Consider the following 72089-nt stretch of genomic DNA (forward strand, 5'->3'; position numbering starts at 1 on the left):
GAGATTGAGATTCACCTAATTTGAGTTATGAAGAAGAACCGATTCGCATATTGATGCGTGAAGTAAAGGAGTTGCGAAATAAGAAAATCCCATTAGTGAAGGTGTTGTGGCATAAACACGGAATCGAAGAAGCCACTTGGGAACTTGAGGACTCTATGAAAGAACGATACCGGACCTATTCACCGGTAAGATTTTTGGGGACGAAAATTTCTTAAGTGGGGAGAGTTGTGACACCATAATGTGACCCTAGTCGGGAAGTGGTTTGGGACCACAAAACCGAGTTATAAAAATAATTATTTGTTATATCCTATGCTTATTATGTGTGTACATGCATATGTGAAAGTTTCATTCTCTAATTTTACCAATTGTGTGAGAAATTATTAAATAGGGATCAATATGAGACATGGTGAAATATGATAGGCTAATGTTAAAGTGGCCTATTAATGCATGTAAGAAAAAGGGGGGACTTGCATGTCAATTTCCCCCAATTAGTAGTGGCCGGCCATGCTATGGGTGGAAAACATGTCTCCAACATGTTATGTTAATAGTGTATGTAGGAAACTATTAAAAAAAAAGCTAGCATTAAAGAAATGGAAAAAAGGGGAAATGATGAACAAAGAGAAATGGTCTCATGCATGCCCCCCCCTTTGTTGCCGTGAGTTGAAAAAAAAAAAAGAAAGTGTTCATCCTTGGTTCATGCTTGGCCGAATTGAAGGAGAAAGGAAGAGAAGGTTTGGTCACCCTTGAGCTTGAATTAAGGTAAGTGAGTTCATGTTGGTTCTTGAAAGGTTAGCATACTTTAAGCTAGCTACTAAGTTTCCTACTTAGCCATGTCAAAACCTTGATGATGAATGTCTTGAGGAAAGAAATTGGTCTTTCTAAAAAAAAAAAGAAATTGATGTTTAATCACTTAAGGATTCGGCATTGTTTAGGATGACTTAGTTAATATGTGATTTTGGGTATTTTGAGTTTGAAATGTAAGTATATGTGTGTGCTTGGTCATAAGAGTTTGCTAGAAAATTTTGTTGGTTGAGTGATGAATGGCCGAATGAACTATGAATGTTATGAAAAGAATGTAGGAAGCCCAAGGTGTGAATTTTAGTCTCGGTGATAGGAAGGATTCGGTTGGTGTTTTGATGTTGTGGATGAGACATGAAGTCTTGACCATGGTGTTAAAAATGTGGTACTTGTGTTAGACTTAGAATCAATTTGCTATATGGTTAGTATAGCTATGGATGACCGAATATGAGAGCATGATTAGATGAAGAGTTTGGTTAATTGATATGTGGTAAATGTTAAGTGTTAAATGAAGTGGAAATGATAGATTGATGTTGCACATTCGGCTATAGTTAGGCAAATCGATGATTTTTATCTTGACTTAGATAATTGGCTATAAGTCGAATAGCTTAAGATCATAAGGTAGAAAGATATAAATTTGCCATGTGTCTCCTATGCTATGAAATCATTAGTATTTTGATATTAATATTTGGCAAGATGGTTAAACTAGTTAATTTATTGATTTAGCTCAAGGAGTTAGAGGAGGCGAATCAAGCAAAAGCAAAGGGAAGAACGTCGAGTAGCCGAGTTGGAACCGTTTTACCTAACACAAGGTAAGTCATTAAGCACGTATTTGATATTGCTTAAATGATTGTAAAATTTATGCAATTGTGTTTAATGGGATGATATATATATATAAATGAAAATGTATGTGTATGGAGTGATGACATTTGTTGAATGTAAAAGAAATAGTGAAATGTGTAGAAAGTTTGCTTTCGGCACTAAGTGTGCGGGCAATACGTGTGTACGGTGACGAGATTGGCACTAAGTGTGCATGCTGGAAATATATGGCACTAAGTGTGCATGCTGGAAATATACGACACTGGGTGTGCGAGCTCGAAGGGTATGGCACTATGTGTGCGGGCTTAAATTGCATGGCACTAAGTGTGCGAAATCGAGTAATAAGCACTGTGTGTGCGTACTCTATATATATGTATATATATATATATCTCCGATCGAACAATTATATGGAGGGTGTGTCTACATTGAGTTGAGTATGGACAGCGGATCGGGTAAGTACCTTGAGCTCATGACGAATAGGAAATACGTTCATGCTCGGGGTTGAACTTGGTAAGCCTTAGATCTATGTGATGATTGCAATTGTATGATTGTGTTGTGAATGAGTTGGGGTGTAAAGTGCCTCAAATATCGTATTGTATAAATATGAAATGTGGATGTATGACTTGGTATGAGATTGAACCGAAAGGTCCGAGGAATTATGGTATAGTTTCGATATGGATGAGTACCTAGCCTCGTTTATTGTTTCATGTTGTGATAACTTTATCAATGGGTGGTTGATGAATGCTTATGACTTACTGAGTTATAAACTCACTCGGTGTTTTCTTGTCACCCATTTTAGGTCTCTTGGACTCGTATTGTTGCGTGCTCGGAACCGTCGTTGAAGTCATCACACCGGCTGGAAATCTTTTGGTATTGTCTTCGTTGTTGAAGAACATTTGGCATGTATAGGCTGTTATGTTTTGTTGAACTGTGGGTTGTAAACTTTAAGCCATGTGAAAATGGCCTATGTGGTCGTCGAGTGGGATGCTAGAACCTATAGCTACGAGTCTTAGAAACTTTAATTTTGATAAGGTGGCCATAATTTGTGTCATGTATGATGGATGATTAAGGCCAAGGAAAGATTCATGAAATTGGCATAGTCTACTGCAGTAACTGTTGCGGACAGCAGCAGTGAGATGAGATTGAAAAATCACTAAAAATAGTAGAAGTAGAATTAAATAGTGAATAAATTATGAAATTGAACCTTGATGAATCTATTTTTATATGGACGAAACGAAACGACCATATGAGCAGTATACTGAGAGATATTAAAGTTCTCGCGAGACAGGGCCGGAACAGTTTCTAGGTCCCCTGTCGCGACTTTGAAAATTTACTATAAATTATCAAGAAAGAATTAGAAGTCATGCCTTATATGTGCAGATTCCATTTTGAGTCTAGTTTCATTAGAAACAATCGGCACCAGTTTTAAAGCCCTGTACAGAGAGATATTCAAGTTGTAACGCGCGAAGGTCAATGTAGTCGACCCCTGTAGCATGGGTGACTTTAACTAATAAACTGTACCAATTGGCCCGACCAAAAATTCTAGAAATAAATCCATGGATGGATATATGAGTCTAAATTCAGGGAAAATTTACGGAATCAGTTTCAGAGTTTTGGAACTCGAGATATGATTTTTAAGGCGACAGTGACGCAGTTTTCCAGCCTGTCTGGAAATGCCAAATTGGTTGGTACTTTGAGAGGATTTGGCCCGTTAACCCCTCGTGTCCGACACCGGCGACGGTCACGGGTTCGGGGTGTTACATAGAAAGTTTTCACACTTTGGAGAGTCACACTCTCGTGTTTTCAACCCGTGTAACTCTCTGTTTATAACTTCATCACCCTTGTCAGTCGTACACTTCATATAAATAACAAGAAACGTGTATGGGCTTAATTCTCATTCAATTTCTCATATATATACACAATTTCATGTTATGTAATCATACAACATATATCAGCCATATCTCTGTAATCTAAATATATTTTCATAACAACTTATCTTGATTTCAGACTATTTCCTATTTAATCTTAAATAACCAAAGTATTTGAAATATCATCTTTATGCAAATAATACACATGAGGTATATAATTCTATAATTATGAATAAACACATTTATCAAACATTTTCCATATTCATATATCAATGTCTCATATCTCCATATATCAATAACCGTCATTTTCATGAATTCTGAGTTCAATTTCATAATTATTTGTCTCGTGTTCAATCTATTCCATATCGGAATTTTATTCATTAAAACATTTGAATTATCAATACATATGGACAGTACATTCAAGATGAACAATTATATAATCACAAATGAATTCATTTATCAACCAAGTTCTATACTCGTATCTTATCAACTCGTACTTCCTTGTATCACATAATTCCATGTAACACTTACCAAACTTTGTCAAATTAGTGAACGTCTTACGAAATTGAGTACTTCGTTTTCTCGATGACATAGTTCAACTATGGTTTTACACATCTTTAAATAATGATGCCATAGCCCAGCTATGGTCTTTCACATATTCATATATCGATGCCATAGCCCAGTTATGGTCTTACACGTATCACATATCTCACTAATGCCATATCCCAGATATGGTCTTATACAGTAGCATATATCACACCGATGCCATATCCCAGATTTGGTCTTATACGGAAATCACTTGTCACTTGTCACTTGTCACTTGTAGCCGAAGCTACCACTTTTCACTGATCAGGTAGTAGGAACTACCACTTTTCACTAATCAGGTAGCAGAAGCTACCACTTTTCACTGATCAGGTAGCTGAAGCTACCACTTTTCACTTGTCATTTGTCATTGATCAGATAAGTGTAGCCGAAGCTATCACTTATCACTTTCACTTTTCCTTGATCTGATAATTGTAGCCGAGGCTATCACTTATCACTTGTTGCCATGGTCCAACCATGGTCTTTTCCTTCAATTCATCTTGTCACTGAACTGAAATGCTCAATTTGATCATTTATTCAATTTTCATGCTTTTACATTATTCACGATTTTATCATCAACACATATGAAATAACACATCATGAAATTCATAAAATTAACAAATAATCACTAAAATTTAGCCATATAAAATTTTTGTATTATAACGATAATCATAATTTCATAATAAATATTCCAAATAAAACATTATATCTTTTCTAATCCAACACTTATTTATTATAATCGGGCATGTGATCAATTTATACACGAGTCATTCATATATATTTCCTCCTCATCTTCTCCATCCACATCCTTGGTATAAATAACACACTTGTAAGTAACCTTATCCATAATTTTCACTAATTACTTATGTGATTATTCAAGCTATTCACCCGTGTCATAGTCACTAAATTATTTATATCTGAAGCTACAGAACTCCAAATTAAGATCTGCTAATTTTTCCTGAAACTAGACTCATATATAATCTTACCATAAAAATTTCATAATTTTTGGTTGGGCCAATTAATACAGTTTATTCATTGAAGTCTCCCCTGTTCTGCTATCTGACAGTTCCGACCCTTCTTCACTAAAAATTAATTATCTTCTCGTACAAGATTTGAATGATGTCCTCGTTTATTTCTCTTGAAAATAGACTCATTCAGGATTCTAAACATATAAATTTAAGCCTCTAATTATTTTTATCCAATTTTTGATGATTTTCCAAATTCAGAATAGGGGAACCCGAAATCATTCTGACCTTGTCTCACAAAAGTTATTGTATCTCATGATTTACAATTTCATTGCTTACATAATTTCTTTTATAAGAAACTAGACTCAATAAGCTTTAATTTCATATTTTATTCATCCTCTAATTCGATTTCTACAATTTTTTTGTGATTTTTCAAATTTAAACTACTGCTGCTGCCCAAAACAGTTTTAGTGCAAAATGTTGATTTCTATTTTACCCCAAATTTCACAATTCATACAATTCAGTCCTTGCTCAATTAACCCCTAAATTAAGATAATTTTCTCAATTAATACTTTTTCTAGACATTATAAGTTATTTCATAACTTTTGAGATTCAGAATTTCCACATAAAACTCTAACTTCAAACTCTTTTACAATTAGGTCCCAAACATTCACTTTCTATTCAATTCTTTCAATAAAATCAGAATATAAACAATTTAAAGCTCTAATTCCATGCCAAATCATCATATACTTCCAGCACTCATCCATAAAAACTTCAAAAATTAGACATGGAATCACAAACTAATGAAATAGTAAGTTGGACCCAATTGTAAAAGTCCAAAAACATAAAAATGTCAAGGAGAAAGCAAGAATTAAACTTACATGAAGCTAGAGTATGAAAACTAGCTTGAACCCTCCTCCATGGCTGTTTTTCAGCTGATGAATATGAAGAGAAATGAAGAGAATTCTAGATATTCCAATTTAGTCCCATTTTTATTTAGCCAATTTTGTCAGTTTTCTAATTTTGCCCTTATTTCACCCATTTCCTGATTTTTCTCATATTGCCGCCCAAAATATCTCCTTTGGGCTTATTTTCACTTTATGTCCTTCCTCATTTGACAATTGAGCTATTTAATCCTTTTAGCAACTTTTACACCCTTTTCAATTTAGTCCTTTTTATTTAATTAACCACCCAAACGTTAAAATTTTCTGACTAAATTTTATTACTACCTCACCAACACTCCATAAATATTTCTAAAAATATTTATGGCTCGATTTATGAAGTCGAGGTCTCGATACCTCATTCTCGACCCAATTTACCTAATTAATTCTTTTAAATCACCAAATTCTCTAATTCAAAAATGCTTTTATATTCACATTTGACTTATAGGTATTAATTTATTAAATTTTCAACTCACCCGTCGAATTTATTGATTTCAAATCTCTATTCCTAATACCACTGAAAATTAGGCTGTTACAATTAATATCGTTCAATTTCACATACTTTACAGATTTTCATTGTGCATAAATAGCATTCTTTTCAGTACACAATATAACAAATATCTCATGCATTTAAATCATACATAAGCTTAATATCTCAACACATTATATCATTCAGTCAAACATTCTCATATCTCATAATTCACATATGCAATTACAAACTTAATCAAACATTCATACTATCAAACTAGTAATTTTGCCAACATGTCAATCTTTTAAGGCTCGAAACATACCTGATTCAGCCACTCACAAAATCAATAATTTGGCTATTAAGCCAATCCAATCAGCAAGCTAATTTATCAAATATAACATGATATTTAACATTTTCAAACAATTTTATGAGTTTAGGACCCACACCTTGTTTTTTGCTTCCTCGCAGCACACTAGCAAATCTTTCAATTTTCCTTAATAATTCCTTAAATACTTTTTTAACTAACAATATAAAATTAAATATTACATTTAATTCTTAAAATTAAAGACAAAACTTTGTACAACATTAAACTCTAATAAAATATATTTTGTTATCTTTAAATGTTACCCTTTTGTTCCAGATTGTTTAGATTATAATTTGAGGAGGTTGGTCATTAAATAACTAATTATTATCTTTAAATTGTTTTTGGGTAATTCGGTAAATAATTCATGTTATTTATTTTATAATTTTTATTTTCTTTCATTTTTTATCATGAAAATTTTATACATTCGTACCATATTTTTGTTATTTTTGGTTTATAATCATGTATTAATTTATATTTAAAAATATTATTTACACTTGCAATTCTTTTTACAAATAAAAAAATAAAATATTCTCATAATAATTTTTTGTAAATATGTAAAATTATTTAAGTAATTTTCCTGATTAATTTAGTCTCAACTCGACACTAAATTTACATTATTCTTTTATTTTATTTTTATAGGAAGAGAGGTAAAGTTGTTTCATGTTTGAATCTAAAATTATATGTTAATAGAAGACTAAATAATAATACAAATTCTTTGTCATTGAATGATTTATTGACTAATGCACATTTTACTTTTAGAAATATAGGAAATGTAAAATAAACATATCGTATTAATACAAAAAGATATTTAATTATTGAAAAATAATATCTATTTTAACATATTCAAAAATAAAAACTAAAATATGTGTCACTATATAATCTCTATTAATTTTATACTTTAATATCTATATATAAAATATTATGTGTTACTATACGTGTAAGTCTGTCTTTCTTTTTTATTGGACTATTTTTACAACGATAATATTTGTATAAAAGTTTATAATGTTTCATTTTGTTAGAGTTTAACGTTGTACAAAGTTTTATCTTTAATTTTTAAAAATTAATAGTCTTTAATCTTATGTTGCTAGTTAAAAGAATAAGCAATATCTTATTGTTTAAGAACAAACTACAAATGAATTATTAGTCTATATAGACCCAAATCCTATATCGCTTAAAATAATAAAGGAAATAAGACTTGAAGCCTATATAAATACTTCTTTTGTAAATTTTATTTTTACAAGAGATAATATCAAAAAATTAAAAATATTAAGGGCAGAAAGTGGTTCCAATTAGAAGCCTTTTTTTTTTTGTCAATACACTAAAAATACTTTCAATTGAAAGCATCTAAAAACGTTTTCGTCAATTTAATCTAATCCCGTGAATTTTCATAAAAAAATATTCTAATCCAATAATTTCTTTTCAAAAATGGCATTTTTGAAAATTTACTCCATAAGTCATTTTATTGAAAATGGGTGATTTTTCCGTTGACTTACATGTTATTTTTCATTGGCTGGGTTTGTTTTACTCAATCAAACACCAAAAATTATAAAATGTGCTCTAGGAAATAAAGTTAACCAATCAAACAAACCCTTATTTTACCTTTATTATGAAATGATGGAGTGATCAAAATTTTTAAATAAAAATATAGATTTATTATCGTAAAATTAAAGTTCAATTTTAGAAGAGCATAAAACTTTTGACATATTTAAATTTATAAATAATAGGAAGTAATATTAATATATTTTTACTTATTTATTGGCTTTTTGATTTTTAAGTGAGTTAGTGAGGTTCACAAAATTTAGTAAAATATTATAATAATATAGATTATTAAATGTAATATGTTTTAAAAAATTAGAGGTGGATTGTATCTCGGTTTATCAAATACAAATTTTATTTTTTAAAAACACAGAAAGAAAATATATTGTACTGTGATTTCTTATTTGTCATTTTTTCATAATTAGAACATATATTACTTGTGGATTAAAATTAGTACAAATTTTACCAATAATTTACTTGAAATAGATTATATTATTATGTTTGATTTATTTGGTTGGAATATAAAATTTTTATTAATGTAAAATTCTAATAAAAATTTGATAAAATAATAAGAATAAAACTATTATAAAATAATATTTCAGTCGAAATATTACATTACTTAAGGAATAAACAAAATTGAGACTACTTTCATATTAAATACCAAATCTTGGAACTATTAATAATATTATATTATTGTCTTTAAGGTTTTAAAATTAGATCGGTGGTTGAATCAATCAATTTATCAGTTTTCGATTCGATCGGTCATTAGAATAAATTAAAGAAATTATTAAAAGAATTAGAAAAATTTTAAAATAAAAATATTTAAAAAATAAATAAAATCGGTTCAACCACCAATACTCAATTCAACTTAGTTTGAGTGATTTGCGGATCAACTACTCCAATTTTTCTCGCGGATTGATTGATTCTCAATCTAATTGATCTAATCGGCCGATCTGATTCAATTTAAACAACATGACACAAGATAATTTATTTAAACCAATCAAAATTATCGACTTTCAAAATATAAAATTCTCACAACAATCATAGGTAAAAGTACTACAAAGCCCCCTGTATTATACATTGAATTGCATTTTAGCCCCTCCGCTAAGAAATTGGGCTTAGATGAGTGAGCAAAATAACCCATTTGTTAAAATTTGGTGTTTATATATATAATGTATAATAACAAATTTAGCCCTCAACTTTTACATATTTATTCAATTCAACCCCTACTCTTCTATTAGAAGTAAATTAGAAAATTTTAAACTAATAAAGTTAAAGAGTCAAAAGGCCTTAGTAACAATTTTAAAAAATCAATTAAGCCCTTTTAAAATTTAAAAATTAATTTAAAAATCATTAAAATTTTATAAAAATTTACTAAAAATAATAATAGTGACCCATTAAAATCTAATGGTTATAAGATTTTAAAAAAATTGACCCTAATCTTTTATTTTATTGGGTTGATATTATTATTTTCATAAAAATTATCTTTTAATAAATTTTGGTTATAATTTTTATAATTTTTAATTAATTTTAAATTTTAAAAGATTTAATTGATTTTTAAAAGTTTATTAACACTAAATTATAATAGAATAATTGTTTTATTCACTCATCTAATGCACATAAATTAATTTTTTTTTCAATAAAGAACCTAAATGCTATCTAAAGCATATGCCGTCCTATACCTTTCATTCAAAGTCTCTTGAAAATTACAAGTAAAATATTCCAGCCATTTAACAGCTCCACAGATTCCATTCATAAATGTTACATGGTTTACCAAAGAGGAAAATATTCCATTCATATTTTAACCTTCTTTAGACAAAATCAACTTTATCTTATAACTTACAGCAAAGATTATACCTTTTCTTTTACATTTTACTTCTTTTATTCATTTTTTATAATATTTTAAGTTATTTTTACTAATTTAAATATAAAATATAATTAAATGAATTATAAATAAGCTTTTAACTTATAAGAAATACACCAGTTTAGATAAGTAAAAGGATATATTATATACTTTAATTAGAAAAACGATACTGGGTTTGAACTCAAATCCTTTGGTTAATATCAATTGAGATTGATCACGAGTCGGTTTGAAAAGTGAAAGGCTTTGGACAAAAATATAAGCTCAATAAATGAGTTTGGATAAAAAAAATAATGCTTGTTTAAAAAATGGGTCAGGCATCGGGTAAGACATTTTTTTGGTCGGACTCGAACCGATCTGAATTCACAGAAAGACAAACAAATCTACTACTTTTTTTGTTATTTTAATGTTATATTCTTGTTGTTTTCTCCTTATTTTGCTATCATTTTACTATTATGTTATTACTATTTTGTTATATTGTTTGGATATTTTATAACACTAGTTTTATTGTTAATTTTGTTATTATTTTAGAGGTATTTACTTGTTAAGTTGTATCTATTTTAGTGTTATTTATGTATATATATATTTAATATTTATTTTAATGTTTTAGTATTTTGATATATTGTATATTTAAAATTTATATAAATGAATTAATACAATCGAATGAGTCGAACCCAAATTTTAATATTTTTATCTGGACCAAACTTTAAAAAAAAATTTAAACCTATTTCTCAAGTGGGGTCTTGACTTAACAAACAGCATAATTCTTTAGTTTGGCCCAGCCCTGTCTCATGAACCCTTCTAATATTATGTTTAGCTCATTTTACCTATTCAAAAACACAAAGAAATTTTTTTCCACATTTTTGTTAATTTCAATAAAATAAATCATACATTTTTTGTTCCATTCTAAAAGATCTTTCAAAAGACGAAGATTCTTCCTGCTGATATTTTTTATTTTTGAGTTTTTCTTCTTATGGCCATTGATTAAAGAAAAGCAGAAATTAAAAATAAAGAAAGGAGAGAGCCTTGTAATCTACGCTAAACATAGCAATGCCCTCAACCCCATCCATAAAGCTGAGAAAACAAAAGTCGACGTCGTTTTATCACCAAATAGGAATAGTTTCCCATCGACTATTTCCAAATCAGGTAAATTAATCACCAAAATATAATCCAGAAAAAGAATATGTCAAATTCTAAAAGAGTCCCTCTGCCATGTTTATTTCAGTTAAAACATGCTTTACGAATTCAGTCTTTTTACTTTGTTAGATTTAAAAATGTAACACCTTAAAATTTTATTGTTAATTTCAAGTTTATGATAATATTATTTTTATTATATAGTTATTAAATAATTTTTTATTCAAAATATCGCACCAACGAAATAATTAAAAATTTTAACGATGTTAATAATTATATTCAAATTTAAAATTTAAATAGTAAAAGAGCTAAATTTTAAAACTAAAATAAATGGACTAAAATCTAAATATTAAAAATTAGAGAATTTTTTTCAGAATTAGATTTACAATAGACTTTATATTATTAATTTGTCAAATAATTTGATGTTGATTATTTAAAAAGCACACTTCAATAGTAATATATACACTTAGTTATTGTTTAAAAAAAATCAAAATTTGTTTGAAGTAGTGGTCAAAGTTCTTGTCTAACAACTAGATGAAATAGGTTCAAATTAAAAGTGTTAATAGATCAAGTCTAAATATGATATTAACATATTTTATCCTTGCTTAAGTCTGGTTCAACTCGAAATATGAGACTTAAATTTTGTTAAAATCCACCTATATTTATAAATGGATAACTCAAACTTATTTTAAATTTAATTTTTTAATTTTTAAAATATATATTTATATCATTTCAATTTAATATTTAATAATTTCATATATTTTATTTATTAAAATTTTATATATAATTATCTTAACATTTTTTAATGCTTACATTATAATAATATATTATTATATATTTAATTTTTTTGTACTATAAGTTAAATAATATAAAACATTACAAACTTAAAAACCAGATCGAGTTGGATCGAACTTTAGCATTAAATGTTCAAGCCTAAGTTCAATCTATATTTTAAACGAATCTAATTTTTTTCCAATCTCTCTAATCTTGTTCAAACCATGATAATATTTATCAAACTATATAAAATATTAACTTATAGATGTCATATTTTTCAAAAATATTTTTTAAATTATTTGATAAAAAAATCATTTCAAAATTGAAAATACACATTTTAAAAACATAAACAAATAAAAATATCAAAGCACATAGTAAGTGCTTAATATTAAAAAAAAACATAGTACAGGGACCTTCCATAAAAATTGACCAGAAAGAAGAGGAGAGAGGGGAGTGGGTCCAATTATCGGCCAAAAAGCTTCGTCGCATTTCCAGCTTCGTCATTATCCTCCAATTTACATTTTTCTTTCTTTCTTCTCTCCCGAATTAAAAGAAACATAAGAGAGTAAACTGTGAAAGTTTTAATTGAAGGAGATAGAGTGGAATCTCGTCGATGTTTATTTTTGTTTAAAAATATATCAAATCGATGTTCATTACCGGTTAGAGAAAAAAAAGAGTGATAAAGGAACACCGATGAATTTTCTTTGTGGAATATATAGATGATCGATCGAGAAGCTTTGCATTTTTGAAATGGAGATTGTTTTAAATCGATGAAGTGTTTCGGTTTTGTTGTGAATCTGAGTGCCAGATCGGTTCGTTGATGCATTGAGTTTGCTTTTTATTTTATTTCGTGAGGTGGAATCGTTTTTTTTTTTTGAGACAACGATGAACAACGGCGGCGCTGAAGCAGCCGTGGCTCCGGTGGGAGGGCCACAACCACTGGAGTGGAAATTCTCGCAGGTGTTCGGAGAGCGAACTGCCGGAGAGGAAATACAGGATGGTACAATATTTGGATTTATTCGATTCGGTTTCTCTTAGAGTTATTCATTATTGATTTTAGAGTTTCATTTTTTTTAATCCAAATAGCTACAAGTTTTATTATTTAGTCGTTTTTCCTCATTGCTATTTCTTTTCTCGATTGTTTATATTGGTAATATGTGACTTCAATTTGATATAACATTCGGCTGGATTGCATTATAATGTTAGGATCTAGGTCTAGCTTCACAACTGTTTCAAAGTGTGGTATGAAACAACGGTGTGTAAGTTGTGGTTTATCAATTTGTTCCTGTTTTATAATTATCGCTTGAGTTTCAGCTGAGGTTAGTTGTTATTGACTAAATGATTGAAATAATTAATCAATAAAATATTATTTCATATATGCTTGGCCGTTGTTTTCCGCAAGTTGTTCTAATTACTAGGGTCTTGGAGTTTGGTGCACAAAAAAAGAAAGGGAAAAAAGGTATTTAACAAGCCTTTGGTGGCAAGTGACTGAGTTTGCTTGCGTGATTGATGCACTTGACTTTAGGTTGTGATTTCTGGACTAACATGGTCATTGTCAAAGTATACTAGCGTTTATTGCATTATGTCTCTCATCTCGGAGGAGTTGTAGAAAATGGAAAAAGGTCCAAGTGAACTAATCAAATTGTCCGACTTAGAATCTTTCCATGTAAGTGACTAGGTCCATGAATTACTGTTGTTTTTGTCCTGTGGGAAACATATAATATCTTTGTGTGAAGCATTTTCAGCTGCGCTGTTATTAAGTTTGCTCTTTACGACACCTTCCTTTCATTGTCCTCAATGCTAGGAGGGATTAAATTGATATTTGGTGATATAATTCTCCCTGATGCTCTTTGCTTGGTGATTCTGCTTGTGTGAAGTAAACAGTTATGGGTATGATGTACTTGGTACTTGCTTGTCCTGCATTTCTGATTCCTCTGCTCGCTTCATTACATGGTGCTTCTTTTTTTCAGTTGATATCATCTCCGCTATTGAATTTAATAGAACTGGAGATCACCTTGCTACTGGAGATCGAGGAGGTCGGGTGGTTTTGTTTGAAAGGACAGACACTCTAGATGTATGTTGCTGACTGTTTCCTTCTTTTATATTTCTGAAGCTGTGTTGTTTGTTTCACTCACTGTGTTGCTCCAGTGTTCTGTTCTCATCTTTTGTGGTTTGTTCTTTGACAAAACTGAATAATGTGTAGCATGTTGGGCAACGGAGAGATCTAGAGAAGATGGATTATCCAATTAATAGGCACCCTTTATTTCGCTATAAAACAGAGTTTCAGAGCCATGAACCTGAGGTATTTGTGTTTGGTTATGCCAGAAACATAATGAATGTTTGGGTTTACTGTTTACATGCTAAAATATTTCTGGACTTGAATTTCATTGAAATGTCTACGATATTGGTTTAATACAGTTTGACTACCTCAAGAGCTTGGAAATTGAGGAGAAAATTAACAAAATTAGGTGGTGCCAGTCGGCTTATGGTGCTCTTTCTCTTTTGTCGACAAATGACAAAACAATCAAGTTCTGGAAGGTAGGTAAAGGCATCTTTTATATCCTAGATTTTACAATTATAAAGTTGTACACAGATTAGTGTTTATTGTCTTTTTCCAACATTTATGTCCCAAAAGTGGCAGTACAACAAATTTACTCATCTAACCTTGCTATCCGGTTGGTCTTTCTAATGTCATTTCAAACTTGGACAGGTACAAGAGAAGCAGGTCAAAAAAGTATGTGACTTGAATGTGGATTCCACCAAAGCCATGGGAAATGGTCCTATTGTTGGTTCAAGTATATCAACAAGCTCCAAACAATACATGGCAAATGGAGGATGTACAAGCAATGACTTTTCATTGCCAAATGGGGGTTTGCCATCTTTGCGTTTGCCTATGGTAGTTGTTGTCTATCATGAATACTTAAGAACTTATTATGTTATTTTTGTCATTTTTTAATGTTTAGGCTGTGTCTGATCCGCCAAATTGTTGTTTATATGGTTTGTTGATCTGACACATAGTGCTTATGTTGTAATTAGGTAACTACTCTTGAGACAAAACTTATGGCCAGATGTCGAAGAATATATTCTCATGCGCATGACTATCATATTAATTCCATATCCAATAACAGGTCTATATACTTATTTGATTGATTTTAGCCACAACTGGCCCCCATCTCCCTCTTATTCCTTGTATATGGACTATGATGTATATCTTGTTTTATTTTCCTTTGAGTTTCTACTTTCTTGAGTTGAATTGTTTACATTTGCTGTCTGTTGGTTGGGAGGTGGGGAGTGCATTTAGAAAGATCATAAACTGGGAGAGTAATTTCTCAACTTTTGAACCTGAAATACTTCGTCTTCAAAGCTAGCTCATGATTTTATGAAATACTTATTATTCCTTTCTTCTTTATTTGTAGTGATGGTGAAACTTTTATTTCGGCTGACGACCTGCGAATTAATCTCTGGAACCTGGAAATTAGCAACCAAAGTTTTAACATTGTTGATGTGAAACCTGCAAACATGGAGGATTTGACTGGTGGGGAATCAGTTTTCTAATTGGACATTATGGATTTATGTATTTATTTTATACATTTCCTTTATTGCTTATGGGTTGATAGGTCTGTTCTTTCTGTTATCCTAATCCTTCTTGCTTTCCTTCTGTTTTTGGTTATCCATCTGCAAAAATTTCTTCCTCTTTTCTACACCCTGCTATTTTTCCTAGTTGACTATCATCATCTCACTCTTTGAGTTTCACAATGTTACTCTTATCAATTTATGGGTTTTTCTCTGTAAAATATAATACTCTTATGTATTTTTCATGTTTGCATGATTCATTTGCTTGAGTATATACTTGCAGAGGTGATAACTTCGGCAGAATTTCATCCTATACACTGTAATATGTTAGCTTACAGTAGTTCAAAGGGTTCAATTCGTCTTGTTGATATGCGACAGTCTGCGTTGTGTGATATCCACATTAAATTGTAAGTGACCCGTGGTATTTCTGTTTTTTCTTGGTTGATTTATCATTTTAACTGTCATCTTTTGCTGTATGATACTTCTGTCGCATTTCCTTGTATTCTTTTATCTGGTTTTTGAAGTTTCTTGATGGTACAGGTTTGAGGAACAAGAAGCTCCAGGCTCCAGGTCTTTTTTCACAGATATCATAGCATCAATCTCAGACATCAAGTTTGCCAAGGATGGAAGACACATACTAAGTCGTGACTACTTGACCCTTAAGGTTGATATGTTTTTATGGAATTAATTCTTCTCCTCTTGAATAACACTTTGCCCTTGTGTCGTAGGCATCTGATGCTTGCATAAAAGCTGAGTTTCTATATTTGTTTTCTCCTTCCTCCTTTTCTATTGTTTGGTAACAAGGTTTTCTTTGTGTCAGCTGTGGGACATAAATATGGATTCTGGTCCAGTTGCAACCTTCCAAGTTCATGAATACCTTAGGCCTAAGGTAATGTGTACTTCTAAGGCTCTTCTATTTTGTTTAGATACTATTTAAAAAGAGACCCTATATATACCCGTATGATGGATGTTTTTCTGTTATTATTTTGGGACCTTGAGCAGCTTTGTGATTTGTATGAAAATGATTCCATCTTTGATAAATTTGAGTGTTGTCTAAGTGGAGATGGACTTCGAGTGGCTACTGGTTCCTACAGGTACAGTTTTTCTTTTTATTATCTCAAATAAAGAGTCAAATATGCCAGGACCTGGACGATACATAAACTAGTGGTTTCTGTTATTCCAGCAATCTGTTTCGGGTGTTTGGTTGTTCTGAAGGTAGCAAGGAAGCAACAACACTGGAAGCCAACAAAAACCCCATGAGGTATGTTCCAATATTCTGTTGTAGGTGGAATGATTTGAGTAGCTTTTAAAGGAACTTGTTTGACCTTTCTTGGTTTGGAAAATCCTGAATCAAAAGAATGACATTTTTATTTTTGTAATGAATTTCCAGAAGACAAGGTCTGACAGCATCAAGACCTTCAAGATCTCTTGGTAGTCCTTCTGGTGTTGTTAGACGAGGTATGCATTTCACATTGTTCTTAGAATCCAAAAAGTTTGAGATGTATTAATCATCGATTTGTGATTTTGCTTGATCATTAGTGAATTAGGATTATAGCCTTCTTTTTTTCCCGCAAAGTATCCAATTTCCAAACAATTGTTTTTGACTTCTGTAAGTGAGACACTTATACTCGCAAGCTATTCAACTTCCACTTGAAAAAGAAATTTCTAACTTGATTCAGTTGTTGTTGAGTCAAGCTTGAGCGAACTGAATTTTGTTAATACTCAATTCAAGCTGCTCGCTAGCCTAATCAGAGCTTTATTTATACTATATATATTTTAAATTTTATAATTAAATTAGTATCTTACCCCATATATATGCACTTAAAATCCAGACCCTACGTTTTTTCACTATTTTTTCCTTTAACAGCTATCTGTCATTTTTTCATTCCCCTGTAACACCTCTTTTTCTTCTCAACAAGTCTGCGTCTCCTACTTTTGAAATTTGAATACTGATTGCTGCTATTTACAATGATTTACTTTCTTTCCTTTCTTTTTCTTAAGCTCTTATATTTTCAGATCTGGGTTTTGTTTTGCTGATACTCAGATTTGATTTCAACTTTGTATTTTGCTTTTGTTATTTGTATTTTGTGTTTTTGCTTTCACTTTTTTATGTAGCTTTGGTTTGGTTTCAACTATTTATTGTAGTTCTGGTAATTCCAGGGAAAAAATCTTTGTCAATACACTGACTAGTAATGTATATAATAACTTCGGTTTGAACACTGATTGCTAATCCTTTTTCCCATGAATTCTTAGCATTTCATATTTCATTATTTTAAGATAAAATTTGTATATGAAACGAGCTTGGACTCAATCTCGAGTATATAAATTGTGTAAACAAGTTTAATCAAGCTGAGCTCAAAGAATTTGATTTTTTTTCAAGCCAAGTTCAAGCTCAAATGATAGGGTTCGGTTAAGCTTGAACCGAGTTTTGAGTCGAGCTCAAGCTCAGCTTGGCTCGATTACACCCTATGGCTATACTTGAGCTTTGTTTCACATCTTTTTCAGCTATCCATATCTCGTCTCATTTTTTAGGGAAAGGAGCAGATAACTCAGCAGTTGATGCAAATGGAAATACTTTTGATTTCACAACAAAGTTGCTACACCTAGCATGGCATCCAACTGAAAACTCCATCGCTTGTGCCGCATCAAACAGTCTATACATGTACTATGCGTGAAGATGATCCAATGGAGCTAATGTTTTTTTTCCCGGGCAGGGCTTTTGCTGATTGCTTTTTGCTTTGCGCCTTCCTCTCTAATTAATGACGCTGAAGCTGCAGCGGTTTATCACAATACTCTTGGTGATTTATTGAAATTTTCTAGGCTTAAGTATAAAAAAAAATCTCTTCAATTAAAATTAAATAATTGTCCAAGCCCCTATCATTTTATTACAATCAATTAAACATCTATTTTTACTTAATTGACCTCTAGATTGGATGGAAACTGATGACACCTCTAATCTAGGGCTCAATTTGATAGATGTTTGAAATTTTAATTAACTGCAATAAAATGATGTGGGCTTGAATGATCATTTGGTTTTAGTTTGGGGACCTTTTGTTATATTTAAGCTAACTTTCTATCATGTCTATCTTCCAAGTTCCAACACCAGAAGTCCAATGTTGCTGTTGTTGATTTGTGGAGGAGGTAAATTGGTCCTTTCATACACATTTAATATTCTTTATAGGGATAGACACAGTGGTATTCCCAGTCTGACTTTGTTTAGTGGGAGAAAATATGATGATTAGCACTCCGTCTACACTTAAACAACAGCTTTTCTAATTATGCTGGAAATGGCAATGGCGATGACAAGGAAAATGTTGCTGGGTTTTGGAGACCAATGGGGATCTTAAACCCAAATTCCAAGGGGAAAAAAGAGCTATACAGGTGCATCAAATCTCTTTGATATAATTTTAGCCCTTTGTGCTTAAATCTTGTACTATTTCAACTTTAATTTGTGTTGTGATTATTGTTCTTTTAATTTCTAACTATTTTCCTTTCTCTTCCTCCGTAGCCATAGAATTTGCTGTTTTCTGTTGGTTTTGGGATGAAGTAGAAGCTCTCGTTAAAAACCATTCTCTGTCTGACCCACGTTATCTCCCGGGTTATTTATTTATGATTTTATATTATATTTTAGTTCTTGATATTAATTCAGTTGAAAATGATTAAAATCATTTTTTACAAAATATCAAATGCCATATAGAGTGTCTTTTTATCTTTGAACTTAAAGTATAATTTCAATTAAAGTTATTTTTTCCGTAATGTTTTCTTTTGTAAATATAATTTATCTATTGAAATTGCGAGATCTTATATAATATAATGAATAAATAAATATTGCAGGCTGTAATTAAATATATTGAAAGTTTATATATTACTGGTACTTAAAATATATCTTCTTCTTTTTTTGTCTTTAAACTTATCTTAGATAAATTATATTTAAGGTTATGAAATTATTAATAAATTTATACTTTATCATTCAACTTTAAAAAGTTTTCATGAAAGTTATTATGAAAGTTATTATTTAAGTCATTAGGTAAGTTTTTGGTTTGATAAGTTTTTTCTTTGAAGTTGGGTATGTGAGCTTCAAGTCAATAAAAGTTCTTTTTCTATTGCTAATAATTTTATATCTGAGTGTATCTAGTGTCCTTTTAAATTTATGATAATCAGTAATAAGAAGTAAAGCATTAATCTTATTTACCCAAAACAAATACATGTTTTTTTAGGCAAGTTGGGCCCATGCAAGAAAGGATCGTATAGTTAAGTATTCTTTTTAGTTTCATTATTAAAAGAATGAAACTTTTTATGCTCGTATCACTAAATAAATATTACTAAAATATAACAATTTTGAGGCTTAAACCCCAAATGGGGCTTAAATTATATATTAAAAGCTTATATATTATATAACTAAATAAATATTACTAGAATATAATAATTTTGAGGTTTAAACCACAAAATACTATTTAAATTATGTCTTTTTACATCTTAGTCTTTAAACTGTTTTAGGTAAATTAAATCTAAAGTTACTAAATTATTAGTAAGTTTATGTTTAATCATTCAACTTCAAAAGTTACAAAATGATCAATGAATTATTTGAAAGTTTTCATTTAAATTATTGAATTATTCAGAAGTTATTATTTAAGTCACTGGTTGGTAAGTTTTTTTTAAAAAAGTTCAGCTAACGAGTTTTAAGTGATGATTTGGCGATTGGTACGGTAGATCAGTACCCATCAATTAGTATAACTTACCTTAAATCTGAATAGATTTGATGGTCAATGTCGAATATTGGAGAAGAAAGTTAATTGGATTTTGGTTTCTAGATATGTGATGTTCAAAGTTGTTTCATGAAAAAAATTAAACTGTAAAAAAATAAGAGTGTGAGTTTTTGATTGGCACAAGAGATGCAAATAGAGAATATCATACAACAATGATTTTAACATCACAGTGATTTAATAATTTTTTGTGAATAATTTAGTGACCGCTTTTATAACTTTTTTAAATTGAGTGACCAAAACATAAATTTACTAATAGTTTAGTGACTTTAAGTGTAGTTTATCTAACTATTTTTTTCTTAAGTGCTACTCAAATTATATGGTTATTAAAATTACTTCTTAGAATAATGAAGTATAAATTAAGTATCATTTATAATAAAAATAAATAAATATTAATTTCATTATATTTAAAAAATTGTGTAATTTAAATAATAATTTATGGTTTTAAGTCTAATTTCAACCAAACAGTAAAATGTACATTTCGTGCCTCTGGCCTTTTTGTACAAGCATTGCTAGCGTTTGCAGCACATACAAGGACAATATGTTTCCATTCCCATTCAACCAAAAGACTTGGAATAAAGTAGGGTGGAAAGGGTGGAAAATGGAAAATTGAAGGAATTCAAAACAAGAAATTTGAAAAATATAATTTATCTTTTCATATTTATATTTAATACGAAAGGTGAGAGAATTAAAAAAATACTCAAATCTTATTAAAAGTGAATTTCTAAAAAAATTGATTTTTAAAAATTCTAAAATCATTTTGTTTTTGGTATCAATAATAGGATATGTGGTATAAAATGGGAAATTTATTCTCTTCTTTTCTAAAAAATGTTTTTTTTTCTGCTATTGCTTGGTATTGTTAAAAATAAGAGGAAAAATTATGAAACTTTTGAAAAATGCGTAATTTTGAATTGATATGCACATTTCTTCTATTTTCTATCATTTTTATCATTATAATTTAAGAGAATTTGCTTTTATCCATTAAAATGAAAAGTTGAATCTCGCTTATTTATTTCCTCACTTTTCTTTTCAACCAATCATTCTTTTTTGTTTCTTTTTACACTTTTACATTTTCTCTTTCTATCTTATTATTTTTCCACTCAATCAAATAAATTCAAGAAACCACTGCTCCTGGTAAAAATGCTAGCTCAAATAAGCAATAAGTGGAAAAAACCTTTTTGTATGTTTTTGAAAAAATTAAAATGATATATTTTATGTCTATTTTTTATTTCAATAATAAAATAAATTTAAATATTTCTTTACGTTCCCTTCTCTACTTCACAACAAGTACTTTTACTTAAAAAAGTTAAAAAAAAAACACACACACTACAAGTAAATATTAAGATTTTACTTGTAAATATTAAGATTTTACTTTCTCTTAATCTTTTACAAAATGCTAATTTTTCCTTTTATGAAATTTATAAAAATAATTTTTTATTTTTATGTGAATACAATAATTATACAAAATTTGAAATATAAGTAATTAATTAAATAAAATGTTAGTTTATAAGATTAAAAAAATGCAAAAATAATAGTTTGAAGCTTTTATTTTATTTAAAATATATGGAAATTTTTGTTAGAGATTTAGATAAGAAATTGGTTGAGATAATTTCACTTTGAATATTACTTTCGGCCTGAGAAATACTCAGATTATAAGGCAAATGACGGTACTTGTAGCTATAAAAATACAAAAATAAATAAAAATTACAAAGTTGTAGGAGATTTAATAATTTTATAAGAATTTTAGTAATTTACATGATAAGAAATTCAGTAATTATTTTTAAATTAATAATTTTATAAAAATTAGTAACTTTTTAATATTTAGTATTTTTATAAAGAAATCAATAAATATAAAATTATATAAATTTAACCTCTCCACCTTTCCTAGCGGATCCGAGACTAGCCCGGCCCAGCCCAGGCGTGCTTGCTAACAAATTCAAACAACTACTAAAACCAAACGATAAGCAGCAGCAGCAACGTGAGCCCAGAATTGAGAATTGTCACCGAATCAAAGCTCTCCCAAATTTCTAAAACTCACCGACCCATGTCCCTAATCACCCGAGCCACCGCCAATCGCCTCCCCCACCTCCTCTTTGCACAGCGGGCTCTCTCTTTCTCCTCCGCCACCCCAACCACTTATATTCGCCCTTCTCCTCCTCCTTCTACCCCCGGTCCTCCCCCTGGCATCTCCAAGACCGCCGAATACGTGATCTCCAAGGTCGATGACCTCTTGAACTGGGCCCGTCGTGGTTCCATCTGGCCCATGACCTTTGGCCTTGCTTGCTGCGCTGTTGAAATGATGCACACCGGCGCTTCTCGCTATGATTTCGATCGCTTTGGTGTCATTTTCAGGCCTAGCCCTCGCCAATCCGATTGCATGATCGTTGCTGGCACTCTCACTAATAAAATGGCCCCTGCTCTCCGCAAGTATGTTACAATCTCATCTCTTTCTTAGTATTTTATTTAGCTCAAAATCTGTTGCCTTTGTAGTTTGATAATGTTTGAGATTTAAAACGTTAAAAATTTTAAAAAAATTCTATTACTATTTAAATTATAGTAAGTGCCTATGAGGCGGCTTAATGGCAAGGTATCGGGAAATTTGAGGTCTAGTTTCAAATTCTATCATGTGGTGTACTTAGTTTGTTAGTTTGAGTTCAATTTGCTTATGAAATTATAGTATGGGTGTATGGATTGTAAAATTTGATGAAAATTATCAATAATTTGATTAGGATTTTTAAATAAAAATTAAGAGATTTAATTTCTATGTTTTAAGTAAATGATTAAGTTTACTTTTATCCTACCATGCGTGTGGGTGTTCTGGTTTGTCGATTTGATTCCAATTAGTACTTGTAATGATTGATTCCGACGGGTTTTGATTGTATTTTATTGTAATTTAGTATGGTTGTTAAGTTCATAATATGAGTGGATTGATGGTAAGTTTTGATAGGAAAGGAAACTATATTAGGATTTTTAAATAAAAAGGTAAGAGATTTAATTTTCAATTTTGTAGGTAAATGAATAAAGTCTCAAATTCATTCAAATACAGGGATTTGCAGCATATTTCAACAGCAATCTAAGAATTTAATAGTCCTTTTCTTTCCATCTCTATATTTTAGGTTTGGAAGCTCCTTAGTTTTTCTTTTTTGTGGAGTCCAAACAATTGTTTTATCTCATTGTTACATTTTTGGGCTAATTAATACAGGCTTAATTGCAATTTTTAATTCATGAGAACTCCATTTGTCAAGGAAATATTTAGATGATCCTATCTTTTTAATCATGTAAAATTATAAATTGATTTGTGACTGAATTCCAATGATGCTAACTCTTTCCTTTTATTCAAGTTGGGAGCAAATTTCAAATACTGAAAGATTAATACCATGAAAATTTTTACAGTTATCAAAAAAGTGCATTTTCGGGTCTCTATTTTTGAAAAATAGATTCGTAAATATTTATAAATATTTACGAAGTTAAGAGAGTGATTAATTAAAGTTTAATGAAGCAAATTAGCTTAAATAAAGATAATTAGATAAAAGGATTAAATTGAATGAAGTGTGAAAGTTTAATTATAGGATAAAAAATTGAAAGGACTAAATAAATAAATAAGCCAAAGGAGTGCCAAGTGTATGGCAAAAATAAAATACATGTGTAATAAGTATTATACATACATTTGTAATACATGTATGTATTTACTTATTATTTAAGTAAATAATTAATGTCTTTATTATTATTAAATTGATATTATATGATGAATAGATTAAATAAAGACAAGTGTATGGTAATGATTTGGTACAAATGTATTAATAAAAAATACATACATTTGTAATATATGTATTTGATATTAAATGGATATTTATTATTTAGTAAAAGATATTTATTAAATAAATAATTATATTATAATATATTTATATGATAAATAAATGTAAAATGACAAGTGTATGGTGAGGATGAAATACAAATGTAATAATATATGTATGCCCAAGTGTAAAATAAATATTTGATATTAAGTAGATATTTAATAAAGTCATTATTATTATTGTTATTATATATATATATATATATATATATATATATATAAAGTAAAACAAAAGAAAAAGAAAGAAAAAGAAACAGAGAATGAGACGAAACAGGGGAAAGAAAGGAAGGAAAGAAAAATAAAAGGAAAATTGGGGTTTTTTGAAGCCTTAAGCTTTACTAGGTAAGTCAATTTGATCACTTTTCTTCCAATTTTGATGTTTATGGAACTCTAGAGAAGAGTACTACATGAATTATATCAAAAGTTAGGAAGCTAATGAATTTTTATGTGTTGATTAAGTTGAACAAAAAGATGAATTAAGGGCTAAATTGATAGAAATTCAAGTTAGAAATAAAATAAGGATTGAATTGTAAAGTGATTCATAAATTTTATGCTTTAAGGACTGAATTGAAAGATTTCGAAATTATGGTTTTATGATGAAAAATAGATAATTATGTCTAAGTTTTGTTAAAAATTGAGTAAAAATAAAGTATGAATTAAGATAGAAAAGTAAGTGAATTTAGTTAGGATTAAATTGAAATTAAAAGTAGAAAATCAACATTTTGCACTAAGACTATTTTGGACAGCAGCAGTAGTATAAGTTTGAAAAATCACCAAAAATTGTAAAAATTGAATTAGAGGATGAATAAAATATGGAATTAAAGCTTATTGAATCTAGTTTCTTATAGAAGAAACGGTGTAAGCAATTAAATTGTAAATTATGAAATATAATGAATTTTGTGAGACAATGTCAGAATGAATTCAGGTTCCCTTGTTCTGACTTTGGAAAATCACCAAAAATTGGAGAAAAATAATTAGAGGCTTAAAGTTATATTTTTATAATCCCTAATGAGTCTATTTTCAGGAGAAATCAACGGAATATTATCCGAGTTACATCAGAAGATAATTAATTTTAGTGAAGAAGGGTCGGAATTGTCAGACAGCAGAATAGGGATGAATTTAAAGAATAAACTGTACTTATTGGCTAAACCAAAAATTCTGAAAAATTTATGGTAAGAATATATATGAGTCTGGTTTCAGGGAAAATTAGCGGATCTTAATTTGGAGTTCTATAGCTCCAGATATAAATAATTTAGTGACTATGACGCAGATAGACAGCTTGAATATTCATAAAAGTAAATGATAAAAATTATGGATAATGTTACTTGCAAGTGTGTTATCTACATTAAGGATGTGGAATGGAGAGGAGGAGGAGGAAAAATATGTATGAATATTCATCTAGCATGGCTAATTTGTATATTTTAGGCTTAGGGACTAAATTGAATAAAAGTAAAACTTTATGGGCAATTTTTTAAAAATATCAGAAATGACCAAATTGCATGAAATGGATTATTTTATTATTTAAATAACAAAATTTAAATGAAATTATTAATTTAGTTCAAGATCGGGGGAAAACATGTTTTAGGGATTAAATTGAAAAGTGTTTGAAATTATGGAAAATTCTGATATTTTATAGAATTCATGGACTGTTATCAATATATATGAGAATAATAGCTGGAAATAAGGATTAAATTGCAAGAATTTTATTTTCCGACCCTAAGGATGAAATCGTCATTAATTAAAGTTTAGGGCAAAATGGTAATTTTGCTTAGAGCATTAATTAAATGCATTAGAATATGAAATGAATGAAAATGATGATCAAATTTATTTATAAAGATCCGGACGACTCAAATATGAGACTTGATCGTGAAAAAGAAAAGATATCGGATTAATGAAATTATAAACACAGACAAGCAATGAGGTAAGTTCGTGTAACTTGAATTATATTCTTAAATGCTTAAGATTGTATGTTATTGATGTGAATATGATTTGAATGTTCATTGTATGAAAATTAATGAAACATTGATATATTTGATAAAAAGGGGAAGAAATCCTGGTTAAATGAAAGGAAATTTTGATGGATCTCTAAAAAAGAATTGACGGTAAAAAGGATCTAGCCTGGACGGGTGATCTTATCTTGATATAGCCCTCCCGAAGAATATATGTAAAATGGATTTAGCCCGGACAGGTAATCCGAATTTGGGTCTGAATTTAGCCTGGACTGGTAATTCAGATCCAAGCTTATTAGAGTAATTGTCGTTGCAGGGGATTTAGCCTGAACTGGTAATCCCGACAATACTCTATGAGTTTATATTACAGGGGATTTAGCCTGGACTGGTAATCCCACTTTAAGGATGAGGTTCGCGGGAGTGTGCTCTCTAATATGAAATGTGTAAGACCATGGTTGAAAGATGCCATGACAACCTGATATGAAATGTGTAAGACCATGGTTGGAAGATACCATGACAACCTGATATGAAATGTGTAAGATCATGGTTGAAAGATACCATGGCAATATGAAATGTGTAAGACCATGGTTGGAAGATACCATGGCAACCTGATATGAAATGTGTAAGATCATGGTTGAAAGATACCATGGCAACGTGATATAAAATGAACAAGACCATGGTTGAAAGATACCATGGTAACATGACAGAAAATGAGTAAAACCATAGTTGAAAGACACTATGACATCATGTCAAAGATAAATAAGGCCGTGGATGGGAGACGCTATGACATCTGTTGAACAATTGATATTTAGGTAATATGTATCAGATGACGAATGATTATATGAAATGGTTGTGTGAAATGTTTACAAGAACTGATCATATGGAAATATATGTACAAAATAGTTGTATGAAATAATTATGAAGATAGATAAACGAAATAAGTATAAGTACATAGAATATAATTTATGTTAAGATATAAGCTATTACCGGAATAAATATACATAAAATATATGGAAATGATGGATCATGAAATATTGATATAATGAAATGAATGATATATGCTTATGAAGAAACGGTAATAGCATGATATGTTTCATGACATGTACATATATGATTAACTTTGATATGCTAATAGAAAGAAATTATGTAAGTTGAGACTATTATTAAACTCAAGTGCGATATGTCGAGGAAATAGATATATTAATGTTGAATTTATATGAGATATGTGCAAGTATACTAGCAATGTTGTTGTTTAATGCTAATACAAGTGCTAAACTGTTGATTGAATGGTAATATATTTATTTTTATGATGCATTGAATCGATAAGTATTTAAAATTTTTTTAAGTGATCTGCAAATGGTAGTAATGCTCCGAAACCCTATTCTGGCAGCGGATACGGGTTAGGGGTGTTACAATATCTGAATTTACGGATTTTTATTTGGGAATATGGTAAATAAAATAAGAATGATATGAAATCCACCTGAGTTTGTTTCTTATTCAGTCTATACATTGCCATCTTCGTGCTTCTTTACATAAAACATTGTGGTTGCTACTCCGGCTTTGTATTAGTCTATTGAACTTTTCAGCTTCCTTCTGATTTTGAGGAAATTGTTCTAGAGTCAAGAAGATGAAGAACTATGATTACAACAATTTTTATCTGTGATCTTTCAAACCCTTATCTTGGTTGGCTGAACATTGATTTTAAAGTTTTAATTGTAAAGCCTGAAGTTCAATATGGAGCTACCTTGAATGGTTTTGAATAAGTTTGTGTGATCTACCTGGTTTGTTATGTTAGTAGTTAGGTTTACAAATTATAAACAGATTACTTAACATTGATGTTTGCTCTATTGAACTTTTATATAACTAGTTTCTCGTGTGTCTAGTCGTAAAAAGCTACATAATACCTTGGCAGAGCTTGTCATATTTGAGTCGTGGTTGAGTCTGATTAGGACCATAGGCTTAATGTGTGATGGTGAATTATGCAAAGGTTGTTTCAATGGTGGTTTGGCATTTTGATTTGTTCCTCTCGTGTTGTGCCAAATAAACACCTTATTTTTTTACCAATGCTGTTGGTTCGTTCTCTTCTCTCTACTGCTTCCTTCCTGTTTCCTGTTATTTTCCTGTTTCAGTTGTACAAATTTGATTAAGCTTTGGTAATTTGATCACCCTATTGTAATTTTTGCAGGGTTTACGACCAAATGCCAGAGCCCAGGTAGGTTATTTCTATGGGAAGTTGCGCAAACGGTGGAGGATACTACCACTACTCGGTACTCCGTTGTTAGAGGTTGCGACAGAATTGTCCCTGTTGACATCTATGTCCCTGGTTGCCCACCCACTGCCGAGGCATTACTGTACGGAGTTCTTCAATTGTAGAAAAAGATCAACCGCCGCAAGGATTTCCTCCATTGGTGGTCCAAATAAAGTATCAGAAGTTGCTTCTGGACTACTTTTTTGGACCCCACTGTTAAGAACAAATAAACTAGTTCTCTGCTGAAATGAAATGTAGATGGAGATGATTGTTAAGCTGGTTTTAAATATAATGTCCGCTTGAGTTTTCCACAAATCAGGCTTGTGTTACATGTTTTTGGTGACTCTTTTCTTGTATTTGACTACTTGTGCTATTGATCAAAGAATGTTTAAGCTTGTGAAAAATGTTTTTAGAAAGTGATTTTGAAGTCAACTAAGAAGTTGGTTGGTTAAGTGGGAAGATGCTTGTCGATTGTTTTTTCAATATTTTTTATTTTTATTTTTTTGGAATTGAGGTGTTCTTAAAACTAATACATGATGATTTTTTAATTAAAAAATTAACGACAATAATAATAATGTTAAATCAATACTAAAGGAGCTTAGTGATGTTTTGTTTAAACAATCCACAAAATGAGCTTAATGGAAATTAAATAGAATGTCGCCCATTTCTTGAAGTTGAGGACTCATCCAATTTGTTTTAATATCAAATTATTGATTTTCGCTTCATTTCATTATTCATTTTACAATAATTAATTAAAAGGTGAAACCACATTAGCACTTTTTTTTATGCGAATTAATATTTGAACTTGACAATATTCTTATATAGGGTTTTGAAATTTTTTTGTCTAAATTATTTTTGAACTTCGCAATTGTTCTTTTATAGGATTTGAATTTTTTTTTGTCCAAATTAGTTTTTGAACTTGTCGATTAATCTCATATTGGGATTTGAATTTTTTTTCTCCAAATTAATTCTTGATATTTCCTTGAAAATCATAAAGTTTAGGCCTCAAAGTAAGATAAGTTGTCAAGTTCAAGTCTTAATTTGGGAACAATTGTCAAATTCAGGAATTAATTTGAACAAAAAAAAGAGTTCAAACTCCAATGTGAGAACAATTACCAAGTTCAGGTTCTAATAAAATAATAATTATAAAGTTTAGGGATTAACTTGAACAAAAAAAAATTCAAACCCTATGTAGGAGTTGTTGTCAAGTTCATGCCTCAAATAGTGATTAAATCCTTGAATAAATAATTAAAATATATAAAATTTATAAAACTGATTCAATCGTAATTATTAAAGGTTTAATTATGGTCTTGATCATTGTACTCTTTACACATTTTAAATTTAATCCTTTTATTTTTAATTTCTAAAATTTGATATTTTTATTCTTTTAATTTAATAACTAAAGTTTGATTAGTATTATTGTGAAAAGAGTTTCATTAAATTTAAATATTCACATTTTAAAAAAAATTGCTCATGGTGTTATCAAACTAGATTTGGATGTTAAATCAAAAGTATATAACATCTAAAATCATGAGATTAAAAAAGTAAAATTGATTTTTTTGAGGCTTAAACATTTAAGGTATTAAACTTTAAATTTGTAAAAGTATAAAGATTGAGATCAAATTAGGCAAGAGCAGAAGTCAACTCTCTTACTCTTGAGTCATGTGTCATGTGGGACTAGCAAAATAAAAGTAATAATAGGACCCTCGCAACAAAATCAGTGTTGTGACTTAGTCATTGAATTTAAATAGATCAAAAATCGATATACATTAATTGAATAAATTTATTTTAATTGAACCGATAAATTGATTAATTTAACCGCTGATTCAATTTTAAAAATGGTAAAAATTTAATATCCAAATTAAATAAATTATATTATCTCTTCTCAATTTAATTAATTAAATATTTATTTAACAATGATTAAACAACAATTTATAAATATTAGGAATAAATTTTAAAATTATACATAAACTTTAATTAATGTGCAATTGTATATGTGAATTTTGATACTTTAATTAATGTGTAATTGTATAGGTGAATTTTAATTTAATCTGATTATCACAAATTAATAATATAATTATTTAATATAGCATTATTTTATGTTTATATACTACATATAAATAATTATAATAATTCAAAATAAAAATAAATTGATGTATTTATTTTTTAAATATATATGATTAAATCAAAATTAAAGTTTAGTATATAAATTTGAGATTTTTCTTAAGATGTATAATTATACTAAATTAGAGTTTAAAATTATTTGAGATTTATCTTTGAAGATTATAACTGATGACAATTTGATGCTTCCCTGGTCGAACCGGCCAAAATTATTAAGTTTGAATTTAATGGGTTGATCCGGTTCATTCCAACCGCAAACCGAAGGAGAAAAATCCAGCTCACTCGAGGACATAATATAAATATAAAATAATGAAAATTTCTACTTGCTATATCACATAATAATATCCTCCCATTTTCTTAATCTAGGGTTTCTTTCGCGCAAACAGATATGGCAGACGAAGCACAGTACTCTTCAGGTCTCGATGCCGGCAGCAACAAGCGTAAATACGATGACCAACCCCCTCTCCCCTCCGGCGCTAGGAGGCCTACTGGTTTCTCTTCCCCAGATTCGGCTCCTCCTTCCTACAACAGCGTTCCGCCGCCGCTCGATGGCATCGAGATGGCCAAGCAGCGAGCTCAGGAGATTGCTGCTCGCCTGACTGCCTCCGTCGCCTCCGCTGGCGCCGAGCCCAAGCGTCCTCGTTTTGAAAACGGCTCCGGCGGTGGTTTTGATCACGACAAGGGGTTTAGCTCCGCTCCTTCTGGTATAGCTTTCCTTTTATTTTTTGATAGCGAAATTTTTTTTCTTTAATGGGATAGTTGCTTCTAGGATTTTGTGTTTAGAGTTTCGAGCTTTTAATGATGTAAAATAGCTTTCGAGTTTTGGCTGCTTCTCCTTGCATGATTTTTGAAATTAAAAAGCATTGATGTTGTGCAAATGTAAAGACCTTTACCAAACTCTGCTCCTTCAGCTACCATAGCGTGGTGAAGTTAAAAGCGTTGATGTTGTGCAGATGTAAAACCTCTTTCGAATTCTGCTCCTTCAGCTATACCGGTTTCGTATGGCAGCTACCATGGTAGTAGCAAAAAGATTGATATTCCTCAAAACAGGGTCGGTGTTATAATCGGGAAAGCTGGAGAAACCATTAAATATCTTCAACTACAATCTGGGGCAAAGATTCAGGTCCAAAGAGATATGGATGCTGACCCTAATTCTGTGACTAGGCCTGTAGAGCTTGTGGGTACTGCTGAACAAATATCTAAGGCAGAGCAGTTGATAAATGATGTTCTTGCTGAGGTTATTTATCTTTTTTTTTTATTTAAATTATTGTTATTTATGTCAAATTGATGCATTACTACTATGCAGAATATGAGCAATATAATTTATACCTTTTAATTTTTTATCAAGGCTGAAACGGGGGGTTCTGGCATAGTTTCCCGGCGATTGACAGGACAGGCTGGAAGTGAACATTTTGAAATGAAGATTCCGAATAACAAGGTATACTGGTGTAAAAGTATTGTTCAACATTTCAACTTCAATGAATCTGTTTAAGATGGTACTAATAAGTGCATGATCTCAGGTTGGTCTGGTGATTGGTAAAGGTGGTGAAACAATTAAAAACATGCAAGCTAGAACTGGAGCTCGTATTCAGGTTTGAATCTTAGTTTCATCTATATTTGGAAGTTATTATTAGGAATTGGATGCATGGCCGTTCTATATCTGCTAACTTTTAACTGACTTTTATGTATTCTAATCAGTTTGTTCCGTATACAATGCTCTTCTGGATCTTGTTGTGATTGCACCTAAACATACCATTTGTGATGGAAATACCTCTGTTAATATTATGCAGGTGATACCTTTGCACTTGCCCCCAGGTGATACATCAACAGAAAGGACATTACATATAGATGGGACAAGTGAACAGATTAAACATGCAAGAGAATTGGTTGATGAGGTCACAAGTGAGGTATGTTTGGAAGTGGATGTTGGGAGGAAAGTGTTTCCTCAATGTAAATTATGCCTGCCACTTTTATAAGAATTGCCTGTGTTTGTTTTGTACGATTAACATGCATGCCTACTGCAGTAGATTCTTTTAGTTCTATTCATAATTGTTCTAGTTTAATTTGTTATTTGAATGTTGATTATTGTGACCTTGTGGCTAGTCTTGATAACATTAGTAATGATAGGATTTTTGAAATTTCACTTTTATTGAGGCTTCCAACATTGGTTAAGAGATTTCACCGTACAGGATATTGTAATTGTAGAGTTGCTCCACACCGTACAGGATATTGTAGAGTTGCTCCATACATTTTTAATTGCAAGCAAAATCTTTTTTCTTTCCTATATATATTATTGTATTATGACCTGTCAATCATTTTTCTGGTCAATATTCTGAAACTTTCACCCTATATTTTAACAAGTGCTTAGATTTTCTTATACATTTATATACCTGTTAAGGGAGAATATTATTTTGCACAAGCAGGTTATAATATTTCTTCTGGGTAGTATGCTGAATAATTCTTCTATAGTTGTTTTTGCTATCCCTTTGTAGTTATTCAGTCGCTTTGAGATATGGACTGGATTTTATATTATCATCTATTTCTCTTCTTCTCTTTGTTCCACTTGTAAAATCTCGAGAGTTGCAGACTTTTTTTGGTGGTGACCCTTGTTGCTATGGCAGCTGGTTGAGAAATTGTTGTAGGTGTCCAATGACCAATGGAAGATGAGCAGGTCCTCTACTTTGTAAGAGATTCGTAGCTGTTTTGTATCAAAATCTTCTGGATCTAGCTTAATATTAGGAACTGGATAACGTGGCGGTTTTCATTGTTCACTGCTTGGGACCCTTGAAATCAAATCTTTTGGGTTTAGTTATAATTTTACATGTTAAGTTCAAATCGTCAAGCACTTCACATGCAGTTGCTTTCTTATACATTATTAAGGTAAATGGTCATTTACTATTCGGATAGAGGTCAAACTGAATGGTTCGAATTTGGTGAAGACTGATGGTTATTGTCCTTCAGTCTTCCTAAAGATTTGTGCTAAGGTTTTGATAAAAATATTGAAGTTTTATCACCCTAAAGGGGAAGTCCTTGTTTATGTTTTGATATCTTAACATAACTTGACTGTGACCACCAGTCAGTCGCCTTATCTAAATGCAGATATTCATTTTACAAGTGTAATACCTATAATGCTTTTTTCCCCCCTTTGGTTTAGAGAATTCTAGGATCTGTTCTAGGTGATAATCATTTGCTTAATGCATGTTGGTTGATCTATCTAGGTCGTTGGCATTCCTTATCTGATATTCTGTTTTCTAAAATGTATCAATTGGATTATTGGATAGATGATATAGAGTGAACTTTTAACTGTGGGAGTTTCTTGCCTGTATATGGCAATTGGGTTCATAGTTCCTTTTGCTATGATGTAAAAGCTTCTGTTAGTATTTGTGGGGTTCTTTTTTTTTTTTCTTTTTTTTCTTTTTGCACCCATTCACTTCAAATAGGGAAATGATGGGCTTCTGCTGGAGTAAACTCAATAATTCCTCCGACCATACGGTATGTAGGCATTATACTCTTCATAGTTTATGCTGTAGTACAAATCCTTTAAATCCACTGAACACATTTTGTTTATTTTTGCAGTTTTATGCTGAGTTGATATTGCATATGCCTGTTGTATATATATGCATTTTCTGTTATGTTGTATGTGTTTATGTGCTATCATCATCGGAAAGTACATATTGGTCATTTGAGGAATTGATCTTGTGCAGAACCGTATGAGAAATCCATCAATGGCTGGAGGATTTCCACAGCAAGGTTATCAAGCAAGACCAGCCTCAAGCTGGGGCCAAGGGGCTCCTCCAATGCAACAGCCTGGTTATGGTTATATGCAGCCTGGGGCATATCCTGGCCCATCATCGCAGTACAACATGTCGCAGCCTCCTTATGGGGGCTACCCGTCCCAACCTTCATCTGGTGGATATGCCTCTGGTTGGGACCAGTCATCTATACAACCAAACCAGCAAACCTCTGCTGCAAGTGGTTATGATTACTATAACCAACAGCCTTCACAGCAGCAGCAGCAGCAAACGTCTGGTGATTCGGTAACTCCAGCTGATAACAGTGGTTACAATTACAGTCAACCTCCAGCTTCTAGCTATATGCAACCAGGACAAGGTTATTCTCAGTATGGCTATAGTGGATACCATCAATCTGGTTATGGGCAGCCATCATCATACGATCAGCAACAAAGTTATGGTTCTGCTTCGAGCTACGGTAACGTGACAAATCCAACTCAAGGTGGTCAAGGGGATTCAGGTCAGGCACCTACGTCTACCCAACCGTCTGCAACAGGCCAACAAGGGTATAATACTAGTCAGCAGCCTAACCCAAACCCTGGAAGTTATCCACCTCCAGGAAGTACTCAATCTGGTTATGGAATGCCGCCTTCCCAAACTGGCTATGGGAATCAGCCACCAGCACAGCCTGGTTATGGAGCTGGATATGGACAACCACAAACGCAGAAACCTTTGGCCAATCCGCAGATGTATGGGCAGGCTCAACAGTCGCCTAGCACCCCAGGAAGTTATGGCCAGCCAGGATATCATTCACAGCCGCCATCTTCTGGTTATGGTCAACCAGAGACAGGTTCACAACTTGCACAACCACCAAGTTATGGTGCGACATCTGCCCAGCCTGGATATGGAGCCCCAACCTATGGAGCTGGTTATGGAGCACCTTATAACACCTCTTATGGTGGTAGTTACTCACAGCCTCCAACATATCCTGCCGACAACATTGCTGGTGGGAGCACTAATGGAAATTACGAGGCTGCACCAGCATCTAAAACTGTTGAACAGGGTGGACTTGCCAAGGCATCCCCCAAAAGTTGATTTGGCGTTACGATGGTTTTATAATTTTGAATTTGTGGTCTAGTTTTTGCAGTGTTTTTAGGACAATGCTGTGTTGAGTGTTTTTACTTGAATATTTAAATGTGCTGGTAATGGTATTGGATTTGGTTTATTTGTGTTTTTGGTATAAATCCAAGGTGGTTATTAGTAGTGGTTTATTTGAGATGATGCATTTATATCGTGGTTGAATCCAAAATTCACCTCTTTAAGGCAAGCAAAGTGGATATTGTATGTAAATGCAATTGTTTGGGCAGAACATCAACTATATAAAATAAATAGCAACATCTCCAATTATATGTTAAATGCTTCTATCATTCTATTTCTGCCTTGCTTGAACTCGTTATAAAGATCCTCCATTTTCTCCCAATTTGAGGCAATTTCTTTTTGGTAGCTGCTCAATTTGAAATCTAAGAATGTTAGTTGTGATGTGGTAGTTATTCACCTCATAATCATATTGTTAAGGGCTTGATCTCCGCTTATAAAAATGAATTATATTTTATGATTAATCATTTACCTCTTCAAAGAGCACTCATAATGAGAGAATTAGTCATTGCTGTTGACGATGTTTATTTATATTAAATCCAAATATGAATTAGTTCAAATACTACTATTTAAATTTGAATTGATTAACTTATTTTTGGGTACCTAAGTCTGTATTTAGCAAATAGTTTTAAAAATAAAGCTTTGTTTGGTTTTAAAAATATTCTGTTTTTATTTTAGAAAACAATTTTTACTTTCTAATTTTAAAATTAAAAACACATTTTGTAAATAAATATAAAAGAATGTTATCAACAATGAAAACATGGCTGGTATCTAATATTTGAAAAATTGTTGCGAAAAAAAGATATTTTTGTGTTTATATTGAGTTGATTCATTCAAAATCATTATTTTGTATGTTAGTGAGAACAATGAAAACAATATTTTATTGATTTATAATTTTCGTTGTTTTTGGAGAAACGAAAATGATTTTTATTTCCTAAAACTAAACTCGAACCACATCTCCTCCGAGTACACGAGGCTTCTTGAGAATTAATAGACGTATTAGAAATATGTTCCAGACTGAAGTAACCTTCTTTAATCCCTCTATATAACTCGATTCATGAAACATGGTTTAAAAATTTGAAGTAAATAGTGGCAGATTTATCTTCTTCACCAGGATATAGTGTGCTTGTACACAGCTTTTTTCTTCATACCAAAAGATAATGGCAGCCATGGTTGAACCAAATATTTAGAGGATGGCCTACCCACTATTATTTCACTCTTTCTATTGTATGTATATCAAACAAATCTCCGTAATTCATTCTTATCTATACCCTCTTTCAATTAAACCTTTTTTATGATTTTTTTCATCGAAGGAGACGATTCCTAAATGCAAATACCACCTTTGGTCTTAATAGTAGCAAAACAATAGCCAAGATCGAACAGAAGAACAGTTTAACAAGGTATCTCACTGGCTCGTAGTTGGTTTCTTCAGCAGCTTCCCTTGATGCTGACAGTGCTTTTGCGGATGGTAGAGCTTCAACTACCGCGTCTGCTAGATCCGTGATGAAGGAAGAGGTGCAACCTAAGGCAGGAACACGACCCCAATTCTTGATTCCAGATTCAAGAGCTAAGTGCTTATATTCCATGTCAATCTCTTCCAGGGTTTCTATGTGTTCACTCACAAAGTTGGAATTGAGATGGATCTAGAGTAATTATTTTTCCCTTACATAATCATGCATTTCAAATCACACCTACCTCAGTAACAACTCATGTACCTTATCGGAACAACTAAAAGACTCTTCACACCTTTCTGTCCAAGCTCAACAAGCACTTCGTCTGTGTAGGGCTTTAGCCATTGCACTGGCCCAACTCGACTCTGGTATGGAAGCATGAAGAAGAAGTTGAGCATAACAGTTTTTATTACTTTTTTCTTATTTTACGAGTGACAGCCGAAACTTTGTTCTAAAACCAACCTGGTAAGCAAGGGTATGATCATTTCCAATTCCTTTAGATTTCAGCTCTTGCATAATTAAATAGACGCACTCCTCCATTTGATCTTTGTACGGATCTCCGGCATCCTCAACCTACCCCATGGGCACTAAAGAATATCATGACCTGAAGTTCAAATGAATACATATTATCCTAATCCTTGACTTTAGGCATAAAAGATTACAGACTAGACCATACGGTAAGCAAACAAACCTCTTCTGGCTTTTTCAAATCTCTCCAACTCTTCTTTAATCAAGTCAGCCATGGAACAAATATAACCTTGTCGTTGGTACCAAGAGAGGATGGCAGAAACAGGTAGTCTCGATAAATATACATCTTCCCTGAAATATAACTTGCATTACAGCCATTCACAAAGGGGAACACTGATGGATGAAGTCAAGCAGAAAATTATAACACAAAATATCAACACTAACCTGAAAATATGCTGGAGAACTCGGATGCTCGACCCTGTTGTGGAAATGGAGAACTGAGGATATAATGGCAGCACAACAAGCTTTTTTATCCTGTCTAGCTTAATCTGTGTTGCACATAATAAATGCTTATCAGTAATCAGTATATAACCCGAATTGAATTTGAAGATAGATCATTCAATGCTACACGGAGAATTCCAAATTAATATATTAAGTATGAAGTTCTTCAAAGGCATAATCAAATAAGAGTATCCCTCATGTAAGGATTTAATCAACTAAACAACAACCTTAAATATCACCAAAAGCACAACAGAAAGAGCTCACTCTCCGTATATGGTATCATACAAGTTCAAAACACACGCAAATTTGTTAGGCTATTAAGAGACGAACCTGCTCAATGGCCTCCTCTGTGAATGGATACCAATATCGCATTCCAACATACACACTGACATTCACATTCATTGCCTTCAAAGCCATTCGAAGAGCATTTGCCTGCAACGAGTTCTTTTAACTATAAATATACTTGCCAGTTTCCCCAAAGCACAACATGGTTCGTTTTGGAAAAAAATATCCATATGAAAATACAATAGTTCATTTTCAAGCCACTAGCTCAGGACAAAGTAACAAGCAAATTTCTACAATCAAGGGACTTGATATTACCTGTTCACCGGTTATTTTACGCAAAGGCGAGCCGCCACCGATGGCAGCATACCCTTCTTTACTTTTTGGAGCTCGAAGAACAGATATTAGCTTCGCCAATGGCCGTTGAAGTAACTTAAACAGCCCAGGCAACCGTATTATATCCTGCACAAAGAAACATCTTCACCTCAACACCATTGTAACTTGAAACCCACAAATGTTCATATGAAATACACACACACAAAACAAAAAAAAGAACAAGCAAAATGACGTACAGGATCAGCAAACAAGTTATATAAAAAAGGTTGAACATCTTTAAGTCTCTCTGGCCCTCCAAGGTTCAAAAGAAGAACCCCAATTTTTTCCTCCATGGCATGTGAGTGATGAGATTCCACACATCATTTTCACCGAAGGTGTAAATCCCCACCCCTCAAATTGCTTGCAAATGCAGATTTCTCCTCTGGATTAGGCCATCACTGAGAAAGGGTCCTTTGATAAGGGCTTTAGATGAAGGTTTATTCACACCATTGAATCCATTAGATGAATGCCATGAGAGTATTTCTGTTTTTAGCTGAAACTTTATGGAAGAAAATGAGTAATGGTTGTAAAATAAACAACTTTTGTAAAAGGATTTTCAAGAAAACACCTGATATGGACCATTTTGTAAAGTTTGTTAAATGGATGAGAATTGTGTGAAATAATTGGAGTTTTGAGCTGCTACAAGAGTAATAAAGGTTCGGCTAGACTTGGTTAATGAGGAAATTTGATAAAAATCGTTTTACAAGCCTAGGGGTTTTTGTGAAAGTCTAGGGGCAAAATGGTCATTTTGCCAAAATATGAATTGTGGAACTCTTAATTTAATGTGATGATTAAATGATTAAATTTTATTATTTTGGATTAAGAAAATTGAGATTCGGGTTTAAATCGAGAAAGTACATGGTTTAGGACAAAAAGGGAATAATTAGCCGTTTTTGCATTCGAGGTAAGTCCGTGTGACTAAATAAGCATGTTATCCATGTTATTGTTAATATACTTGAAATTTATCTTGCTATGATTGTATTGAATTATATGTTGATGATATTGAGTATGAGAAAGTGATGCCAGATGTTAATAACATTTATATGATGATTGAATACATTGGAAATTTGATGGAATATGATGTTCCATTGAAACGAGTAAGATGTGCGTAAATATTACAACTTTATCATTATTATGCTTTTAATGATTGATTTTGCATAAAATGTTTGAATGTGGCTATGAGTAATGTATAATGAGATTAATAAGGGAAACTATCGGTTGAACCGTAGGAATAGACCGGATATATGAGAGTTAGTGTAAGACCATGTCTGGGACATGGCATTGGCCTCGAGATATGAGAGCTAGTTGTAAGACCATGTCTAGGGCATGGCATTGGCCTCGAATATGGGAGCTAGCGTAAGAACATGTCTGAGACATGGCATCGGCCTCGAGATATGAGAGTTAGTGTAATACCATGTCTGGGACATGACATTGGCACCGATAGATGAGAGCCAATGTAAGATCATGTCTGGGACATGACATCGCCTCGATATACGAGAGTTAGTGTAAGACCATGTCTGGGACATGGCATCAACTTTGATGTGTGAGCCAGTGTAAGACCATGTCCGGGACATGGCGTCAGCACCTTACCCTGTGCTTGAGGCTTATTGAATATCCTGTAGTATTCCAAATAGTTCAACGGGAAATTTATGTTTTATGTCGGAATAAGCTATGTTTATGATGATGTTGAAAGGGTACAAGTATGTACTAGAAATTCATGAGTGATGAGTTCGATGTATATTGGACTTTTGGTAAGAATGTAATGAGTAAGTCATACCTATGAGAATGACTTTGTGACATCCTTGTAAATATTAGGTCGATACCTATGGTGTATAATTATATGGTAAATTTGATGGATGATTATGTGTGAGGCTTTTAGGTCAAATTAAATTGGGACATGATATGTTTATCCCTTCACCTTGTGGCCAAATGAATATGAAAAGAGAAATTGATTGGCATAAAAGCCTATTTAAAGATAATTACGAAAGGGTAAAATTAGCATTGAAACAGTTTTGGACAGTAGTAGCAGTCCAGCTTTGAAAATCCACCAAAAATTTTGGAAATTGAATTAGAGGCTGAATAAAATATGAAATTAAATATTATTGAGTCTAGTTTCATATAAAAGAAACAGTGTAAGCAAAAGAAGTTCATATTATGAGATATTTGAATTGATGTGAGACAGAGTCAGAATGATTTTGAAATCCCCTGTTCCGATTTGGGAAAATCATTAAAATCATACAAAAATAATTATGGGTTATAATTTATATGATTAGAATCCTTAATGAGTATATTTTCAAAAGAAATAAAAGGAAACATCATGTAAATCCCATCTGAGGAGATAATTAATTTTTAGTGAAGAGAGGTCGAAACTATCGGACAGCAAAACAGGGGTGCCTTTAAAGAATAAACTGTACTTATTGACTAAACCAAAAATTCTGGAATTTTTATGGTAAAAATATATGTGAATATAGTTTCTAGAAAAATTAGCGGATCTTAATTTGGAGTTCTGTAGCTCTAGATATAAATAATTTAGTAACTACAACTCGAGAAAATAGCTTGACTTGAACATAAGCAAAAACACAAATATTGTGGTATTTCCTTGAGAAGCAAGTTGATAAATTGCTTATTAATTTCATACGGTCTTACTAAGCTATAAAGCTTACTCCTTTCCTTTTCTTTTCTTTAGTGTTGACAGGTTAGCTCGGGGTTGGAGATTGTCGGAGGCAGCACCACACTATCAAGACATCACCTTTGGAATATATATATTAAGCGTTTTCAAGTGAGTGGCATGTATAAGGGCTTGGTTTTTATGATATGTATTATTATGATTAGCTGAATGTATTGCTCTATATTGAGTTATTTGTATATGGCCAAGAGGTGTGGCTCATATGGATTATTGTTGTGAACCTATCTATCTATGCTATGTTCTAATGCTTGTGAATGTGTCTTAATATGGGATGCTAAATCATTAAAATAATGTCATGATATGTGTCCTTGGTGTGTATATAAATGTGAAAGATTAAGGGTAACATAAAGGCTTGGAAAATAACCTAAGTGTTGGCCACATAGGTTGAGACATGGCCGTGTGTCTCAACTGTGTGGCGAAAACAACCTTAGCACACGGGCGTGTGGGTTGGCCGTGTGGTTCAATTTTTTTGTTGACGTCATAAACAGAGAGTTACACGGCCTGAGGACACGAGTGTGTCAAAGGCACACGGGCGTGCCCCTATATCCACATGGGCGTGTGACCCTGTTTCATGAGAAAAATTTTCTAAGTTTTTCCCAAAACTTTCCAAAGTTCTTGGTTTAGTTCCGGACCTCTCCCAATGTATGTTTTGGGCTTCGTAGACCCAAATAAGGGACGATATGCATGCGTATAATTAATTTTTTAATTTAAATGAAATTTTATGGCCCGATTTTACATGATTGTTTGTGTTTAAGTCTGGTAATGCCTTATACCCTGTCCCGACGTAAGACACAGGTAAGGGGTGTTATAGAACCTTATTTCTTAATGTCCATCCCGGACTCTCTAAAATTTTCATAATCCAATTTAAAAGATTCCCAAAGAAAAAATGCATCAACAATTTCCTGGTACGAAATAATTCCAAACATCTTTAACAACTGGGCAATCCCTAAGGACATGTAAAATATCTTTTATCTCATGATGACAGACTAGACATGACATATTTTGTCCAATGCCCTTTCGAATTCTCTCTTGATTGGTAAGAAATCTTTGTTTGCAAACAAGCCATAAGAAGAAACGAATACGAAGCAGTCCTTGATACTTCCAAATGACCTTTCACCTAACATCTCTTGCATTCCATGTGTCTTCTTTAATCATTTGATATGTGCGTCTTACCGAAAATCCTCCATTATTTGTATGCGTAAAAAAGATTTTATTAGGACCTGCTAGGGGGTGTGGAGGAGGAATGTTTGCAATGTTTTTGATAACTTCTTTTGGTAAACGTTTCTTAAAGGCCAGCAAATTCCATACTTCATCTTCTGCAACCATGTCTTTAATAAAACATTCGAGACTGGCTGATCCATGGAAGAGACAAACATTTTTAATGACCTTACTTTTGGGAACTAAGAATCCTCCAAACAGCAGATTGAGGACTCTGTTCCAATGGACCAGCATAAATTCTCTCTCAGTAAAGGCCAAACCTTTGCAATCCCTCTCCAAACAACTAAACAACTTCCACTTGCTATGCTTTCAAGGATACTTTCTCTCATCCCATATTTTGATCGCAACACCCTAACCTATAAAGCTTCCTCATTGGTGACGAGATTATACCATAATTTTAGCAAGAAGGAAGTATTTTTATCTCATAAATGTCTAAAACCTAAACCCCCACAAGCATGAGGCTAGCACATAGAGCCCTAATCAACGTTTCCTTATACTAGACCCTTATATGAATTGTCTTGTCAGACACTCAATCTCTTCACATACCCCTTTTGAGATTCACATGGATTGCATAAAGTAATTTGGAATAGTGAGAAGAATAGATTGGGCCAAAGTGAATCTTCTGCCATAAAGAGTTTTTTTTCATCCCAATTACATAGTCTAGCTCTGACCTTCTTAATAAAAAATCTCAAGGTTGCGTTGGTGACTCTTTTGTGGAATAGTGGAATCCCTAAGTATGTTTCCAACTCTTGGACCTTCTGAAAGCCTAGTAGCCTGCTTAACTGGTTATTAAGATTTTCGTCAACTCCTTGAGAGAAGAACACATTCGTTTTCTGTACATTGGTTCGGTGCCATGAGAAACTACAGAATTAATCTAGAATGCTTTTTAGTAATACGCCATGTTTTGTTTCTGCTTTGGAAAAGATTACTAAATCATCTGCAAAAAATAAGTGGGATAAAGTTGGCCTGTCCGTGCAAGCTTAATAGGACTCCATTCACTGGAAATCTCAGCTGCTTTGATACCGTGCCCTAGCCATTCCATACATTAAACAAACAAAGAGACTGAAGGCATCTTTGACGTACTCCTCTAGTAGGTTTGAATTTTTCTATGGGGACTCCATTCCACAAAACCTGCATAGTGGATGTTGAAATGCCAGACATAATCACCTTTTGTAAAGATTCCAGTATTCTTACTGCCTTTATAGAGCTATCAATAAAGTCCCACTGTACCCTATCATATGCCTTTTCTAAGTTAATTTAACGGCCATCCACTTTTTACTCCTTCCTTTCGTGGAGTGAATAACCTCTCGAGAAATTAGGACATTATTAGAGATACCTCGGCCAACAATATACCCAACCTGTTCTTGTGAAATAATTTTAGGAATACTACTTTGAATCTATTGGCTATAACTTTCATGGCCAATTTATAGACAATGGAGCATAGACTAATAGGTCGAAATTGTGAAATTTCTTCAGGCTGAGTAATCTTGGGATGTGAACTATAAGTGTATTGTTTAATTCTTGATCAATAGCTTTCCTTTGAATACTCTTTTGACCCACTCGTAAATTGTTCCCCCAATACTGTCCCACTGATTCTGGAAAAATATCGCGTGATACCCATCACTCTCGAGAGCTTTTAACGGTGCCATATCAAATAGTGTCATTTTAATTTCTTCATTTGTAACCTCTTTTCCTAGAAAATTAATGTCACTTTGTTCTAACTGAGGAAAGCAATTGAAAGGTAAACCCCCCATCATATTTGGCTTTTCCCCATACAACTGTTGAAAATATGCTACTGCTTTTGATTGAATTTTATCTGATTCATACAACCAATTACCATTTCTATTGAGCAGGGCGTTAATGTGGTTGGCCTTTCTTCTATGCAATGTTCGACTGTGGAAAAAATTTGTGTTCCTGTTTCCTAGTTTGAGCCAATCACACCTTGACTTTTTTTTTCCATAACAACTCTTCATGATTAAGCACCTCTTCGAGCTCCTCTCTTATATCCATCTCCCTTTTAGCTATCATGTCCGAATTTGACCTTTACATTTCTCTTTGGATCTGGTTCAAGGACTATAGTAATTCCCATTTACGCGCCCCAATATGTCCATAAACCTTCTTATTCCATTTTTTGAGACCTATGGTGAGTTTTCCCAAAATGTCTAATATATTCCCACTGAATCTCTACAATTCTTGTATAATGCCTGAGTGTAACACCCCTAACCCGTATCCATCGCCGGAACCTCTGTTCCGGAGCATTACCTGAACTTTCAGAACATTTACAAATAAATCATGTCAATCACTAATCTTTTTTCTGAGATTATTCATAACGTCCCTTAAATGGACCCTCGAGGCCCAATACGAGCATTAGAATCGAGTTGGGACTTAATCAGAAACTCTAAGAATTTTTCACAAAATTTTAAAATTTTTCCAAGTTACAGGGCACACACACCTGTGTGGTCCGAGGGATACGCCCCTATGACCCTAGAACACATCCGTGCTACAGGCCGTGTTCGACCCTGTGTAACTCTCTGACTTGTGCACATGGCCATGCCACACACCTGTGTGCTAGGCTATGTGGTTAATTAAATTCTTTTGAAATTAGGTGCAGGTTTCACACGACCAAGACACACGCCCATGTTCTGGGCCGTGTAGCACACACGGCTGAGACACACGCTCGTGTGCTCAATTCTGAGCATTCTGTTTTCTCAAATTTAAGGTGCAGGGGATATAAGGCATAACTACATGCCCATGTACCTGGTCGTGTGTCACACACGACCTAAACACACACCCCTGTAGACAAAATAAAACCATTTCTAGCTTCATTTCTCACCCAAAATCACACTCATGTCCTGCACTAAAACTCACATCTATAAACCAACCAATTCAAGTATTCAAATTAAGCAAATTCCATCATTCATATGGCACATAACTACATGCGTACATGTTCACAATCTTACCTTAGTTTAGTCCACATGTTAGACATAATTTGATCAACTACTTAACATTTTGAAACTACCATAGTGTGACATTACAAGTACATCAACACATGCCATTATTAGCCATTCTAATGGCTAGGTTACAAACATCATTATCATTTACATGCCAATATGGCCAATATAACCTATACATGCCATTGAAAGCCTAATTGTTTTACCATATTGTACCGACATGGGCTCGATGGATAGCCGCCAAGCTTCCAGTCCGATGAGCTTCCGATTTACTCTAAAACAGGGAAATAAAACTAAGTAAGCATAAAATGCTTAGTAAGTTCGTATAACATGATACTTAACTTACCATTCATTATATTTTGAGGTAACTATGTAAGACATATTCAATCAATTTGACCTCAAGCCCTACACACATCCTCATTGCCCTTGTTAGTCATATATTCCATAATAACATCAAAACATATATGGGCTCAACAATAATCAAGTTTCCATGCACATATGCTTTCTACAACATGTATTTATTTAACATGTATAAATTATCTCTTTATATTACAAGTATATTTTCATAATAGTTAATCTTGAGTTCAGATTATTTCATGTCAGAACTTTATTCATATCATTCGAAATATCAAGGTCACATGAGTAGTAGTACACCCAAGGTGTACAAGGCTATAATCAAGGATGAACATTCTCATCAAACAATTTCCCTGTACAAATATCATTATCTCATACTTTCATATATCACTTGTCATGCATCATCATTTTCTTGTATTTCAGACGAATACGTGTAATAACTCATTTTATTATTTGTATCTTCTCATGTCTGGAATTTTCACCCGTTAAATTTATTCGGTACATTGATGGATAGGCAGGTAGTACAATCGAGGAGTACAAATCATGATCCGTCAATTCTTGTCTAATGGTACCCATAGGTTTTATATCAGAGAGTACACTCTCGAGCCACACATGTATACAACAGGATTACCAGTCCAGGCTAAATCCTTTTTATGACATATCCTCTAAGGAGCTTGATCTAGATTACCCATCTGGGCTAATTCTAATTCATAACATATGCTCGAGAGGACTTATATCAGGATTACCCGTCTGGGCTAAATAAATCTTTTCTGTAATGAGGTCAATAGGATTACTCGTCTGAGCTAAATCCTGTCAACAACAAATACAAGACCTCATTCATTTTAGGAAATCACATATCCATCTATACTCGTCTGATGCTTGGAAACAGAACGTTGGATAAAGAGATTGGCTGTTGGTTCAATGATTACTTTTGAATACAATAGATGGTTTAGTAAAAGGATCAATGATAATATCCCTGGGCCGAGTTTAGAGGGCACTTGATCAATGGAGGAATACTTGTAAGTGGTCCCATCAGAGTTAGAGATTATAAGGAAAGACTTCGAAAGGAAGAGTTCTGAGCTTGGGAAGAGAATTGAGCAGTTAGAGGAAGAAAAAATGAATTTGAAATTAGACGTGGATGTTCAAAAGTCAAAGGCTGAGAAGTTAAGAAAAGGGAAAAATAAGGCCGAGGAGGATCTGGATAGTTTGAAGACAGATTATAAGAAGCTACGCTTATCGATGAGAACTGCCAGGTTGAGAAAAACCCCAAAACAGTGGCGTCAAGAGATTCGAGAGGAAAAGGTCAAAGCGGATCGGTGGGAAAAGAAATTTCAAGAGGCTCAAACGTGAAATGAGGCCCTAGAAAAGAGTCTGTCAGAAGCCCAAGATGAAAAGATCGAGTTAAAGGCTAGAATAGTTAAGTTAGAAAGATCGCTTCATCAACATCGTAACCGCAACTCTGTAATAGAGCTAAAGGTGAGCTTAGATAGGATTGAAGAACTAAGGAGAAAGGTTCAAGAACTTGAAATTGTGCTGCAAAATAGTGAGCTCCGGATTGAGTTTCTTGAAGCAAGTAATGAATGGTGTAACGAGCAACTTCATCGATTTCAAGATCAAATTAGAAATAAAGACTATATTATAGGTGAGGCTGTAGCCCAGATCTGAGAGTTGGCTGATCATCTACATACTTTGGCAGTGCAGGTAGATGTACTGAGCGTGAAGTATGAGTTGGAGTCAGACCGAGGGCAGGAACTAGCTTCATTACTTAAAAAGATTAAATCTTTGAGCATTAGGGCAAAGCCTTATTTGTAGCCCGTTTTATGTAGAGAATTTTGTTTTCTAGTAAAGTTTTCTAAATGGAATTGAATCAGAATCGAAGCCTTTTTGCATTCATTTCATGAATTTGCGTTACATTACATCATATGCATTAAAGTCCACAAAAGGAGCTTAATTAATTAAAAATTATTTTAGTAATCTGGAAACCAATAAAAACCCATCAAGTACGCACTCTTATGGTACAAGAAGGAAAACGAAAGCAATTGACAAAAGATTAAAGTTGGAACAAGTGCAAAAGGAGATGCAAGAGAAAATGCAAGCATAAATACAGGAGCAACTAGCTAAGATTCAGCAGGAGATGAAGGACCAAATGCTAGAGTCCCAAAGAAACATGATGACTCAATTGACACAACTGTTGGCTGGGGTGGATAAAGGAAAAAAGACCCATGGGAAATATGGGAGTGAATAATAAAGAACCTCAATATCCTCCTGGTTTCACCCAAAAAAATGCTCAAACGTAACCTAAAATACAAACCCGAAGGCCATCCGTCAATGAAGAACTTCTCTACCCCCCTAGTTTCACCCCGATAAATGCTCAAACGCAACCCGATATGCACGCACCAAGGCCGTCTGTTACAATCAAGCCGCAACAATTCCAGGCTAGGGTTCCAATGCCAATGTAACGCCCCGTACCCGAGTCCGTTACCGGAGTCGAACACAAGGTGCACACAAACTTGACTTAATCATTTCCACTGTCCATTTAAAAATTTCCAGACAAGCTGGTTACTGCATCACTGTCGCCTTAAAAATTATATCTTGAGTTTCAAAACTCTAAAATCAGTTTCGTAATTTTTCCCCGAAACTAGACTCATATGTCCATCTACAGATTTTTTTCTAGAATTTTTGGTCTGGACAATTAGTACAGTTTATTAGTTAAAGTCTCCCCTATTCCAGGGTTCGACTACACTAACCTTTATGCATTTCGAATTGGATATCTTCCTATACAGGTCTTCAATATTGTTTCCATTTGTTTCTATAGAAACTAGACTCAGAGAGGAATCTATAAATATATGGCATAACTCCTAATTATCTCTGGTTAATTTACAATGAATTTCCAAAGTCGGAACAGGGGATCCAGAAACAGTTCTGGCCCTGTTTCACGAGAACTTTAATATCTCTTAACATATAACTCATATGACCGTTTTGTTTCTTCCATATGAAAGTAGGTTCATCAAGGTTCATTTACATAATTTATTCACTATTTAATACCATTCCTACTATTTTTAGTGATTTTTCACATCCACATCACTGCTGCTGTCAGCATCTGCCTTTAAGGTAGGCTTTACCTATTTCATGATTTCCATGATTCAATTGGCCCTTTTTGCATACATAGCACAAAGTGTGATCATGATTAACCATTCCAATGGCTAATCGTTCAAAACAATTCCATACCTCATAATGATCAACATACAAACTATTATAGTACTATGCTAAAAACGTATATAAGCCATTTTCGCATGGCTATCCAAGTTTACACAAAACCGAAAGGTACATGACCTACAACAAAAGGGTAGTCCTATACATGCCATTTTAAAGTTCAACCAAAATTGTACCAAAATGGGGGCTTTGATAGTGTGGATGACTTGACTTGATGATCCCGAATCCGATAGCTAACGAGCAAAATCTATAAAATAGAGAAACAGAGAAACGGAGTAAGCAATTTATGCTTAGTAAGTTTGAGCAAGGGATTCCAGCACAACAAAAGCATAGCATTCATATAGCTAACGGATAATTTCGTATGCACAAATTCTCAATATCATACTTATTTCACATTCCAACCCCTATATTCGTACATAAGGGATCATCTTAGCCAAATACCTAAGCTCATTACTTGGTGAGCGAACATCATTCAAGGAATCAACTAATTTCAAGCACATACGAACATACCTCATTGCTGGAATTTTCACAAGTGTATAAACTGAAATTTTTACAGCAAGATTGCTCGTTCTCGAATCACGTACCTTCGGAATTTAACCGGATATAATGACTCGCTCAAATGCCTTCGGGACAAAGCCCGGTTATAGTAACTTGCACAAATGCCTTCGGGCTTAGCCCGGATTTATTAACTCGCACGAACGCCTTCGGATCTTAGTCCGGATATAGTCACTTAGCACAAAGCCTTCGGGACTTAGCTCGGACATCATTCAAATAGCCAAGCACAATTATCAATAAAACATGAAACATTCGTATTTCATTTTCATTAGCAAAATTCAAACACAAGTCACTTATCACATTTGAAATTTCAGCTCAATAGCCACACACAAAGAGCATGATCTAATCAAATCATAATCTAAGTTCCATTACTCGAGAACTTACCTCGGCCGTGGTCGAACGATTTCGACGGCTATTCGACTACTTTTTCCTTCCCTTTATCGGATTTAGCTCCTCTTTGCTCTTGAGCTTAATTTAACAAATAAATTGGTTTAATCATTTGAGCATCGAAGAGGAATTCAAGGTACTTAGCCCACATATACATTAGACATTAGAGTCACATGTGCACGAAATCACTAATCGAATTCAACACATTAGTTAGTACTCTCCTTAGCCAAATTTTCCAAGCCAAGAATAGGCATCAATATGCTTGCCTCTAACCGAATGCATGCACACCAACTCCCTCATGTGGCCGAATATGCATGTCCATGTTGAGGCCAATTATACACTTAATACCACACAAAAACAACATACATTTTACTAACTAACGATTACATATTGTAGCTCAATACACATCTCTCATTCACTTCATAACCAAACATCATCACAAGCAAATATACACCTTGAAATAGTATATATGTCATACCAATACATCATGTGCAAACATATATTCATATATATATGTTAGAGCCGAATCTCAAGTTGATGGTAACTAAACATGAACATAAATCCAAAACACAAATCTTACTTTCCATGCAATGAGCATAACTCATACTTATGGATGTACCATGGCGAATACATCACAACACCATAATTTTTGTCATGATTAAACAAAGAACTTGATGTCTTACACAAAATACTAAAAAGAAAGTCCAAGAGCCATCAATCCACCATCACATATATCATTAGCAAGCTTCATATTTAACATGCAATGGCATTAACACAAAATCCACCTTGGCCAAATACCATCCCCATGATATAACAAAGATTTGAACCATGGGCTAATAAGAGCATCAAGTTAGCAACCAAAAACATGTATGAATCTCATGGCACAACATCAAACATACCTTAATCTAGACACTAGTATGGCCAAGCCTCCTCCTAATCCTCTTCCAAACTAAGCATGAAGCAAAATTCCTTCCTTCTTCTTTAGTATTTTCAGCCAAAAAGAATGAGAAAAGATGAACAATTTTTTTTCTTTGCTTTTCTTCAACTCACGGCAAAAGGGGAGGGTTCACTCACACACATTTTTTTTTCATTCTTTATTACCCATACTTATTTGTTTATTTCTTTTCTCCCATGATGCACCAACATAACATGTCTAGGACATGTTTTGCCCATGATTCCTTGTCATGGCCAGCCACTAGAACTTGGGGGGGGGGGAATTTGACATGCAAGTCCTCCCCTTTGACTACATGCACTATTAGGTCCTTATAGATTAGCCTATCACTTTTCAAAAGTGTCACACAAGTCCTACTAACTGAATTCACATGCAATCGGCTAAATCGAAGCTTGAAATTTTCACACATTCATAATTATATATTCTAGACAATAAATATTACGTTCAAACATTTCGGTGACTCGGTTTAGCGGTCCCGAAACCACTTCCCGACTAGGGTCAATTTTGGGCTGTCACAGCCAATTAACTATCAAGTCAGCTCAAGTTCTAACCTAGGAAATAACTCAATTAATCCAATGGTTCCTGATTTGGATGAAGTTGCGGAAGAGGAAAGGGAAAGAACAGAATCACAAAAGCAGTTAGAGGTCCGATGTAAATGGTTGAAGAAAAAGTTCAGGGCAATGGAAAGCGCTAATAGTCATCATGGAATTGATACTAATGATCTAAGTCTGGTTCCAGACTTGGTACTTCCTTACAAGTTCAAAATGCCAGAATTCAAAAAGTACAATGGGACTAGTTGCCCTGAAGCTCATATTACCATGTTCTGTAGAAGAATGACTGGGTATGTTAACAACGATTAACTACTGATCCATTGCTTCCAAGACAGTTTAGTGGGGGCAGCATTTAAATGGTACAATTAGCTGAGTTGTAGCAGAATTGGTTCATGGAGAGATCTAGCACAAGCATTCATGAAGCAGTATAGCCATGTGATGGATATGACTCCTGATAGGATTACTCTACAGAATAGGAAGAAGAAACCAAATGAGAGTTTCAGATAGTATGCACAAAGATAGAGGGAAGTGGCCATTCAGGTTCAGCCACCGCTCGTGGAGAAGGAAACCACAATGCTCTTTATTAATACTCTAAAGTCTCTGTTCATCACCCACATGCTGGGAAGTGCCACAAGAAGTTTTTTAGACGTGGTAATGATTGGAAAAATGATTGAGAACGCAATAAGAAGTGGAAGCATAAAGGCATGGGTGAATACCAAAAGGTCAGCCCAGCGGAAAAAGGAAAATGAGGTGAATAATACAAATATGGGGTACTCAAAATCAGTTACTGTAAGCCAACCAAAGGCTCATCAAGACAAGAATCTGGTTCGAAGCAAAATGCTGAGAAACTCCAATTTACGCCAATCCCAATGACATATAAGGAGTTACTAATGCAACCAATTCTCTCAAAGTTCTATTATTAGCCATGACTTATTCTATTTAACTTATCTCGATTTCACTAGATGATAAATATGGTTACTATCGATATTAGATTCTGTCCTCGAAAAGAATGGGTTTCAGTTGATACTAACTTCCTTTCTCAACCTTCTTGCAGTTCTCTCAATCTCCGAATCGTATACAAGCTCACATGTACGAGAAGATAATGGCATAAAGATGAAGGAAAGAAAAGAAATTAAAAATTAAAAATAAAATGAAAACATAAGAAAAATAACGAAGAAATAAAAATTATCGACATCGATCCCCAACAACGGTGCCGAAATTTGTATGGTTGTCGAAGCCTCTAAAAATAAAACCTACTTGAAAAAGAATAATTGATAGAAGCGATAAGTAGGGTTAAATCCATAATGATCGGTATAAATTTTATTCCTTCAACTAAAACAAATAAAATAAAAAGGGAATTGGGGGTTTTTTTAAAGAAAACTTAAAAAATTAAAATTTAGGAAAAATAAAGAAAGCAATAATCAAAATTTTGGGAAAAATCATTGAGATGAAATTCTAGTCAAAGTAAATTATCCGTTTGATTCGAGGGTTTGATCATTGATTCAAATATGAATTTCAATGTTATTTAATAAATTAGTTATAATTACCGAAGATCGCCTAGTAACCTAATCTCTTTTTACCTTCTCGATAATGAAGACCATTATCATTAATCATTGCTTAGGAATTTAATTTATTAATAGCATTAAGAATAAAAGAGACTCAGTTCTTACCAACAAACACACAACCAATGTTTATTTAAGTTAGACCTACACTACACAAATAATCATGTAGTTGTCATAAATATTAGAAATCAATCAATCGACTAAATCCCTAATTGACAAGGCAATCATTCCAAACTATCAAATATTGACCACATATTTAACAAACCTGAGTAGTTGTAATTAAACCAAAAGACATACAAATACCAAAAAAATAAAGAAAATATTAAGAATAATTTGATCTCACAAGCTTTATAGAATCAAACCTCGAATATTACTTCGATTAGAAAATATGAGTTTAACAAGCCATAAAGATAATAAAATGCAAAACCAAATAAAGTTGAGAGCAGAAATGCACCGTCTCCCCCTTATAGTGTCTATATATAGGACAGAAATAATATAATAAAAGAAAATACAAAAGTGCCATTGAATACAAAAAGAAGAAATTTTCTAGGCTTTTCAGCAATTTTCACATCAAACTTTCAGGCCATTTTTGGTTACCTTCTTGACGTTTTTGGGCTTGAGTCGTGAAATAAATTTAGCTAGATCTTTCAATAGGAGTGTTCAAACGGTCAATTCGGTTAATACTCAAATTGAATTACCATCAACCGAAATTTGAAAACCCTTAACCATTAACCGAATTAATTTTTTAAAAAAATTTATAAACCCATCAAAATAATTTCGATTAATTCGGGCAATTAACCGAATTAATTGAATTTTACATGTTTTTTTATTTTTTTCAAACAAGTTTGAAACATGAAAAATATACATTGCAGTGCTTTTTTCTTCTTCTTTTTTTAGTTCAAAAAGAAAGTAAAAACAACAAATAACACAATAACAACACTAAATTAAAAACATAGCTAATGTCAACTCAATTTACTTAAATAAACAAAAAAGGAAAAAAAAGTCTGAAAGGTGAAGATTCGAAGAAGATGATCAAGACTCAAGCAGCACCCTTGCTGCCTGTCAGACTTTATTTTGAAAATAGAAAGAAAAAAAAAGTAGTTTAAGTTGCCTTGAAGCCTTTCACGAATTATTTAAGGCTTCTTTACTTTTATTTTTAATTTTTGTTTATTTTTTAGTTTGAATATATATAAATCTATTAAAATTAAGCCCATTATAATAATTTGCATAAATTCATTAAGTTTTGGGCCCGTCCTTTAATTTTTATATTTTGGGCATACATAATATATTGGACCTATCGAATATATTGGGCCTATAATATTTTATTATTAATAATTTAAGTTAATTAGTTAATTACTCGGTTTCAAACAATATTAAGCATTAACAAAAAATTTAAAAAACCTTTAACTGACCTTCGACTGAATTAGATTTGGTGGCCAACCAATTAACCTAACTAATTTGGTTTGGTCGGTTAATTCCTTTAAACCGCATTATGTATACTCCTATCTTTCAATTCCCTTTGAATCAGTGTATTATGGGCCCAAAATAGAGGTCCGTAACTCAAGTTATGACCAAAATACTGACATTGCACTATGTCGAAAGTACAAACCGTAAAAACTTTCTAAAAATGAACTTTAAGTTCCTTTTTTCTCTAATTATTCCTTAAATTCATAATAAATAAAATGTAAGTATAAATAATATAAATAATAATATAAATAGCATATTTCAAGATGAGAAATATCACAAATAACTAAGAAATTATGCACTTGTCATTAAGCATAAGGCAAATGGTTCTATTGAGCGTTATAAGGCACACTTAGTTGCCAAATGATACACACTAACAAAAGGGATTGATTATTTTGATACATTTTCCCATGTAGCCAAAATCACTATTGTTCGATTGCTTCTTACCTTGGCAACTTCTAATAATTGGAATCTTTAGCAACTTGATGTTAATAATGCTTTCTTACACAAAAAAACTTAATGAAGAAATCTATATACCTTTACCTCTTGGGTTTAATTCTGCTACTCCTAATTAAGTTTGCAAATTTAAAAAATCTTTGTATGGCCTCAGGCAAGTTAGTAGAAAACAGTTCTCTAAGGTCACATTTGCTCTTTTTTCACTTGGATATTTTCAATATTCAGTTGGTTATTAATTGTTTGTGAAAAATCAAAGTGCTTTTTCCACTACCTTGTTAATTTATGTTGATGATGCCATCTTGATTGGTAATGATCTTAGTAAAATTACCAATCAAGACTTTTTTAAACACCACATTGGCCTTAAGGTTGCTCAAAGTACTTTTGGTATCCACCTTTCTAAACAAAAGTATGCTCTTAATATACTTATTGATTTTAGATTCTTGGAATATAAACCTACCAAGATTTGTATGTCTACTTCTACAAAACTAATAAATGCTATTGGTTATCCTTTTAATGATAGAACTTAGTTTTCCAGGTTTGTTGCTTGCCTCTTGTACTTAACATCTACAAGACCAAACATTTCTTTTGTAGTTCAACAACTTAGTCAATTCATGGATAAACCTACAATAATTCATATACAAGTTGCTTATAGAATTATTCACTATCTAAAAGGTTGTCTTAGAATTGGTTTGTTCTTTCCTATTGCTTTATAACTAGCCTTAAAAACCTTTAGTGATTATGATTAGTCTAGTTATCCAGATACAAGGAGATCAATCACTAGTTTTTGTTTTTTTTTTTAGATTTACTTATCCATTAGAAGGTTAAAAATCAATCAATTGTTTCTCGTTCTTCTTTAGAAGCTGAGTATTGTGCCTTAACTTCCACCACTCATGAAATACAATGGTTACACTATATTTTATAAGGTTTCATCTGGTCTACACTTCAAATTGCAGCTAATCCAACTTTCCATGAACAATCCAAACATACTAAAATTAATTGTCATATTGTTCGTGAGAAAGTTACCAATAGCCTTGTTCATCTCATGCTTTGCACATCCAAAGATCAATTGGCTGACATATTCACCGAACCATTGGTTGGTGCACTATTCTTGACATTATGTCCAAGCTGAGAATGCTCTACACTCATTCCATATCTTGCAGGGGGATATTAGATGATAATTCTACTTAATTTTTGTAATTTAAATTATTGTAGTATCTATTCAAACTTTGTTAGGATTAGTTAGTTTAGATATTTTCAGTTGATAAATTTATATTTTCATCTTAAACTATATTAGCATAATTAACTAGTTATCATTTCCATTCTACTTGCAAGCTTTCTTAAGCCAGTTTGTTCAATAAGAAAATTTTATTTTCTGTTTCATTTAATTCTCTACACTAATAACATCTTAATGCTTACAATTATGAAAATAGTAAAAATTAATATCATAAAATTATTATAAAAATAAAATTAATAAAATCTCAACTTCAAATATGGTTAAATTATGGAAATAATAAAACAAATTGATATATTTATATCAATTACAAAACAATCAAGTAAAACGAAAATGTTATCTTACTTATATACCAAAATTGAATATCGGTAATTATTAGGACATAATATTGAAATAAAATTACTAAAATATATATAATATTGATTTTAGACATAATAATATAAACACTTCAATGGAATTAATTTATGAAATTAATTATGCAAAATGTGCTCCAACAAATACAAACTTTTAATTTTCAAAATAAAAAAGTATATAACTTTTTTCAAAGTGAAATGTATAAACAGAGAATTAAAGATGATAGCTTGCAATTTATAAGTGAAAAAAGTTGGATTTGAAATAAAAACAAAGTTGTTAGTGTAGAACTAACGTCAATAATGTCAATATAAAACAATCACAAAGCAATAAGAAAAAAGAAAAAATAAAGCACACAAATTTTATGTGGAAAATCCTTTCAGGAAAAACCACGAGCAAAGGAGAAGAAAATTCACTAATGTCGAATTTGAACGATACAAGAAGAGTTTAGACTACATCTACTTATAGGTTGAAAAACCTTATTCTAATATATACCAAATAGATGAAGTGTAATAAGGTTGAAAAACCTTATTCTAATCAATGTAAAATAAAAGAAATATAGTTCTACATGGATTTTACTTTTATTTTATTTTACCACTATATTTTATTTTAACAAGGATTCGAGTCACTCAACTCTAACAATCTCCACCTTGACACGAAATCCCAACAAACAAGTTCTTCACCATGAACTCTCAACAAATAAGTTCTCTACCTCTTCCACAAACCACTTTAAAGAGTATTCTGTAACAATGAACACCAACCAAGTTCAAGAAATTCTCAAACAATGAACATCTCTTCCATCTCATGAAACATTTGATCCTTCGTAAGGAAGATGACACTCTGACCATCACAAAATATTGTACTGATCTGAAGGTCTTTACTGAGTTCACCAAAGAGTCCCTTTAACTAAATAGATTTTTTATAAGCCTTAGTGTAGAACTAACGTCAATAATGTCAATATAAAACAATCACAAAGCAATAAGAAAAAAGAAAAAATAAAGCACACAGATTTTATGTGGAAAATCTTTTCGGGAAAAACCACGAGTAAAGGAGAAGAAAATTCACTAATGTCGAATTTGAACGATACAAGAAGAGTTTAGACTACATCTACTTATAGGTTGAAAAACCTTATTCTAATATATACCAAATAGATGAAGTGTAATAAGGTTGAAAAACCTTATTCTAATCAATGTAAAATAAAAGAAATATAGTTCTACATGGATTTTACTTTTATTTTATTTTACCACTATATTTATTTTAACAAGGATTCGAGTCACTCAACTCTAACAATCTTCACCTTGAAACGAAATCCCAACAAACAAGTTCTTCACCATGAACTCTCAACAAATAAGTTCTCTACCTCTTCCACAAACCACTTTAAAGAGTATTCTGTAACAATGAACACCAACCAAGTTCAAGCAATTCTCAAACAATGAACATCTCTTTCATCTCATGAAACATTTGATCCTTCGTAAGGAAGATGACACTCTGACCATCACAAAACACTGTACTGATCTGAAGGTCTTTACTGAGTTCACCAAAGAGTCCCTTTAACTAAATAGATTTTTTATAAGCCTTAGTAATCGTCATGTACTCAGCTTTAATAGTAGACAAAACCACTGTAGTTTGCAAAGTGACTTTCCAACTAATAGCGCAACCCCCAATAGTAAATACATACCCTGTGAGAGATCTTATTTTATCAAGGTCTCTAGCAAAATCAGAATCAACATACCCAATGACTCCATCTCTATTTCTTTTAAACAATAAGAAAATATCAGTAGTACCTCATAAGTATCTGAAAATCCATTGAACTGCTTTCCAGAGTTCTTTACCGGGATTCACCATGTATCTACTAATTGCACTAATTGTATATGATAAATCCAGACGTGAGCAAACCATAACATACATGAGAGATCCAACTGCACTAGAATATGGAACACGTGACATGTAGTTAATCTCATTATTTGATTGTAGAGACAAAGCTGATGAAAGTTTGAAGTGGGCTGCTAATAGAGTATTAACAGGCTTGGCACTCTGCATATTAAACCTGCAAAGAACTTTCTTAATGTACCCTTTCTAGCTTAGGTACAATTTACATGCTTTTCGATCTCTGAGAATCTCCATCCCAAGTATCTTCTTTTCCGTTCCCAAATCTTTCATCTTAAATTCTTCACTAAGCTAGGCTTTAACCTTTCTTATCTCTCCTTTATCTTTGGCTGCTATCAATATGTCATCAACAGAAAGGAGTAGATATACAAAAGAACCATCACTGTTTTTCTTAAAATAAACACAACTATCAAAGCTGCTTCTTTTGAAATCATGAGTATTCATAAATAAATTAAACCTCTTGTACGACTGCCTTCGTGACTATTTCAGGCCATAAAGGGACTTTTTTAGTAAGCAAACATAGTCCTATTTTTCTAAGACTATAAAACCCTCTTGTTGTTGCATGTAGATATCTTCCTCAAGTTTTCCATGCAAGAACGTTATTTTTACATCTAACTACTCAAGCTCTAAATCATACATGGCCACAATACCAAGCAAGACTCAAATCAAACTATGCTTCACAATGGAGAAAACACATTTGTGAAGTCTACACCTGGAATTTGACTGTAACCTTTTGCAACTAGTCTTGCTTTATATCTGGGTTCTTCAACTCTTAAAGTCCCTTCTTTCTTCTTGAACACCCATTTACAATGAACAACCTATTTACCCTTAGGAAGTTTCACTAGGTTCCATGTTTTATTCTTATGGAGTGATTCCATCTCTTCTTGCACGACAAACATCCACTTTCCTGAATCTTCACAGCTAATTGCCTTGAAATAAGTAAATAGCTCTTGATTTGCATCTATATCTTTAGCCATGTTTAAAGCATAAGCAACCAGATCAGCCTCGACGTACCTTTTTAGAGGTTTAATTTCTCTTCTAGGTCTGTTCTTAGCAATATAATATTGTGGTGTTGAGTATAGTGAAGAAGCAACTCTACTCTGAGTTTCTATTTTAACCTGATAAGTAGACTCTGCTGTAGATCTTAGATCAATCTAAAGCTCTACCTACTTCACATGTGTGCTTGACGTTTTCCAGTCTTTATTGAAAGAGTCTTGAAGAGGTAAGTTAGATAGCATATCATTTTCATCAAAAATAACATCTTTGATAATAACAACTTTCCTCGTTTTATGACACCAGAAGTTATACCATTTAACACCAGCCTTATAACCAAGAAAAACACATTTAATAGATCTAGGCTCCAATTTCCCATTATTAACATGAGCATACGTGGGACACCCAAAAATCTTTAAATCAGAATAATCAGGAGTACCAGACCATACCTCTTATGGAGTCTTTTTCTTAATGGTAATGGACTAAGATCGGTTAATCAAAAAACATGTTGTAAAGGTTGCTTCAGCTTAGAACGACTTCGGTAAATAAGCATTTGACAACATGTATCGAACCTTTTCCATGATTGTTCTATTCTTTTGTTTTGTGACACCGTTTTACTGTGGAGTATAGTTAACTGTTAAATGTCTCACGATCCCTTCTAATTTGCACAATTCATTAAACTCATCAAAACAAAATTCCATGCCATTATCTGTGCAGAGGTGTTTTATCTCTCTTTATGTTTGATTCTCGATCATAGTCTTCCAATTCTTAAATGTGAACAACACATCACTTTTCTGCTTTAAGAAGAATGCCTAAACTTTTCTGGAAAAATCATCAATGATCGTTAGCATATAATTAGCATGACCCCTTGTTCACAAAAATTCAGTTTGCTAATGCTTTGTCCATGAAGAAGTCCTCTTTTGCTTAATTCTGTCATGTCATTCTCACTATATGCCCTAGATGCATAGGCCAAAGTCTAGTAACATCATCATTTGACAAGGAAGAGGAGGCGATGTGTAACACCCCTAACCCGTATCCTTCACCAGAACAGGGTTACAGAGCATTACCAGAGTTTTCAAATCAAACGAACATAAATTTCAAACATTTCAAATCATATCAATAATCATAGTAAAACCAATCAAAATCATACATATTGTCCCTTAAACGAGCCCTTAAGGCCCTAAATACGTATTAGAAACAAGTTGGGACTAAATCGAAAACTCCAAGAATTTTTAGAAAAAAATGAAAATTTTTAACACCGCAGAGGTCACACAGCTGTGTGGGCATTCAAAATAGGGACACACGGCCGTGTCCCAGCTTGTGTACCCTTTGAAGTAACCCCACATGCCCGTGTTCCAAACCATGTGCTAAGTCGTGTAACAGCCTAACTTGTAACCCTTTGAAAGCTATAGGGACACACACCCGTGTCACCTGGCCATGTGTCACACACGGCTGAGACACGTGTCTGTGTCTCTGCCCATGTGGACGAAAATAGGCCATTTTACAAGCCATTTTTCTCACCCAGTCTAGCATGTACCTATAACCAAAAATGCATATATGCACGTGCCTTAATAAGGCACCGAAATCAAGCATAAACAATTCATATACATATGGTATAACATCATACAACCAATATGAACCAATATGCCCTTAGACACTTCAAATGACAATATATAAACATGTTTAACCATGTATTCAAATTAGCCAAAATGCCTAACTAACTTTCAACTAAACTTTCATCAATTCCAACCATTGAATTAACTTACCAAAGCTTATCAAATGGTACAAAATATGCCATTCATAACAAGCTACCAAACCACAACAAGTTATAAGGCTTATACAATATGAATATTTATCTATCACAAATCAAACATGTTAAGCCAAATATTAACCATAATAAGGTTAGTATTTACATGCCATAAACTAAGCTCATATTAACATCAAAATGCTAAGTCACAAGCCAAACCAAATGGCTATTCCAACAGCCAAAACATATGGCCAACATTAGCCAAAATACCTAAACATGCCATTATAACCAAAATTAAACATCTACAAGTACCAGAAGAGCCGATAGATAGTGTGATAGATCTCTGAAAACTTTCCAATCTGAACGAGCTTCTGACAATTACAAAACACAGAAAAATTAACACAAAGTAAGCATTTCATGCTCAGTAAGTTCGTAACACAAACAATTTGATATTGCCAATACAATATACAACTACAAAGCATGTAAACTCAATCCAACATGAGAATTACTAATTCAAGAACTTATATAAGTACATTCATACTCTTAACTTTCACAAGGTACGCATTACTTACTTTCCATCAAACTAACATAATTTATATTGAATGTTCTTACCGAATTTCACACGAGCTAATAATATGATGGTTGACCCATCCCTTTTCATAATTCGATAATTGAAGCTATCCCTTTTCATAGTTCGACAGTCGAAGATATCCCTTTTCATGATTTGATGGTCGTCACCATCCCTTTTCATTGTTTGATGGTCATCACCATCCCTTTTCATAATTGATAGCCGAAGTTATACCTTTTCATAGATCGATGATCACCGTTACGCCGTTAAATTTTCCCATCAACACACAATTTAATAATATGTAATAATAGCATTTAAATCATAATTGAAAACACTATTTACATGTACAAACTTACTGTAACACCCCTAACCTGTATCCGTTGCCAGACTAGGGTTAAGAGGCACTACTGAATGAAAAACATAATTTCAAACATTCACATATTCATACAAGTCATATTCATATATATATTAAGTACATGGATAATTAAATATTAAACATACTTATTTATCATATTGCATTTACTAATCATACCTCAAAATTCAACCGAATCTATACTTTTAAATAATCACATTTCCATTAACAAACATAAACATACGCATATACTTTCATTATATACCCAAACCATCATTCTAATTAATAATCAAAGTACGTACACATAATTATCAATTTTGCAAAAATGCATATAATGCTCATGGTGTACGTAACATCTCGAAATAGGGCCTAAATGGAATAGTGGTTGCGAAACCACAAATCTGAGATAGAAAAGTTTATTTCGATTAATTTTTATGATTTACCGAGTGATTAGATGCATGTGTTAGAGTATTGATAAGAAATTTTATAGATTGCATGTTTAATTTGCCTATTAGGGCTTATTTGCGAAGTTCTTTCGTAATGACCGATTTAGGGCCTAAATGGAATGATGGTTTTAGAACCACGAATTTGAAGTCAAAAAATTTATTCCGATTAAGTTTTAAGGTTTATTTGTTAATTAAAATATTGTGTAAAAATATCGTTAATAAATTTTACTGATAAAGTGCTTAATTGGACTTTTAGGACTAAATTGCAAAAGTTGCAAAATATGTGTTCTAATTCATAAGTACTTGATTGAAATGGGGTTTTAAAGAGGAGGTCCTTAAATGGTAATTATACCATTATTTTTCGTTTGGACAAAGATGGGCATGAATAGGACAAAATTTTAAAGAAAGACCTTAAGGGCATTTTAGTCATTTGGTAATTAAAAGAAATAAAAAGGGAAAATAAAGCCAAAATTTACTCATCTTTTTCATGGAGGCTGAAATTATCATGGGGGAAGCCATGGCTAGGGTTTTCAAGCTTTCCAAGCTCAATAGTAAGTCCGTTCTAGCCCCGTTTTTCAAGTTCTTTACGTTTTTGGAATCTTGATTAATCTTATTCTAGCAATAATTTAAGCTAGGGTTCATATTTGGAAAAAAATACCCATAGGTGAAATGTGTTTATTTTGATATTTTATGGTAGAATATGAAGGCTGAAATTATGTTAAACAACTTTTGCTAAGCGGTTTTAAGCAAAAATGAGTAAAACGACTTAATCGGTAAAAGTTGTTATTGTTCATAACTATGTGTTAGAGTGAGAATTTGATGTTGCCATAGAAGGAAAAAATGATCATCATGTCATAAAACATAAGAATAATGGATGAAGTTTAATTCCCGAGCCTAGGGGCAAAAGTGTAAATATGCAAAAGTTTAGGGGCAAAATTGTAATTTTGAAAAAGTTTGAGTTAAGGACTGTTTTGAATAGTACATTAATTAAATAAGTAAAATATGATGTTTTAGATCCCGAAAAATGAGATTCGAACCTAGAATGGGAGAAAAATCGAAAATCGAGAAAGTTGGTAAAATGGCCGTTTTAGTATCGAGGTAAGTTCATATGTATAATAAGCATTAATTTATGCATGTTTGATTGTAAAATTGATATATTTACTATGATTGCCGAGGTGTTGAAAGTAAGTATAATTATGATGATTTAAATGTTCAATATTAATTCGACATAAAAATGAGAAAATATGTAAGTTTGTATGTAAATAATATATTATCTTTATTACGTTTTTATATTTCAGCATATTTTATGTATTGTAGCTGATTTTTGAATCATAATTGACTATTGGAAGAATGGAATAAAGTATTAGAAAGTGAGATACTTCCCGTTTGAACCTTCAGAATCGAAAGATACAATTGGTATGTAGCTAGGTCACATGTGTAATACGGGATTTATACCATGTGTACAAGAGAGCCAAAATTATGTGTACAATCGATCTAGGTCACATGAGTGGTGCTAAGTGAAGGCCACTATGTGTACAAGAGAGCTTCGATTTTAAAGGTGGGCTGTGTGCGATACCATCACAGATCATTATTATTCCGAAGCGTTCAACTGGGAAATTGATTAAATGAAATTGTGTATGACTTTGTGATGATAAGTGTAAGTATATACATGTGTAACTTATTAGCAATATGCTCGATATGTGATTGGAAATTGGAAAGATTGTTATGGGTAAGTGATGAATACAATTGAAGTGTGAAAGATCAAAATTGACAATAAAACTGTTCTAGATAGTTGCAGTGACGTGAATCTAAAAATTTACCAAAAATAGTAGAAATTGAATAAGAGACTGAATGAGATATCAAATTAAAGCTTAATGAGTATATTTTCATATAAAAAAAACAGAGCAAGCAAGGGAATTCTATATTCTGAGATATTTAAGTTTCTATGAGATTGGTTTAGAATGACTATGTGATCCCCTATTCTAAATTTTAAAAATCATTAAAAATTTTTAAAAAATAATTATGGGATATAATTTATATGTTTGAAATACTTAATGAGTCTAGTTTCAAATAAAATAAACTATAACATCATATGAGTTTTTTACGAAGAGAAAATTTATTTGTAGTGAAAAGTGGTCAGGGCAGTTGAGCAGTGAAATAGGGGTAACTTCAATGAATAAAATGTACTAATTTGATAGACCAAAAATTCTGAAATTTTATGGTAAGAATATACATGAATCTAGTTTCAAGGAAAATTAACGGTTTGTAATTTGGAGTTTTGTAGCTCCAGAAATAAATAATTTAGCTACTGGTACTCTGCTAGACAGCTTATTTTGAACCTGTTTATAATTGTAATAGTGAAAGTATGTGTGTTTGTGATGGTAATATTCCGGGAACATATTGTGACTTTGTTTAATGTATGATAATGTATTGTTTATTAATATGTACATATTTACTTACTAATCTATAATGCTTACTCCCTTCCTTTCATTTTTCCTATAGTGTCGCAGATGTTAGCTCGAGTTGGAGGTCGCCGGAGGCTAAATCACACTATCAAACTATTGATCGATATATAAAGGTTTTGAAGTATTTTTAAGTCTTTGGCATGTATGGGGACTCATTTAATTGTTATTAAGTTGATAGGAGTTGGCCTAAAATACCGACCTATGTTATTTGAAGGTCTCTATTGTATAAAGTCATTTAATGTAGATAGTCTTGAATATGTTATTAATTAAATGATGCAATTTATGAACGTGCATACTTGCCTATGTGTGTGGTTGAATTAAAGCATGATATGGGCCTTGTAAGCTATTTTTTAAGGGACAGCTTGAATATGTTTGAAAAGTTTAAAATTTGATGAAATTTTATGTCTCGGTTTTAAATGATTACAAGTACTCAAGTCTGGTAATACCTCGTACCCTGTTCCGGCGTCAGAGACGGGTAAGGGTTGTTACAGTGTACTATTACATAAAATCACTATTCAAATGGTCATTTATCAATGTCTTACTTACAAGCATTATTAAACAATAAAATCTCAATAATTCACCATTAATAAACTTATAACTAATTATAGTACTTATACATTTTTCCATGCAAACCGAACTAAACTAATCTTTTCATATTCGAATATAGGCATGCCTCATATCATGCATTTCTCATATACATTAAACATGCTAACACCTGAGCTCACGTTTATAAATAAATAAACATACATCAAAATTAAATCATCAAACCATATTTATTTATATTTATACATATCAAAACCGAGTGACCAACCACAGCCAATTCCACCAATTATCATTTTCCTTTCAATTTTAATTCATCACAAACAAATATACATTCACACATGAAAACATGTATAAACATCTTATAAGTTACATTTTCTAAACTCATTATCCAAATATATTTTACCCAAACCAAAAACCTAAACCGAAACAAATAATTATATCATGAAATTTAGATATATATGATGATCATTACATCAATCCACTTTCAAATTTACTAACATCAATAAACCATTTTCAAACATACCACATATATCACATACTTCATTCACATATAATTTATAACACATCAACTAAAAGTAAGCTCAAATCATATCCAAGTATGAACGAATCTATCATGGAAATTAAGCTATTTTCGCATGGCTAAAGTTATACATATTCAAGGTCGAACAAAATACTTATTAGCCTATACATGCCAAAAGTTTGAAAATAAACTTTTAAAAGTATTGGAAGTTGACGATAGTGTGGATGACTTCGATAACGATCCCCGAGCTCGTAACTTACAACCAAAATCTATAAAATAGAGTAACAAAAACACACAGAGTAAGCTACCTTAGCTTAGTAAGCCTTAAGCAAATTAAACAACTCAATGAATAATCAAAACATTCAAACTAAACAAATTATATCAATAATATTATACTTTTACACAATAAGATACCTTGGCCGAATGTTCAATATCAAATACATATCACCACATAAATATTTCCTATATAACCGATTATACAACATCAAATATATCATCACATAGATACTTACATGTATGGCGGAATATAGAAGTTAAATAAAACATCACATGTAACCTATAGTTCAACTTTAATTAACATCACAAATGGCCGAATATGCACATTCAAAATAACTTCACATAAAACCGAATATATAAGTTCAATATAATTCACATGTAATCGAATAATCAAGTTCAATATAAGCTTACATATACTTACCTATGTGGCCGAACATATACAATGTCATTTAGCTCAATTACACTTGCTCAATATCCACAATAACTTGAACTCTTATAATCATGGACTTGAAAGCAAATCACTGGTATAAAACCTGCTAGGCATAAGCTTGAATTTCACACCGGCACAAGGCCTGCTAGACTCAAAGTCTAATATTTATTCACCGGCACTAAGCCTGCTAGGCACAAAGCCCGATCAAAGTGACCAGCACAAGGCTTGCTAGGCTCAAGGCCCGAATATCACAAACATAAAATCATTCCACAACATTTCATATATCGAATCATATAATATTCCATGTAACACATACACACTTTCAGAGATTTTGATATTATTCAAATACAACTCAATCACATTAATTCATTGATAATTCTCATTAGGCTAACATACTAATACATTATAAAATTTGAATCATCATAGTAAATCATTTTATGTTCAAAATAAAATAAACCATGTTTAATTACTTAAAGACTTACATCGGATATCGACGGACGTTACGAATCTGCTATTTGACTATTTTTGTTTTTCCCCGATCCAAGTCCGATTTACTTTGTTCTTGATCTATATAATTTCAAATTAACCTCATTTAAATACAATTTCATTCAATTTAATTCAACAACATATAGATGGGAAAATTCCCATTTTACCCCTGATATTTCATATTTTTACAATTTAGTCCTAATTGCACAAAACACAAAATACACCAAATCTCACAACAACATAGTTGGGCCGAATTTTCAACATACTCATACTAGTCCATATATTTCATTTATTTTGCATTTTAGTTCTTCAATTTATTATTTTTGCAATTTAGTCCTATTAACTCAAAACCATAAAAAACTCCAATACAAAACATGTTAATCTAAAACATATTTTTGATATTTCATCATCAAACATCACAAAAAACAAATATTCATCAATGGCATAACACAAAATATTCACCAAAATAAAAAATTCAAGCATGGGTCGAGTAGTATTCGAAGCAAAGATCTCAAAAATGTAAAAATCATCAAAAACCAAAACAGAACATACCTTAATATTAAATCAACAATGGCCGAATACCTTGTTTCTTTTTATTTTATTTCTTCTTTTATTTTCGCAATAACAAAGTATGAATGCACGGCTTTTACTTATTTTTATGTTTTATTATATTAACATTATTTAATATTTTACAAAATTAACTTGTGTTATAAAATATGAAACCATTATTTATTATGTCTAAAACTGTCCATCACTAATTCATATGGTTTATTTACATCATAAAGACCCCATATTAAAAGAACAAAGCAATTTGATACTTTAATAATTAGTTAGCAACTTTTATAACTTACGCGATTAAGTCCTTTTATCAAATTAAACACACAAACAATCAAATTTTCATACGAAATTTTTACACATGCAAATTCACATATAATAAACACAAAAAATAATATTTCAATATTTTTCTGACTCATATTCGTGGTCCAGAAATCACCGTTTTGATTAGGGTTTAAATCAGATTGTTACACTTACCTCCATGATAAACGTAGGAAATGAAATTAAGTAGTCTGAAGCTTTTTTTTTTGCCTCGATTTAGAGTTGTACGTGGTTTATCTTGATTTAAATGAATAAATTCAGCTCAATTCAATAATTATTGTATTTAATTTAACCTAAATTCATATTTTATCAAAATTACAATTTTGCTCCTATACTTTTGATTTTTTTCAATTTAGTCCTTAGCTCATAAAATGAAAATTCATGCAATTCATGCTTAGCCCACTAAAGCTGAATTCCATATAGGTCTCTAGCAAACCCTATACTTCATTTATTTCACAATTTCACCATATAAAATTTCTATTTTTTAATTTAACCCCTATTTGACAATTTCATCAAAAATCACATAGCAAAAGTTGTTTATATATCAACAACTAATCATTTTCTACCATAAAACATCAAAACAACATAATATTATTCATGGGAAAACCCTAAATTTTAACAATATTACAAATTAGTCCTTAGGCTAGCTAGATTAAGTTATAACGACTCCCAAAACATAGAAATCATTAAAAACGGGATGAAAAATTGCTTACATGCACAAGGTTGCCTAGCCGGACCTTCAAAGCACCAAAAATGGTGATTTCTTTCTCCAAAAATCAGTGAAACAAAGTGAGAAAGATGATACCAAAATTTTTTGTTTTGTTTTACTTAATTAATTAATTAATTTACTTATTTAACCTTTTAATTAACCTTTGAAAAACACTTGTATAATGTCCATAAATGTCCACTCAAATTAAAAATGGTATATTTACTATCCAAGTGTTCCAACATTTAAGTTCCATAGCTGTTTAGTGCTTTTAGCCTATAGAACTCTAATTTTGCACCTTTTTCGATTTAATCCTTTTTATTGAATTAAGCATGCAAACAATAAAATTTCTTAACGAAATTTTTATACGGTAATACTAACATGCTGTAGACATTATAATAATAATAAAATAAATATTTTGACATCAGATTTGTGGTCCGAAACTACTATTTCAATTTCATTGAAAATGAGCTGTTACATGATGATTGCATCACCAATAATAGTAGAACCTTGCAAAACATATAACTTGGTAGTCTTTCTCTACCATTTCATCATAACAAGGGAACCCTTGCTAATATTCAGAACCTCACTTTAGCTGTTTACTTTTGCCCTTTTGAATTAAGAGTACTCAACGAAATGAAATTCCTCTTGAATTCTGGTACATGTTATACGCCACTAAGTGTTTTGACGACTCTATCGAACATCTTAATTTTGATCATGCCAATCTCTGCGATTTTACATGAAGCATTATTTCCCATAAAAAAGACACCTTTAGACACTTTTTCGTATGTTATAAATCAATCTCGAATGGGACTTATATAGAAGGTGCAACTAGAATCGAGGATCCACTCTTCTTTCACTTTAGAGCTGTCGGCAGAAGTAACTAGGAGTTCACCATCGCTGTAGTCTTTTACAACATCACTGGATTGTTTTGGTTGTTTTTCCTTTTGATTCGCAGCCTCCCTTTTGGTCTTGTTCTGTAACTTATAACACTCAGATTTGATTTGTCCTTTCTTCTTGCAGAAGTTATAGGTTTTACCTCTGTTTGAAGATCTCGATCTACCTTTAGATTTACTACGAATATTTTTTTCTTGTGTCCTTCTACGATTATCATCAGTATTTTGTTCTTGTCTCCCACGAACAATGAGACCCTCTCCCTGAGAGTCGGATCCAACCACAAGATGCTTCATCTTGTCAATGAGGTTAAGAAAGTGTAGACTTCATCAACTATAAGATACTTACGGCTATACAAATTTGTATCTCTAAAGGTTGAATAAGACAGGGGCAATGAAAAAAATTATAATTAACCCTAAATCTTATTTATCATACTGAACCTCCATGGCCTCTAGGTCTGAGAGAATTTTTTTAAACACAGTTAAGTGTTTGTGCATAGACGCACCTTCCTCCAAACGATGAGCATAAAGACGCATATGCAACTTGCTTAGGGTTTTTGACATAAATAGCTACTCAAGCTTCTTACATAATACTGCGGCGGTTTTCTCCTTCAACACCTCCTATATAATTTCATTCGAAAGATGCAGCTGTAATTGTATTAAAGCCTTTCAATCTTTACATCTCTTCTCTTCATCTATCAATGTTGAAGGCATCTTATCTAACCCTAGCAGGACATCCTCCAAATCCATCTATGCAAGAACTGCCTGCATCTTTTCCTGTCATAACGTGAATCCAGTATTGTGATCCAACAACGAAATATCATACTTCATTACCATCATTACCGTGATTGAGACAAACAACCCAAAAATCTCTTGATGCTAATTTGTAGAACTAACATCGATAATAAAAATATAGAACGATTGCAAAGCAATAAGAAAAAATAAAAAATAAAAATAAAGCACATAGATTTTACGCAGAAAACCCTTTCGGGAAAAACCACGGGCAGAAGAGAAGAAAATTCACTAATGTCGAATTAAAATGATACAAGAGGAGTTTGGACTACATCTATTTATAGGTCAAAAAATCTTATTTTAATCAATGTCAAATAGATGAAGTGTAGTAAGGTTGAAAAACCTTATTCTAATCAATGTAAAATAAAAGAAGTATAGTTCTATATGTATTTTACTTTTATTTTATTTTATTTTATTTTACCACTTTATTTTATTTTAACAAGGATTCAAGTCACTCAACTCTAACAGTTAGAAAAGGCCATACCAAACTAACGTAGTGTTTGGTTGAATGGGATAGGATATGCATTCGACTTTCATTCATTGGGCCCACTATTTTTCCATAGTTTGGTTCACTATTTTGCTTATTACGACTTTTTTTGCTTACATGCTTATTACGGGTAGGACTGGCATAGCCATTCAGTGCCCACCTAAAAGAATGGCTATTCAGGCCATGATGGAATAGATAAAAAAAAATTATTCTTCCAATATTACCCCCTTAAATTTGTTTAAATTTATCATTTATAGAGCATTGCAATCTCTCTTTTGGATTTTTTTCTTCTTTCAAACGGTTTTCTTTAATAGAAATATTTTCCCATAAACTATTATGGTATGCAATACTCCTACATTTCACCCTTATTCAACATGTTATCCAAAACACCACAAATAAATCTAAAATAGAAAGAAAAAAGAGGAGAGAATTTTAGTTTCTTAATTTGAAACAGAATGTCACATCCTAAAAATCAGGTTAGTAGAATCGGGATTGTGAACTAGGCATGATCACGCCCTAGTTTTAGTATTATCTTTGTGTGTTTGGTAAATAAATGAGTTACTAGTTTAATGGTTAAGTGTTAGTGAAATTGTCCTTGAAACTTAGGTTCAATTCCCTTCCCTTGCACCATTTTGGTTATTTTGCAAATTTTGCTTCAAACCCTAGTATGTGACACGCCTTGTTTCAAAACTAAAGTTCATAAAATTATTTAAAGAATGAGTAATTGGCTTAATGGTTAATATAAAATAAGGAGATAGTGTAATTGGATTTGAGACTTGAGTTTGAATCTCTTTGTGAGCAAATAAATTTTACTTTTTTTGCTCTTACTCCTTAAGTGTGCCATCCAACCTAGTGAAAACCCTAGGTATATAAGTTATTTATTTTATTTTATATTTTCTCACTTCTTCCTCTACCCTAACAATTCCTCTCCTTCCCCTCTCTCATTTTCTCTCAAATTTTCTCCTTTCTTTTTTCCTTGTGTCGTCCCTAGCTTAGTGATTTTCACCATTGTTGCGCTGCCTCCTTGCTCTATTATTTTGTTATCATTCTTCTAGCCTTATTGCTGGTATTTTTAATCACCAAATCAGCCCCTTTTCTACCTAAAATCCT

The 72089-nt window shown here is 32.2% G+C and overlaps 4 protein-coding genes across 8 annotated transcripts; 3 read left to right on the top strand and 1 right to left on the bottom strand.

The window, feature by feature from the left end:
- The first annotated feature begins 12520 nt into the window (after window positions 1-12520).
- Window positions 12521-19328, top strand: LOC108486387 (serine/threonine protein phosphatase 2A 55 kDa regulatory subunit B beta isoform-like). Of its 4 annotated transcripts, XM_053029762.1 has the most exons (17): window positions 12521-13111; window positions 14082-14185; window positions 14315-14413; window positions 14530-14649; window positions 14822-15007; window positions 15148-15239; window positions 15528-15646; window positions 15968-16091; window positions 16225-16348; window positions 16505-16573; window positions 16687-16778; window positions 16868-16945; window positions 17075-17142; window positions 18217-18482; window positions 18791-18825; window positions 18952-19065; window positions 19193-19328. In XM_053029762.1, the coding sequence occupies exons 1-14, from the start codon at window positions 12997-12999 to the stop codon at window positions 18357-18359; spliced, it is 1533 nt and encodes a 510-aa protein (XP_052885722.1). In that variant the 5' UTR covers window positions 12521-12996; the 3' UTR covers window positions 18360-18482; window positions 18791-18825; window positions 18952-19065; window positions 19193-19328. The 4 variants fall into 4 exon arrangements, with proteins under 4 accessions (XP_052885722.1, XP_052885719.1, XP_052885720.1 ...); XM_053029759.1 differs by having other exon boundaries at window positions 18217-19065; XM_053029760.1 differs by having other exon boundaries at window positions 18779-19328.
- Window positions 19329-22390: 3062 nt separating this feature from the next.
- LOC108484576 (NADH dehydrogenase [ubiquinone] iron-sulfur protein 7, mitochondrial) lies at window positions 22391-28956 on the top strand. Its single transcript, XM_017788403.2, is given in 3 exon segments — window positions 22391-22874; window positions 28435-28516; window positions 28518-28956. Coding segments are annotated over 3 exon segments (618 nt in total). The 5' UTR covers window positions 22391-22491; the 3' UTR covers window positions 28671-28956.
- Window positions 28957-30915: 1959 nt separating this feature from the next.
- On the top strand, window positions 30916-35593 carry LOC108486151 (uncharacterized). The gene is made up of 6 exons (XM_017790014.2): window positions 30916-31322; window positions 31572-31855; window positions 31967-32056; window positions 32139-32210; window positions 32409-32525; window positions 34323-35593. Exons 1-6 carry the CDS (start codon window positions 31007-31009, stop codon window positions 35442-35444), a joined length of 2001 nt encoding a protein of 666 aa, XP_017645503.1. The 5' UTR covers window positions 30916-31006; the 3' UTR covers window positions 35445-35593.
- A 979-nt stretch (window positions 35594-36572) lies between these two features.
- LOC108485775 (ferrochelatase-1, chloroplastic-like) lies at window positions 36573-39249 on the bottom strand. Of its 2 annotated transcripts, none has more exons than XM_017789621.2 (7): window positions 38779-39249; window positions 38525-38668; window positions 38255-38356; window positions 37868-37971; window positions 37647-37774; window positions 37418-37528; window positions 36573-37320 (listed from the first exon to the last, which is right to left on the bottom strand). In XM_017789621.2, exons 1-6 carry the CDS (start codon window positions 38872-38874, stop codon window positions 37524-37526), a joined length of 579 nt encoding a protein of 192 aa, XP_017645110.1. In that variant the 5' UTR covers window positions 38875-39249; the 3' UTR covers window positions 36573-37320; window positions 37418-37523. The 2 variants fall into 2 exon arrangements, with proteins under 2 accessions (XP_017645110.1, XP_017645109.1); XM_017789620.2 differs by having other exon boundaries at window positions 37418-37559.
- Between the last annotated feature and the right edge of the window lie 32840 nt (window positions 39250-72089).

This window comes from Gossypium arboreum, chromosome 6 (assembly GCF_025698485.1).
Source record: "Gossypium arboreum isolate Shixiya-1 chromosome 6, ASM2569848v2, whole genome shotgun sequence".
Taxonomy (NCBI): Eukaryota; Viridiplantae; Streptophyta; class Magnoliopsida; order Malvales; family Malvaceae; genus Gossypium; species Gossypium arboreum.

What these genes read in the sequence shown, in the direction of transcription:
- LOC108486151 (XM_017790014.2), top strand. Translation starts at nt 31,007, where the DNA reads ATGGCAGACGAAGCACAGTACTCTTCAGGTCTCGATGCCGGCAGCAAC. An exon ending in GTTTAGCTCCGCTCCTTCTG is followed by an intron (nt 31,323 to 31,571) that starts GTATAGCTTTCC and finishes GATGTTGTGCAG; the next exon opens with ATGTAAAACCTCTTTCGAAT. An exon ending in TGAAGATTCCGAATAACAAG is followed by an intron (nt 32,057 to 32,138) that starts GTATACTGGTGT and finishes GCATGATCTCAG; the next exon opens with GTTGGTCTGGTGATTGGTAA.
- LOC108485775 (XM_017789620.2), bottom strand. Translation starts at nt 38,874, where the DNA reads ATGGAGGAAAAAATTGGGGTTCTTCTTTTGAACCTTGGAGGGCCAGAG. An exon ending in ATAACTTGTTTGCTGATCCT is followed by an intron (nt 38,669 to 38,778) that starts GTACGTCATTTT and finishes TTCTTTGTGCAG; the next exon opens with GATATAATACGGTTGCCTGG. An exon ending in CAGAGGAGGCCATTGAGCAG is followed by an intron (nt 37,972 to 38,254) that starts GTTCGTCTCTTA and finishes TGTGCAACACAG; the next exon opens with ATTAAGCTAGACAGGATAAA.
- LOC108486387 (XM_053029759.1), top strand. Translation starts at nt 12,997, where the DNA reads ATGAACAACGGCGGCGCTGAAGCAGCCGTGGCTCCGGTGGGAGGGCCA. An exon ending in AATTCCATATCCAATAACAG is followed by an intron (nt 15,240 to 15,527) that starts GTCTATATACTT and finishes CTTTATTTGTAG; the next exon opens with TGATGGTGAAACTTTTATTT. An exon ending in ATGAATACCTTAGGCCTAAG is followed by an intron (nt 16,574 to 16,686) that starts GTAATGTGTACT and finishes GACCTTGAGCAG; the next exon opens with CTTTGTGATTTGTATGAAAA.